Source organism: Protopterus annectens, chromosome 5.part1 (genome assembly GCF_019279795.1).
Source record: "Protopterus annectens isolate FY-2018-M chromosome 5.part1, PAN1.0, whole genome shotgun sequence".
Classification (NCBI taxonomy): Eukaryota; Metazoa; Chordata; order Ceratodontiformes; family Protopteridae; genus Protopterus; species Protopterus annectens.
Window position 1 is genome coordinate 272,614,247 of NC_056736.1, and position 72,089 is coordinate 272,686,335.

The window sequence follows — 72,089 nt, forward strand, 5'->3', positions numbered from 1 at the left end:
GTAAACCTACGATCTCCCATCCACAGGTCAAGATTTCTCTTGAACAGAGCCAGCGAGGTGCTCTGCCTCACATGGACTGGGATTTTATTCCACAGCATAGGGAGTCTCTGAGTGATAAATCTATCCCTCCAGCACGTCCTATTTATAACCGTGCTAAGGTTTAAGTCGCTTGCTCTAGTGCTTTTGGTGGATTTGGATTTTTTGAGGTGGAGCATGTCCATTAATTCCGGGTTGGACATGGCCTTGTATATCAGGCACATGTCACCTCTGAGCAGACGGTATGCGACTGAATAGAGCTGGAGTTTCTTCAATCTGGCAGCATATGACAGATTTTGGAGTCCCTTTATCCTTTTGGTGAGGAACTTTTGGGGTCTCTCCAATTGCTGCAGATGTCGGGTGAGATACATCTTGAATGGGGCATCTGATAAGTGAAGAGTACAGGGGAACAATGACCTCACTAGATCTGGATGTGAATCCCTTCATGATCAGGTGGGCAATGTAGAAGGTCTTTCTAACCACTTTAGCAACGTGAGTGTGAAAAGAAAGGCCACTGTCAACTTGGGTCCCCAGGTCCCTGATAACCTCTTCTGTGCTTAGTGGATTGCCACCTATATGGTAGCTTGGGGTTACCTTGTTTTTCCCGAAGGGTATGACTATACATTTTTTGGCGTTTAACTTCAGGCCATGGCTCTGGCACCAGCTATCTGTTTCCGTGAGTCCCTTCTGAAGGATATCCGTGTCCGATGCACTTTCCACTATGGCGCCCAGTTTGCAGTCGTCTGCAAACTTTGTCAGCCAAAGTCTTCCCATGTTGGCCTGTACTTCTGAGAAGTAGATGCCGATCAAAAGGGGGCCAAGGACCGAGCCCTGTGGGACACCACTTGTTACCGGCTTGGAGTCGGACATAGCGCCAGCAACTCTAACCCTGTGGGTTCTGTCCTTAAGCCAGTTTGCAACCCATCTTGTGACATATGGGTTTACATTTAAGCTGGTAAGTTTTTCTACAATACCCGAGTGGGGTATTGTGTCGAAAGCCTTTGCAAGGTCAAGGTAGGCTGTATGGACTGCCTTTCCCTCATCAATGGCCTTGGTGACTGTTTCGAAGAAGCTCACCAAGTTCAAAAGGCATGATCTGCCCTTGACGAAGCCAAACTGGGTCGGGTCCAATGTCTGCAAGTCCCCTATATCTTTGTTTATGAGCTCCATTATGATCCTCTCCATAGCTTTGCAGACTAGACTTGTTAAGCTTATGGGGCGGTAATTACCAGGGTCCGTAGAGGCACCGCCTTTGTGGAGTGGGACCACAGTTGCCGTACGCCACTCCTTGGGCACGTATCCTGTGGTAAGGCTGAGATTAAACAGCTGCCTTATGTGCGGTTTAATTCCTCATTTAGCTCAGTAGCACACAGCCAGGGACACCATCCGTCCCATTGATGCTGTGTTTTAGCTTTAGAGAGCAGCTTTCACCTGCGCATTTGAGATGGCTGGGAGGCTACACTCCACTGGGATAGTTATCTCTCCTTTAGGGTGGGAGAGGGGGGTGAAGTTTGCACTGAACCTGTCTGCCAGTATGTTGGCAATGTCTGTGGGTTCAGTGATTTTTGTATCATTTTGGACTAATTCTGAGCATATCTGGGAGTTTCCACCCAGGTTCCTAACATAGCTGAAAAAGGCCTTATGATTGTCCTTTGAATCCATGGCAATTTTTCTCTCAAAATTGGCCTTAGTTGATTGTGGGTTCTATCTGTGAGCCAACTGGCAAAATATTTCATTATGTTTAGTGAGCAATGTGTCAAATTTCTAAGTTTCTTTTTTTTTTTTTTTTGCCTTTTCATTGATGAATAATAGGCTTACTGCATTGAATGGCCATTTAAAGCCTAGCAGACATCCTGAGGCTAGACTGAAACCCTGTATTTTGTGCCTATGAGGTGAAGACCAAAACCATTATGTCAACCCCACTCCCGTGTAATAAATCTTGACAAGGCAATTGTAGTTCCTGACTATGAAAAAAATAGTCAACTTTTGAGCAAACATAACAAACATCCATTGTAATAACACCTTTTCTTCCATCAGAGAGTCAGGAAATTAATCCTGAGGAGCTCACCTTAAGAACTTGTCAGTACAAGGGGGTTAGTTTCATCAGGAAACAAGCATTATGTTAGGAAATTTAATTTTACCTTATTTTTAACTTGCTGAATCCAGTAAAGTAAAATACCGTTTTTGAAAACACTTTTTTTATATCTCTCTAAAGAGTTTTAGAGTTACAGTATGCCATGTATAAACCTTTTTATTTGGTTTCCAGTATTAAAAACAGTATATTGTATACCCATAATTATGGCGAATGTTATTTACATTTTCTCACTATGCATAGACAGTGGATATAATACACAAGGAAAGCCACAGAAATCAGAAAGAGTGACCAACTGTTTATTTCTTTCAAAACTAGAAAGAAGACATTTCATTAATGCACAGTAACTAAACGTTTGACCTGTTACACTGCATTTTGTAAAACCTAAATGTAATAAACCTTGACAAGGCAATATTAGAAACTATTCTGCTAGAACAGCAGAAACATCAGTGGTATATTTTGATAATGCTTCTGTACCTCAAATTTCATAACGTGCTACATGGTATAGAGTCATGGCTCAGTGAACAAATATTCAAAGAAACATTATTGTCATTTAGGACCACACAAGTGCAGCCTAACCAAAATTAGAAATGTCAGCGCACAAGATAAATGCAGTGCAAATAACATAGATTCAGCGGTATCAGAGAATAACATAAGAAAGAACATAACATGTATGACATGCAAGAGGTAGATCACAGTACAAAAACACACTCAATACCCATTATCCAGTGATAAATAATAAATAAATACCCACCACCAAACCCCTTCACCTGGAATATAGAGAATAAATTGAGACTAGTGAATAGCAGCTGTCCTACCATATTGTAGTTATTAACCTTAGATATGACTCAGTATAGCCATCTTATTGCATAACAGTAATACTGGCGGTAATTGCTCAGAGCAGCAGGATTCAATTAAAAAAGAGGCTTCAGTGTATCAGGTATTATGGTTGCTGTCCGAGTTAATTGTACTCACAGCTATACAATAAATATGGCTCAGTGAACAAAGCACCTAGTAGCACTGTTATTAAAAGACTGCCACACACTGTTACCAGGACTCCTTGAAATGCCAGTGAAGTACCTGTCTAATCCTTTATTGGAAATAAGCTATTCCTTTTTAAAATTCTGAAATCTATAAAGGAAAGCCAGGTAGGATAAAACCATAATGCTATGATTTAGTGCTAAATGGTCACATACTGAAGTCCTACTGTTATGTTTACAGTCTTAACCTCAACTATATATTTGTCAAATGTACTTAAATGCTTATGGATAAAGCCTTATATCATATGTAGTATGTATCATACAGCTACTGTGTTATAAATGTCACTGTCATTCCTTTTACTGCAGGACTACTTAGGCCCAAATTACGTCACTCTGGTGCCTCCCTGCTTGTACCTTGTAGTGACTTTTGAAAGATATTATCCAAAAAGGAAAAGTTAAGAACATGCCTCATCTGAATTAACCAATATGGACAGAAAATGGCAGTAGGCTACGAATATATGCTCCATATCCATAAGTGTAACTCTTCACGCATTACCCGCTTGAAAGGCCTGATTCTAATATGCAGCATCAACAAAACCTACTGGAAAGACAGGTTTGTTTCCCAGAGGCTGCCCCCTCTCTGGAATAGACTTCCCATACATGTCAAACAGAGTACCTCTCTGACCCTATTCAAGCCAACCTTGATGAATGGATGGAAAACCACAAATTTGTCCCAGGGTTTCCACCTGTGCCCTCATTGACAGGGGCGACAGCTGCTGACTGAGATTTCTTTTTTTGGGGATAAACTCTTGGCTAGGCTTGTAAGGGCCCAAGGGCCATTAGCCTAGTAACCTCCTATGATCCTATAATATAAAGTTCACATTTTCTATACAAACATAGAAGGATAATGATTTCAAATTAAGATATGAATATGTTTCCGTATGATGTGTAGAGAAAGAACAATCTTGAAAGGTAATGTAACAATATCTAAGATATTGCATCTTATATTTTTATAGCCTGTAACATCTATGAAAGTTTGGATGAAAAAAATATGAAATACAAACCCTGTCAATAATCTGTACAAATCACTGACACTGTTTATCATTAAACATTCTTTTAAATGACTGTATATTTTTTGTAATGCATGGATTGCAGTGATTATGCTCAGATATCATGAAACAGACAAACCAGGTAAGCACTTCTGTAATGCAAGACCTGATCATAACAATTTTTCAGCACCCCCTGCTTAAGATCAGGTATTGCTATAGGCAGGAGCTGCCATCAGATTACTGTGTCAGAATTAAAAGTTTTCTTTCTGCCTGCTGTCTTTGCAGTAATCTCTCCCTGACTATCTTTACCTAACATAAATGAGTTACTCTGTCTTTTTGACAGTGCTTGCCTAGTGCTTTAAGGCTTTGAATAGCTGCAAAATATTTTGCACTTTTTTACTGTAACTGTAAGCACATGGCAGATAAAGCTCTGTAGACTACAAAGAATTGTGATTGGTTCTCTGATCATAACTGTCCATTATGTGTTCTTGATGTGGACGCCAAGATTCACTTCTCAGGCCTTGCTTTCGAGGTGAATTTCTTGGCATCCATATCTTGAACACCTTATCCTGTGGTTACAGTTGAAGACCCAATCATAATCCTCTCTATATGTAATGCATTACTTACTGAAATACACCATACATTTACTGACTTAGTACAACTTAAACTGCAACATTTAAAGTATCAATACTAATTATAATGGTTTGTTTCAGGCAGTGAGACTTAATCAAGACACTTGAGATAAGTACTTCCTAGTGATATCAGAATACTGTTAATAATGTAACATGCATATAAGCCCTGGAAGATTAGATTTTACAAACTACATTAATGAAGTATATTCACACCTGCTTACCAGATATGCAGTCCATGAGACGATCAAGGAGCCTTGCTCAAATTCTCAATTGCACCAAAGCAGTGTCTGGTTAAGTAATCTCTTCAAGGTCACACAGTACGCATATGAATTTTGAAGGAAGGAAATATTGTACCACAGGAAGTAGTTCATTGACAGCTCATAACCTTAGTCCTCTGCACTAACTGCCAAACGTAACTACTATAATCTAGAGAAGACTATCCATAGCGAGAACTGCAACCGAGACTTTTATTAAATGTTTTTGTCTTGTCACTGGTACTTTTTGAATAGTATTGTTCTTAGCAAAGACACTTTTTTATGATACCATAATTTGCAATGAATCCTTAAAATTTACCTTCAGTTAAGCACGTCTGAAGTTGTTTTTACAGAAAGTGCTCCTTATTATAACATCCATTACTCCATTCAGATATTTTACTGTTATCATTCCAGTGTTTAAGTGTTTATAAATATTAGAATATTATAAATATTAGACTTCACATTGTGGGACAGCTGAAGAATAGAAAACATCAGAGCTGAAGCCATGTAGCAGAGAAGATTGAGCAGAACAGTTTGTTTTACTGTAGTCATATGTGCAGGAAAGCAAAAAATAATTTAGTGACTCAAATTTGGGAAAGTCAGGAATAAGGCAAGAGGAGACAAGGATGTCCAACCAAGAGTTGAATGGATCGCATGGCAGAAAGCTGTGACAGTCTGGTATGAATGTTGAAGAAGTCAGAGGAGTGGCATTGGAATGAGAGAGGCGGTAAAATTTGAAATCACACCCCAACCTCATGTAAAAACTGGGGAAAATTGAAGAATGATTATGATTAGTTAGACTTAAAATAATCAACTGGTTTAGTCATACCCTGTTTTTTTTTTGCTGGTCTTGTTACTCTTAGGTAGGCTAATGATTAGTTAATTTTTAATATTGTTTGATGCTTATTTATTTGTTCCTATTATTTGCAGAAAGATCAGATGAACAATGTGTATTCCCTGTCTGTAATATAGCTGACAAAGTTGAGATAATCCAGTGCGCTAAAAAAAACTAATCTAAAGTGACCTCGGTATATACATCTTCAGTATAAGCTACAACTATTAATCTTTTATGTGAAGGTCTGGCATAGCTGATATACAGCTTCATTTGTCAGCCCTAATAGCTGTTCCGCTAATCATATCAAGGCTGCTTTTTGCAATCCCTGATGTGTATTACAACCTTTAGAGCATGTTGTTTGCCAGCTATCTTATTATTTTTTTCATTTTTACATTTGTGATAGAATCAGTACTGTCTACGGATAATGGCACCCACAAGCAAGGTGACACCATTTCAGAAAAGTCAGGTAATTAATCTTATATAATGTTTCAGTTCTTGATTATACATCATTTTATTAATCTAATTCATATGTTTTTCACATCTGCTTGATTATTACAGTTCCTATCTTTCCATTGTTTTTCCTGATAATTTAACAAATTTTGCATACCGTATACATCCCTTTAAAGTTAATGAAAGTTGGAGGTGCAAGAAGAATTGTCTATAAGATTTTCTGCCTTAATTGTTTTAGTCTGAACAAAGCTAGGAAAACTTAGCTTACAAGTAGCCAGTGTCCTTCTTAAAATGAGTAGTGGAGTATTGCAGTGATAAATACAGAAATAAATACAGATTATGGTACCTGTAATCAACCCTTTTTAATCCTAGGATTTGCTATAGCCTTAGGTAGCCTGGAAAGGTGCTATAAAATTGGCATATCCTTTTCTTGTAATATATTCTTCCCATCTTTAAACATAAGACAGCTATCTTTTGATCATTATATTATAAGTGTTTTTATTAATCAAACTCACATACTTATGTTTGTATTTAAAAAAAATACATTGTTTGCAGACAGCAGCTGTGATTTCTACTACTGCAGTCTGATACAACAGCTAGCATGCAGACATTTCTGAACAATGATTCAATTGTTCTGTGTTTATATTAAACTGGTTTGTTATGCATGTTTTTATTGCTTCATAGACCAACCAGCTACATTTTTAATACTATTTCCCTATATTTGTTATTGAGTTATTCATGGAGTAACTTAGATGTTAGCAATCTGCTGTTCTTTTGTCCAGTGCATCAGGTTAGTACTTGAATTATGTTACCTTCCCTTAGAGTGACATATTAAAATGACTGCAGTAGTTTTTCGGTAAATGTACTTTCTCCTTAATATGCTGAAAATAAATTTATTCTTAAGCTTCCCAACCTTTTTGTTCTTAAATAGTTATAATACCCTGTCTTTAACCTTTGACAATCTGCCCTTATTCTGGATTTACTGAATAAAAGCCCACATTATGCCATTAAGGGCTTGAGTTGACAAATTTCTACCAGGGCATTTATGTTAGTACCTAACATGAAATCGTAGACTTCTCTGAGACCACCTCTCCTGAGTGTAAAGAAATGTAAAGATGACAGTATTTCTTAGGATGATACTCACTTTTTTTAAAATGACTTCCATACACAGGTATGCCCATACATTTTCTTTTTTTTATTGTTTTTATTAATTTTAATACATAAGTATCAATTATAGCATTAAATATAAATTTGAAATGGAACAATATTAACAAATAACTCATACTGTAACAAAACTATTTACAAAGGTGTCTACTAAGTAACCAAAATGATCTTTTCCCATCTCATTGACGTGTTTAAATTTGTTTATTCAGCAGTTCTTTAAGCTTTATTCATACATTGTAAGGTGTGGTAATTCTGAATGTCCTCATCTTGATTGTCAGAAGTTTGTAATGATAGACATCTGTTGCCATATTTACAAATGTTTTCATTGTAGGAGTTTGTTTGCTTTTCCAATTCTTGGTAATTGTTTTCCTTGCTATTGATAGTAGACTCCATAATAGAGGGTAGTTTACTTTCTTTCCACAGTCCACTATTGATGTGTTGAACCAAATTAATGATTTAGTTAAAACAAATGTTTTATTGAATAAAGATTGCAAGAAAACATTAATTTTTTCCCAAAATGGTTTGACAGTTACACAATCAATAAACATATGTTGCCAATTAGCCTTGTCACATGCATTACATTTCTAACACAACATTTTTTATACATTAATTCAATTCTATGAGGTACTATAAATATTTTATGCATGAACTTCCACATAAATAATTTCCAGTTTAGGGAAGAAGTAGTTTGGTTAGCAGCTGTCAAAATACATATATATTTTTATCTTCCTTAATAGTTTCATGGTTATTTACAGTTCAGAAGTAATCCAAAGAGTTTCCATTAATATATTCAGCTACATTTTTGTTATTTTCTTATATTTTAGATAAAAGACCTTTATCAATTATTTCTTGACTTATCAGAGTTTTCATTAAATATATACATTTAGGGAGACATTGTTTCTTACTGACAATTGTATAAAATGTATCCTAATTTCTATAGCTTGTCTGTAATCCTCTATATCTAACCAGATGTCTTTGTCCAAATTAAATCTAACTATTATATTCTCTGTGCTTTGAATTTTGCCTCTATCCATCAACTTTTACCAATAAATCAGATTATTTTCTTTAAGTTTATACATTGTTTTCAATTTAAAAGTGTATTAATTATTTTGTGTACAAGCTATTGGAAATATCAAAAACAGCCATGTTTTATTTATTGGATTTTTATAAATATAATCTTTAAATGCCTTTAACATTGAAGTTATATATGTAGAGTTGGTCTTAATGTTTCTATTTTACAAAACTTAGTGTTTTAATATCCATAAAAATATTATTTATTATCTCATTTTGCTGTGTAAAATGCATGTGATTTGAGGCTGCACACATGCTCTCTTGAGTGCCTTTCCATTTTACAGTATAGTTTTTATTTAATTATAAAATAATTGTTTTAACAATTGATGATACTGAGTATAATTATATTTCTTGCATACAGATTCCACCTAATGACCAGTCCCTTATATGGTGATTTAAACCTAATCTTGGCTTATTAGGAAACCAAAAAAATGTAAGTATTAAGGAATTAAATTTTCTAAAGTTTTTACTAGTTGGGGTAAGGATAATGACTGTATTAAGTATAACATTTTTGGGAGTATGACCATTTTTATTATGGTAAGTCTTTCTTCCATTGTAAAAGTGAATTTGTTGCATTTGTTAACAAGAGTGTTAATATTGGCTAGATTGTTTTTGTAACTGTCCTGTTTTGTGGTTCTAATGTTTCTTTTCAAGATTATTCCTAGATATTTTATTTTACCATCTTGTGCTACATACATAGAATCTGTCTTCCATGTCCTTTATATTTTCATTTACGAGTAAATTTTTTGTTTTCTTTTTATTAAAAGTAAGTCCAATTTTTTTAAATGCCTTTACTGCATTAAATATTGTATTAAGGTAATTTCTATTATCATTCAATATCAAGAAAATATTCACAAATAGTATTTGAGAATTTAAGTTATCTGCATTCCTTTGATGTCTGCCTTTGGTCTTATAACATTTGGTAAAGGCTTAATAATTAAGATGAATAGTAATGGAGAGAAGAGGCAACCCTGTATAGTCCCCTTAGTAACTGGAATTTACTCTGTTAAATAGGAACCATTTTTTATGTAGGCCACAGAATTATCATAAAGTGAGTTAATAAGCTGGTACAAACATACTGAAAAATAGTTTTTTTAGAACCAATGATAAGTAATTGCAGTTCACAGTGTCAAAAGCATTGTTTATATCCAAGCTTAACAAAGTCAATCTCTGTTTATTGCTGTCTATGAAATCAATTATGGATAAAACTCTCTTGATGTTATCATGTGTACTTCTGTTTATTATTATTTATTTATTTTATTTTAAATTTGTTTACTGGGATAGTCCGACTGGATACATATCCATTTTCAGTGGAGGCCCGGGGAGAAAAGCTCCACACACAAATTTTGATATATACAGTACATTGTGACAAACAGTGAAAGGAGTGCATAACACATAAGACATGAGAATAAGTAACTGTAGTTTCACATATTTACACTATACATGGTAGATCATAAGAATAATACATTCCTTCTTTAAGTCATTTAGCCTACACTTTCCAATTGAGTTAGAGTCTTTGGGACACGGTTGAGTTGAAGTCTTAGTGACAGTGAGAAGATGCTAGTCAGGTTTAGCGCAAGGACAGAGCCAGTATGTTTTCTGAGATTTTCTTTGAATAGAGTTAGTGAACAATTAAGAGTGAGGTCAGGTGGTAGTTGATTCCAGATTTTGCCAGTGGAGTTGGCGAATAAGGCTTCACCAGCTGAGTTATTGGATTTGGTTGTTTGGATAAGTAGTCTATTGGATGAGTGGAGTTTGCTGTGATTACTATATGGGGTGACAATGTTTTTGAGGGATGGAATATTATCTGGTTGGTGTAGGGCTTTATGGTCTAATGTGAGCTGAGTAAATTGAAGAAGGGAAGGAAGTTCAAGCCACCCTAGGAGATTTAGATTGTGGCAGTGGTGTGTCCTATAGGATGAGCCCATAGCAAATCTAGCTATGTGGTTGTAGCAATGGGATAATTTGTTGATTTCAGTACTACACAAGCCTGTGAATAGGGGGTAGGCATAAAGGAGGGTGGAAAGAAGATGACATCATGCAATGGAAGTTCTGGCAAGAGGAATGAGGAAGGGTCTAAGCTTATAAAGTGATCCTAGTTTTTTGTTTATGGTTTTGATAGTTCGATTAATATGAGCATCATATGTAAGATTATTGTCTATTGTGACTCCCAGGAGTTTGATTTGGGCATCAGGGTAGATAATGGTTCCGTTGTTAGATGTAGTGGTCATGGTTGGATGGTTGGACCTACGAGTCGGTGCAAAGAGAAGCAGCTTAGTTTTTTTGGGTTTACTAAAAGACAGCGATTAGTGAGCCAATATTCAACAGTATTGAAGGTGCTCTGGTTTAAGGAAAGCAGATCAGATTGCGAGGAGGCCGAGCAGATCAACATGGAGTCATCTGCATACTGAATACATGTAGCCTTGGGAATAACAGTGTAGAGGTTATTAATAAACATGGAGAATAAAAGGGGCCCTAATATTGAGCCCTGAGGGACTCTTAAGGAGATGGGTAGACAGGATGATAGCTTTTCTTGCCATAGGACTGCCTGTTGGCATCCAGATAGATAGGACTGAAACCATAGTAGAGAGTGGGAGTCAAGGGAGAAGCTAGTTAGGTTCTGTAGGAGTAACTGATGGTTGACCATGTCGAATGCCTTAGATAGATCAAAAAAGAGAGCAGAAGAGAGTAGATTATTATTACGGTTATAGTTGATTACAGTGGTGAAGGAGAGAAGAGCTGAGGTGGTGCTGTGAAAAGGTCTAAAGCCATGCTGAGATACAGCCAGTAGCTTGCCTTCTACAATGTGGTTCTTAAGTTGTTTCTGAATACATTTTTCCATTATTTTAGCTAGTGGAGATAGAATAGCGATGGGTCTGTAATTAGATAGTTCTGTAGAGCTTCCACTTTTATGTAATGGTATAACATGAGAAACTTTCCAAATTGATAGGACAGAGGCTTTGGATAATGTCCTATTTATTAGTAGTGAAATTGGGTAGTCTATGATGTCAGCAGACTTTTGCAAGTATTCTGCTGGGAGGAGGTCAGCAGCTAAAGTGGTGGGCTTTAGTTTTTTGATAAGACAACAGATGAGTGAGGTAGGAACAGGTTGGAAACTAAAGGAGGTGGCGGTGTTTCGCTTCTCATTGTCCAGGTAGGAAGAGGGGGGCACGAGGTGGCTGACCAGGGTCTTGATGGTTTCTTTGAAAAAGCTATTGAAGGAGTTTGCAATGTTTTCTGGTGACTCCTTATTAGCGGTTAGAGGAGAGGGGGTAGGAGTATGTCCTGGGTAAAGTAGCTTATTTAATCCAGCCCAGAATTTTCGAGGATTGTTATGTTTTTTTTTGTTGTAAATGGTGGTAGTAGTTTTTCTTGTCTAGGATAATAGATTTTTTGGTATTGTTTCTTAATTGCCTATAACTAAGATGGTGTTGAGGGTCTTTGGTGGCACGCCAGGTTGCCCAAGCTTTGTTTCTGAGTATGATTTTAGATTTAGTGCCTTTTGTCAGCCATGGTGCTGACTTTGTTTTGGTTCTGATGGTGCGGGTGGGGGCGTGGGAGTGGAGGATGGCAAGGAATCTGTTATTGAAGTATTCCACTGCATCATCCAGTGAAAGTACCTTTAGGGGCAACCATTTGCAAGCCTTGAGCTTGTTATGAAAGTGAGGTTAAAGTTTTTGCTAGATCTTATTGTTTTAAAGGAGGGTACTTGGGAGTTGTACTGTCTTGAGCTTAATTATATATGTGAAGCAGTGGTCGCTTATGTCATCAGGTAGGGTCCTGGAGTTGTATAATATGGAAAGACTGTTGCAAGTATCCAATCTAGGGTGCTTTCTTTATTATTGTTTTTATTAAGTTTGGTGGGGGAAGTAATCTCCTGAGAAAATCCAATATGGTTGGTGGGTGCAGCAGCAGAACATGAGTTCCAGTCAATATTGAAGTCCCCAAGAACAATGGTTTCTTGGGGGTAGTTAATAGATAACCATTGTAAGATGTCTTTTAGTGTGCTGGTATTTTTACCTGGGGGAATATAGACACAGACAATGTACCTGCATTTGTTTTTATTGATTTGGAGTATGGTAATTAGGATTTCTGTGTTGCTTTCTTGGGGTGGTTGTAGAACATCTGTGGCGACTTTTAGATTCAATTTGTATAGAACAGCAACTCCACCACCTTTCCTTTTAGTTCTGTCCTGTATAAGTATCTGATAACCTGGAGGTGTAACCTCATTATCTTTAGTTGTTGGTTTCAGCCAGGTTTCTGTGAGACAAAGTTCTAAGTTAAAATTATAAATCCTGTTTGATCTTCGTTAATCAGATTTGACAGAAAATGTTGTAACCTAGTAGGATGTATGGTCATGAATATTTTGTAATCTATATTTAAAAATGAAAGAGGTCTATATGAGGAGCATTCTGCTGGATTTTTATCTGCCTTTAATACTGGAGAAATAAATGTATATTTTCATTATGGCAGTCCTTTAATTGAATCATTAACTAATATAAAGACTTTATGCAGAATATGACAATCTTCTTTTGGCATTATTTTATATAATTCCGATATCAAGTCATTACCTGGTGCTTTATTTAGTTTTAGTTTCTAAATCTGATTTTTAATTTCAGCCAATAGTAAAGGTTTATCTATTAATTTCTATTGATCTTCTGTTAGTCTATTTTTAATATAGTTTTTAATGAATGTTTTAATCAAATATTGAGGATCTGTTATTCTCTCATTTTGATTACCTTTATTAAAGTGGAGTTTTAAATATCTTTAGGAATTCATCAGTATCTGTTACTTTTTTTTTTACTTCTTGGTAAAAACATTTTTTTAACATGATTAGCTTTATTAATCAATTTATTTTGGAAGGCTAATTTGTGCATACTTTATGATTCATAAAATAGTTAATAACTTAATCCTTTTCAAATGTATCATAGTTTTACAATGTAAGCTCTCAGAATACTTTTTTTAATTCACCTATTTCCATCATTGTTCTATCCTGACTTTTGTGAGTGTTCTGTTGTAAATTATCAATTTTCTCCTGTATGTCAATTAAGTCATTATCCCATTACTTTTTCTTAACAGCATACCAATTTTTATTCTTCCATTTAGACAAGCTTTTAAATTATACCATACATATATTTTAAAAATGTCATCCTTATAGTTCATTTGTAAAAATGTTTGCATGTCTTTATTAAAAAAATCTCTAAAATCCTTTAAGCTTGTTATGTATGCTAGTATCCTTTCAGTAGAAATGTTTTATTGTAGTCCGTAAGTGGGCTTGAAATTGCCTTAACTTTGATCAGTTTAGATACTAAGTTATTTGAAATGCATGCACTGCCTATTCTTGAATGGGTCCCATGTCTATAAGAAAAGCGAGTGTAGAAAAGAGAACCCTGGTCTGAAAACTCATTAATATCTTTAAGTTGAAACAAATTTATAACGTTTTTTAATTATGTTTGTAGTGCTGGTATTCTTTTTTTATAGCATTAGATTCTTCATCTTTTTTATGCTATTAAAATCAGCTGTTATAATTATGTTTCCATTTGAGTGCTGTATTCTTTTTTCCAGTTGTAGCTGGACTGTTTTTCCCATACATTTTCTTAAAGTACCAAAATCATTATTCTTAGTGCCACATAAAGTGAATACGTTTATGATACCTTTATTGATAACTATATTAATATTATCTTTGACCTTGCTGGGTCTGGAGGTTTCCAGGCGAAGCTTAGTGTATCTCTGATTAGTTTTCAGTATGGTATCACTATTCTGACATCTAATTCACTTTCTAAAAACATTCTGACCACATTTATCTGTAAAACATTTGTAAAGGTTTATTTGATATTGTTCAGGAAAATTCATGACAACATTCGGGACATAAGTCATGACTGCAGTTAGTATCTCACTCAGATTAACTCATGTCTAGGGCTAGACCACTGTGAAGTGTATTTTTGCAGCTACCTGTGAAGGTACAAGAGAGAGACAAGAACAGAAAGTAGCACACCTTCTCTCCTGATTCATTTATTGATGAGAAATATTTTATATGAGGCAGATACATGGATTTGAATTCTTCCTTTCAATCTTCAGGATCTCCATCAGAAAAAAGGAGATCCTAAAAGGATGTTTTGGTCAATTAATTTTTTAGGTTCATAGATGTATGCTATGCTAATGGTCCTGGAGCCTTTACAAGCCTAGCCCATAGAAGTACTTTGGAATTATACCTCTCGACTTTAGTTCCCAGTTCCTCTCTTAAGTAGAGCCACTGCAGTGATCTCCAGGATGAAATTTCTATTTCCCATCCATTCATCAAGATTTCTCTTGAAGAGGGCCAGTGATGTGCTCTGCTTGACATGTATGGGAAGTCTATTCCAGAGCATGGGCAGTCTCTGGGTTATGAACCTTTCCCTCCAGCATGCTCTGTTGATTGTGATAATGAGGTTGATGTCTCTGGAATGTGTGGTGTGGAGAGATTGAGATTTCTTTAGATGTAGCATTTCTAACATAGCTGGGTCAGACATGGCGTTGTAAGTCAAACAGAGATCACCTCTTAGTAGACAATATGAGACAGAGAATAGCTGGAGTTTTTGTGTGTGTCTATGCAGGACATGTGTTTAAGTCCTAGGATCCTCTTCATGAGGCACTTTTCTGGCCTTTCCAACTGTTGCATGTGTCTAGTGAGGTACATGCCAAATGGGGCATTTACTCGATGATTGGCCTAATGAGGGAAGAGTAGAGGGATGTTGATCTCTTTCTTCCTGGATGCAACACCCTTGGTAATGAGATGTGCCACATAGAAGGACTTTGTGACCACAGTGGCAATGTGGTGATCCAAGGAGAGGTTGCTGTCAACCTGTGTCCCCAGATCTCTTATAAGGCCTTCAGTGTTCAGTGGACTCCCATCGATGTGGTAATTTTGGGAACTGAGTTTATCACAAGGGGATCATGACACATTTTTTGGCATTAAGCTTAAGGCCATGGTTTCGACACCAGTCATTGGTCTCAGTGAAGCCTTTCTGTAGGATGTCTACATCACTTGGGGAGTTAATAATGGCTCCCAACTTACAGTCATCTGTGAACTTGGCCAGCCAGAGTCTCTCTGTGTTGAGCTAGACTTCTGAGAAGTAGATTGCAAACAGGAGGTGACCCAGGACCAATTCCTGTGGGACTCCACTCATGACTGGTCAGCAGTCTGACTTGGAGTCTGCTATTTTCACACTGTGGGTTCTATCTGTGAACCAATTTACAAAATATTTCCTTGTGGTTAGTGAGCAATGTGTAGAATTTCTCAGTTTTTTTTTTTGCTTTTTCATTGATGAATACTAGGCTAACTGCATTGAATGGCTATTTAAAGCCTAGCAGATATGCTGAGGTTAGACTCAAACCCTGTATTTTGTGTCTATGAGGTGAAGACCTAAACCATTATGTCAACCTCTTCCCCTTGTAATAAATCTTGACAAGGCAGTTATAGTTCCTGACTATGAAAAAAATAGTAATCTTTTAAGCAAACATAACAAACATCCATTGTAATAACACCTTTTCTTCCATCAGAGAGTCAGGAAATTAATCCTGAGGAGCTCACCTCAAGAATGTGTCAGTACAAGGGGGCTAGTTTCAGCAGGAAACAAGCATTATGTTAGGAAATTTGATTTTACCTTATTTTTAACTAGCTGAATCCAGTAAAGTAAAATACCTTTCTTAGAAAACACTTTTTTATATCTGTCTAAAAAGGTTTAGTTACACTTTGCCATGTATAAACCTTTTTCTTGGGTTTCCAGTTTTAAAAACAGTATAGTTAAATGCATACTCACTTTCATGCCAAAATATTATCAACAGGAAATCAATCAGTCTATCCATTTTCCACTTCTTTTATGCAAGCTAACATAATTATGGCGAATGTTTATTACATTTGCTCAGTATGCATGGATAGTGGAGATATTACACAAGGAAAGCCAGAGAAATCAGAAAGAGTGACTAACTGTTTATTTCTTTTAAAACTAGAAAGAAGACATTTCATTAATGCAGAGTAACTAAATGTTTGACCTGTTAAACTACCTTTTGTAAAAACTAGATATAATAAACAAAGACAAGGCAATATTAGAGACTATTCTGCTAGGACAACAGAAACATCAAACTATTCTGCTAGGACAACAGAAACATCAAGAGTATATTTTGATAATGCTTCTATACCTCACATCTCATAACCTGCTACATGGTATAGAGTCTACACCATTATTAAATACTACCAGCCTGATAAATTAGAGATAGACATATTTGGGCACTGCTGTGCTACTTGGGATGCTAAAAGTGCCCCTCCCCTCGAGTTTGTTGGTTCTGATTGTGAATCTATTGTATTTTTATGAATTACTGTTATAGTAACCCTACCTAAGGAGAGTATAGTTGTGGGTCAGATACTTATGTTAACAATAGATACTTAAGTAGTGCTTCCGGTACAATGCAGGATTTTGTCTAGTTAATCAAAACTGTTCTTTAAATTTCTTTGATTACTTCTTAAAATTCAAAGTCCTTGTTAGTTAATTATCGTTAATGTTATGATTAATATTTTGACGCAATCACCATATGGTATCTATGGCTCAGTGAACAAATATTCAAAGATTCAAAGAAACATTATTGTCATTTAGGACCACACAAGTACAGGCTAAACAAAATTAGAAATGTCAGCTCAATAGAGAAATGCACTGCAGATAACATGGAATCAGCAGTATCAGAGAATAACATAATAAAGAAAATAACATGTATGACATGAAAGAGGTAGATCACAGTACAAAAACACACTCAATACCCATTATCCAATGATAAATAATAAATAAATAAATACCCACCACCAAACCCCTTCACCGTTAAGATAGAGAATAAATAAAGACTAGTGAATAGCAGCTGTTCTACCATAATGCACGTATTAACCTTAGACATGACTCAGTATAGCCATCATATTGCATAATAGTAATACTGGTGGTAATTGCTCAGAGCAGCAGGATTAAATTAAAAAAGAGGCTTCAATGTATCAGGTATTATGGTTGCTGTCTGAGTTAATTAGTCTCACAGCTGTACAATAAATATGGCTCAGTGAACAAAACACCTAGTAGCACTGTCATTATAAGACTGCCACACACTGTTACCAGGACTCCATGAAATGCCAGTGAAGTTCCTGTCTAAGCCTTTATGGGAAATAAGCTATTCCTTTTTAAAATTCTGAAAGCTATAAAGGAAAGCCAGGCAGGATAAAACCATAATGCTATGATTAAGTGCTAAATGGTCACTCATTGAAGTCTTGCTGTTATGTAACAGTCTTAACCTCAACTATATATCTGTCAAATGTACTTAAATGCTTTATGGATAAAGCCTTATATCATATGTAGTATATATCATACAGCTACTGTGTAATAAATGGCACTGTCATTCCTTTTACTGCAGGACTACTTAGACCCCAAATATGTCACTCTGGTGCCTCCCTGCATATACCCTGTAGTGACTTATGAAAGATATTATCCAAAAAGGAAAAGTTAAGACATGCCTTGTCTGAATTAACCAATAAGGACAGAAAATGGCAGTAGGCTAAGAAAATATGCTCTTTATCTATAATTCTAACTCTTCACGCATTACCTGCTTGAAAGGCCTGAATCTAATATGCAACATCAACATAACCTGCTGGAAAGACAGTTTTGTCTCCCAGAAGCTGCCCAGTCTCTGGAATAGACTTCCCTTACATGTCAACCAGAGTACCTCTCTGACCCTATTCAAGCCAACCTTGATGAATGGATGGGAAACCACAAATTTGTCCCAGGAGTTCCACCTGTGCTGTCATTAACAGAGGTGACAACTGCTGAGTGAAATTTCTTTTTTTGGGGATAAACTCTTGGCTAGGCTTGTAGGGGCCCCAGAGCCATTAGCCTAGTAACCTCCTATGATCCTGTAATATAAAGTTCACATTTTCTAAACAAACTTAGAAGGATAATGATTTCAAATTAAGATATGAATATGTTTCCATATGATGGGTAGAAAAAGAATAATCTTGAAAGGTAATGTAACTATATCTAAGATATTGCATCTTACATTTTTATAGTCTGTAACAGCTAAGGAACTTTGGATCAATAAAATATGAAATACAAACCCTGTTAATCTGTACAACTCACTGGCACTGTTTATCATTAAACATTCTTTTAAATGACATGGATTGCAGTGATTATGCTCTGATGTTGTGAAAAAGACAAACCAGTTAAGCACTTGTGTAATGCGAGACATGATCATAACAATTTTTCAGCACCCCCTGCTTAAGATCAGGTATTGCACTAGGGAGTAGTTGCCATCAGATTACTGTGTCAGAATTAAAAGTTTTCTTTCTGCCTGCTGTCTTTGCAGTAATCTCTCCCTGACTGTCTTTACCTAACATAAATGAGTTACTCTGTCTTTTTGACAGTGCTTGCCTAGTGCTTTAAGGCTTTGAATACCAGCAAAATATTTTGCACTTTTTTACTGTAACTTTTAGCACATGGCAGATAAAGCTCCATAGACTACAAAGAATTGTGATCGGTTCTCTGATCATAACTGTCCATTATGTGTTCTTGACGTGGATGCCAAGATTCACTTATCAGGCTTTGTTCTCGAGGTGAATTTCTTGGCATCCATATCTTGAACACCTTATCCTGCGGTTACAGTTGAAGACCCAATCATAATCCTCTGAATATATAATACATTACTTACTGAAATACACCATACATTTACTGACTTAGTACAACATTTAAGGTATCAGTACTAAATTAAATGGTTTGTTTCAGGCAGTGAGACTTAATCAAGGCACTTGACATAAGTACTTCCTAGAGATATCAGAATGCTGTTAATGTAACATGCATATAAGCCCTGGAAGATCAGATTTTACAAACTATATTAGTGAGTATGTTCACACCTACTTACTAGATATGCAGCCTAGCTCAAATTATCAGTTGCACCAAAGCAGTGTCTGGTTAAGTAATCTCTTCAAGGTCACACAGTATGCATATGAATTTTGAGGGAATGAAACAATGTACCACAGGAAGTAGTCCATTAATAGCTCATAACCTTAGTCCTCTGCACTAACTGCCAAACGTAACTACTATAATCTAAAGAAGACTGTCCATAGCGAAACTGCAACCAAGACTAAATGTTTTTGTCTTGTCACTGATGCTTTTTGAATAGTATTGTTCTTAGCAGAGAAATTTTGTATGATACCATAATTTGCAATGAATCCTTAAAATTTACCTTCAGTTAAGCACGTCTGAAGTTGTTCTTACAGTCAGTGCTTCTTGTTATAACATCCATTACTCCATTCAGATGTTTTACAATTATCATTCCAGTGTTTAAGTGTTTATAAATATTAGAATATTATAAATATTAGACTTCACATTGTGGGACAGCTGAAGAATTGAAAACATCAGAGCTGAAGCCGTGTAACTCCAGTAGCAGAGAAGATTGAGCAGAACAGTTTGTTTTACTGTAGTCATATGTGCAGGAAAGCAGAGAATAATTTAGTGACTCAAATTTGGGAAAGACAGGAATAAGGCAGGAGGAGACAAGGATGTCCAACCAAGAGTTGAATGGATTGCATGACAGAAAGCTGTGACAGTCTGGCATGAATGTTGAAGAAGTCAGAAGAGTGGCATTGAAATGAGAGAGGAGGTAAAATTTGACATCACACCCCAACCTCATGTAAAAACTAGGGAAAATTGAAGAATGATTATGATTAGTTAGACTTAAAATAATCAACAGGTTTAGTCACACCCTGTTTTTTTTGCTGGTCTTTCTTGTTACTCTTAGGTAGGCTAATGATTAGTTAATTTTTCATCTTGTTTGGTGCTTATTTATTTGTTCCTATTATTTGCAAAAAGATCAGATGAAGAATGTGTATTCCCTGTCTGTAATATAGTTGACAAAGTTGAGATAATCCAGTGCGCTAAAAAAAAAAAAACTAATTTAAAGTGACCTGAGTATATATATCTCAGTATTAGTTACAACTATTAATCTTTTATGTGAAGGTCTGACATAGCTGATATACAGCTTCATTTGTCAGCCCTAATAGCTGTTCCGCTAATCATATCAAGGCTGCTTTTTGCAATCCCTGATGTGTATTACAACCTTAAGAGCATGTCATTTGCCAGCTATCTTATTTTTTTGTTTTTACATTTGTGATAGAATCAGTACAGTCTAAGGATAATGGCAACCACAAGCAAGGTGACACCATTCCAGAAAATGCAGGTAATTAATCTTATATAATGTTTCAGTTCTTGATTATACATCATTTTATTAATCTAATTCATATGTTTTTCACATTTCTGCCTGATTATTACAGTTCCTATCTTTCCATTGTTTACCCTTAGAATTTAACAAATGTTGCCTACCGTATACATCCCTTTAAAGTTAATAAAAGTTGGAGCTGCAGGCAAAATTGTCTATAAGATTTTCTGCCTTAACTGTTTTAATCTGAACAAAGCTAGGAAAACTAAGCTTACAAGTAGCTGGTGTCTTTCTTAAAATGAGTAGTGGAGTATTGCAGTGATAAATACAGAAATAAATACAGATTATGGTACCTGTCACCAACATTTTTTAACTGTAGGATTTGCTATAGCCTTAGGTAGCCTGGAAAGGAGCTATACAATTGGCATATCCTTTTCTTGTAATATATTCTTCCCATCTTTAAACATAAGACAGCTATCTTTTGATCATTATATTCTAAGTGTTTTTATTCATCACATACTTTTGTTTGCATTTAAAAAAAGACATTGTTTCCAGACAGCAGCTGTGGTTTCTACTACTGCAGTCTGATACAACAGCTAGCATGCAGACATTTCTGGACAATGATTCCATTGTTCTGTGTTTATATTAAACTGGTTTGTTATACCTGTTTTTATTGCATCACAGACCAACCAGCTAGATTTTTAATACTATTCCCTATATTTGTTATTGAGCTATACAGGGAGGAACTTAGATGTTAGCAATCTGCTGTTCTTTTGTCCAGTGCATCAGGTTAGTACTTTGAATTATGTTACCTTCCCTTTGAGTGACATATTAAAATTACTGCAATAGTTTTCCGGGAAATGTACCTTCTCCTCAATATGCTGAAAATAAGTTTATTGTTAAGCTTCCCAACCTTTTTGTTCTTAAATAGTTATAATACCCTGTCTTTAACCTTTGACAATCTGCCCTTATTCTGGCTTTACTGAATAAAAGCCCACATTATACCATTAAGGGCTTGGGTTGGCAAATTTCTAACAGGACATTTATGCTAGTGGCTAACATGAAATCGCAGACTTCTCTGAGGTCACCTCTCCTGAGTGTAAAGAAATGTAAAGATGAAAGTATTTCTTTTGAGGATACACACTTGTTTTAAAATTACTTCCATACACAGGGATGTCCTTACATTTTCTTTTTTTAATGTTTTTATTAATTTTAATACATAAGTATCGATTATAGTGTTAAAATATAAATTTGAAATGGAACAATATTAACAAAAAACTCATATTGTAACAAAACTATTTACAAAGGTGTCTACTAAGTAACCAAAATTACCTATTCTCTCCTCATTGATGTGTTTAAATTTGTTTATTCAGCAGTTCTTTAAGCTTTATTCATACATTGTAAGATGTAGTAATTCTGAATGTCCTCATCTTGATTGTTAGAAGTTTGTAATGACAGACATCTGTTGCCATATTTATACATTTTTTCATTGTAGGAGATTGTTTGCTTTTCCAATTCTTGGTAATTGTTTCCTTGCTATTGATAGTAGACTCCATAATAGAGTGTAGTTTACTTTCTTTCCGCAGTCCACTATTGATGTGTTTAACAAAAGTAATGATTTAGTCAAAAAAATGTATTATTGAATAAAGATGGCAAGAAAACATATATTTTTTTCCAAAATGGTTTGACAGTTACACAATCAATAAACAAATGTTGCCAGTTAGTCTTGTCACATGCATTACATTTCACACATTTCATTTTACACAACATTTTTTATATATTAATTTAATTCTATGAGGTATTATAAATATTTTATGCACAAACCTCCACATAAATAATTTCCAGTTTAGGGAAGAAGTAGTTTGTTTAGAAGATGTCAAAATACATATATTTTTTATCTTCCTTACTAGGTTCATGGTTATTTATAGTTCAGAAGCAATCTGAATAGTTTCCATTAATATATTCAGCTACATTTTTGTTAGTTTCTTATATTTTAGATAAAATACCTTTATCAATTATTTCTTGACTTATCAGAGTTTTCATTAAATCTATAAATTTAGAGACATTGTTTCTTATTGACAATTGCATAAGATTTATCCTAGTTTCTATAGCTTGTCTGCAATTCTATATATATATATATATATATATATATATATATATATAACCACATGTCTTTGTCCAAATTAAATCTAACTATTATATTCTCTGTACTTTTTATTTTGCTTCCATCCATCAACTTTTACCAATAAATCAGATTATTTTCTTTAAGTTTATGCATTGTTTTCAAATTAAAAGTATATAAATTATTTTGTGTACAAGCTATTGGAAATATCAAAAATAGCCATGTTTTATTTCCTGGATTTTTATAAATATAATATTTAAATGCCTTTAACATTGAGGTTATATATGTAGTATTGATCTTAATGTTTCTAGTTTCCAAAATGTAGTGTTTTAATATCCATACAAATTGTTATTTATTATCTCATTTTGCTGTGTAAAATGTATCTGGTTTGAGGCTGCACACATGCTCTCTTGACTGACCTTCCATTTTACAGTATAGTTTTTATTTAACCATAAAAGAATTGTTTTAACAATTGATGATTCTGGGTACAATTATATTTCTGTCATACATATTCCACCTAATGACCAGTCCCTTATATGGTGATTTAAACCTAATCTTGGCTTATTAGGAAACCAAAAAAATTTAAGTATTAAGGAATTCAATTTTCTGATGTTTTTACTAGTTGGGAGGTAAGATAATGACTGTATTAAGTATAACATTTTGGGAGCATGACCATTTTTATTATGGTAAGTATTTCTTCCATTGTAAAAGTGAATTTGTTCCATTTGTTAACAAGAGTGTTAATATTGGCTAGATTGCTTCTGTAACTTTCCGCTATTGTGCTTCTAATGTTTCTTTTCAAGATTATTCCTGGATATATTGCCATCTTGTGCTACATACATGGAAAATCTGTCTTCTATGTCCTTTATATTTTCATTTTATGAGTAAAACTTTTGTTTTCTTTTCATTAAATGAAAGTCCAGATTTTTTGAAATGCCTTTACTGCAAGATTGTATTAAGGGAATTTCTATTATCATTCAATGTCAAGAAAATATCATCTGCAAATAGTAGTATTTTAGAACTTAAATTATTTATCTGCATTCCTTTGATGTCTGCCTTTGATCTTTATAACATTTGGGAAAGGCTGGATAATTAAGGTGAATAGTAATGGAGAGAGGAGGCAACCCTGTTTAGTCCCCTTAGTAATTGGAATTGACTCTGATAGATAGGAACCAATTTTTATGTAGGCCACAGAATTATCATAAAGTGAGTTAATTAGCTGGGAAAAACATAGTGAAAAATGGTTTTCCTTTAGAACCAGTCATAAGTAATTGCAATTCACAGTGTCAAAAGCATTATTTATATCAAACCTTAACAAAGTCAATCTTTGTTTATTGCTGCCTAGGAAATCAATTATGGATAAAACTCTCTTGATGTTATCATGTGTACTTCTGTTTATTATAAATCCTGTTTGATCTTCATTAATCAGATTTGATAGAAAATGTAACCTAGTAGCATGTATGGCCATGACTATTTTGTAATCTATATTTAAAAGTGAAATGGGTCTATATGAGGAGCATTCTGCTTGATTTCTATCTGCCTTTAATACTGGAGAAATTAATGTATATTTCCATTATGGCAGTCCTTTAATTAGATCATTAACTAATATAAAGACTTTATGCCGAATATGACAATCTTCTTTTGGTATTATTTTATATAATTCCGATATCAAGTCATTACCTGGTGCTTCATTTAGTTTTAGTTTCTTAATTTGATTTTAATTTCAGCCAGTAGTAAAGGTTTATCTATACATTTCTATTGATCTTCTGTTAGTCTATTTTAATGTAGTTTTAATGAATGTTTTAATCAAATATTGAGGATCTGTTATCCTCTCATTTTGATTAACTTTATTAAAGTGGGTTCTAAATATCTTCAGGAATTCATCAAAAGCTGTTACTTTTTTTACTTCCTGGTAAGAACATTTCTTTAATATGATTAGCTTTATTAATCAATTCAATTTTGGAGGCTAATTTGTGCATAGTTTAGGATTCATAGAGTACTTAATTAACTTAATCCTATTCAAATTTATCATAGTTTTATGATTTAGGATCTTAAAATATTATTTTTAATTCACCTATTTCCATCATTGTTCTATCCTAACTTTTTTGAGTGTTCTGTTGTAAATTATCAATTTTCTTTTGTATGTCAATTAAGTCCTTATCCCATTACTTTTTCTTAACAGCATACCAATTTTTATTATAACAGTTAGACAAGCTTTTAAAGCATCCCATACATATATTTCAAAAATGTCATACTTATAATTAATTTGTAAAACTGCTTGCATGTCTTTATTAAAGAAATCTCTAAAATCCTTTAAGTTTTTTATGTATGCTGGTATCCTTTTAATAGAATTTTTTTATTGTGATCTGTAAGTGGGCTTGAAATTGTCTTAACTTTGATAGGTTTAGATACTAAGTTATTTGAAATACATACACTGCCTATACTTGAATGGGTCCCATGTCTATGGGAAAAGTGAGTGTAGAAAAGAGAACCCAGGTGTGAAAACTCATTAATATCTTTTTGTTGAAACAAATCTGTAAAGTTTTTCAATTCTTTTTCTAGTGCTGGTATTCTTCTTTTTTTAGCATTAGAATCTTCTTTTATTATGCAATTAAAATCTCCTGTTATAATTATGTTTCCTTTTGAGTGCTGTATTATTCTTTCCAGTTGAACTTGACTGTTTTTCCCATACATTTTCTTAAAGTACCAGAATCATCATTCTTAGTGCCATGTAAAGTGAACACTTTTATGATAAATTTATTGACAACTGTATTAATATTATCTGTGACCTTGCTGGGTCTGGAGGTTTCCAGGGGAAGCTTAATGTATTTCTGATTAGTTTGCAGTCTGCTATCACTATTCTGACATTGAATTAACTTTCTAATGAACTTCTGACCACATTTGTCTGTAAAACATTTGTAAAGGTTTATTTGATGTTGTTCAGGAATTTTCATGACAGCATTTGGGACATAAGCCATGACTGGAGTTAGTATCTCACTCAGATTAACTCATGTCTAGGGCTAGACCAGTGTGAATTGTATTTTTGCAGCACCTGTGAAGGTACAAGAGAGAGACAAGAACAAAAAGTAGTGCACCTTCTCTCCTGATTCATTTAGTGCTGACAAATATTTTATTTGAGGCAGATACACACATTTGAATTCTTCCTTTCAATCTTTTGGATCTCCATCAGAAAGAAAGGAGATCCTAAAAGGATGTTTTGGTCAATTAATTTTTTAGGTTCATAGGTGTGTACTATGCTAATAGCTCTGGAGCCTTTACAAGCCTAGCCCATAGAAGTGCCCTGGCATCTTACCCCCAATTTTAGTTCCCACTGACCCTCTCAAGTAGAGCCACTGGAGTGATCCCCAGGGTGAAATGTCTATTTCCCATCCACTCATCAAAAATTCTCTTGAAGAGGGCCAGTGAGATGCTCTGCTTGACATGTATGGGAAGTCTGTTCCAGATCATGGGCAGTGTCTGGGTTATGAACCTGTCCCTCCAGCATCTTCTGTTGATTGTGGCAATGAGTTGATATCTCTGGAATGTGTGGTCCGGAGGGATTGGGATTTCTTTAAATATAGCATTTCTAACAGAGCTGGGTCAGACATGGCTTTTAAGTCAAGCAGAGATTGCCTCTTAGTAGACAAAATGAGACAGAGAATAGCTGGAGGTTTTTGAGTCTGTCCATGTAGAACATGTGTTTAATGCCTAGGATCCTCTTCATGAGGCAGTTTTGTGGCCTTTCCATCTGTTGCATGTGTCTAGTGAGGTACATGCCAAATGGGGCATTTACTCGACGATTGGCCTAATGAGCGAAGAGTAGAGGGATGATGATCTCTTTCATCCTGGATGCAACACCCTTGGTAATGAGATGTGCCACATAGGACTTTCTGACCACAATGGCAATGTGGTGGTTGAAAGAGAGTTTGCTGTCAACCTGTGTCCCTAGGTCTCTTATAAGGCCTTCAGTGTTCAGTAGGCTCCCATTGATGTGGTAATTAGTGGGAACTGAGTTCTTCCCAAAGGGAATCACGATGCACTTTTTGGCATTAAGCTTAAGGCCATGGTTTCGACACCAGTCATTGGTCTCAGTGAGGCCTTTCTGCAGGATGTCTACACCACTTGGAGAGATAATAATGGCTCCCAGCATGAAGTTGTCTGCAAACGTGGTCAGCCAGAGTCTCTCCATGTTGATCTAGACTTCTGAGAAGTAGATTCCAAACAGAAGAAGACCCTGGACCAATCCCTGTGGGACTCCACTCATGGCTAGTTGGCAGTCTGACTTGGAGTTCGCTATTTTCACCTTGTTGGTTCTATCTGTGAGCCAATTTGCAAAATATTTCCTTGTGGTTAGTGAGCAATGTATAGAATTTCTTAGTTTTTTTTTTTTTTTTGCCTTTTCATTGATTAATACTAGGCTAACTGCATTGAATGGCCATTTAAAGCCTAGCAGATATCCTGAGGTTGACTCAAACCCTGTATTTTGTGTCTATGAGCTGAAGACTAAACCATTATGTCAACCCCTACCCTTGTAATAAATCTTGTCTGAAGAAGCCCTAGAGGTGAAAGCGGTTACTGCTCTTTAATAAATGGTTGATCGTTTACCAGTCGCCTTTGATTTTATAGTATAAAAGACGTTATTCCTATTTATTCATACACATTGTTATTATAACGTGTTGCCTTGGTGGTTCCCTGGATGCTACTAGCAGTTTGGATAGTTATATTTTACTTTATTATTGCGTCCTTGGGGCTTTTGTTCGAAGGGAGTTGTGACCGTTTGCTTTATGGGAAATAAGCTATTCCTTTTTAAAATTCTGAAAACTATAAAGGAAAGCCAGCTAGGATAAAACCGTAATGCTATGATTTAGTGCTAAATGGTCACTCATTGAAGTCTTACTGTTATGGTAAGTCTTAACGTCAACTATATATTTATAAAATGTACTTAAATGCTTTATGGATAAAGCCTTATATCATATGTAGTATATATCTTACAGCTACTGTGTTATAAATGTCACTGTCATTCCTTTTACTGCAGGAATACTTTGACCCAAAATATGTCACTCTGGTGCCCCCCTGCATGTACCCTGTACTGACTTATGAAAGATATTATCCAAAAAGGAAAAGTTAAGAACAAGCCTTGTCTGAATTAAACAATAAGAACAGAAAATGGCAGTAGGCTAAGAATATATGCTCCATATCCATAAGTCTAACTCCTCACACATTACCTGCTTGAAAGGCCTAAATCTAATATGCAACATCAACAAAAGCTGCTGGAAAGACAAGATTGTCTCCCAGAGGCTGCCCTGTCTCTGGAATAGACTTCCCATACATGTCAAACAGAGTACCTCTCTGTGACCCTATTCAAGCGCAACCTTGATGAGTGGATGGGAAACCATAAATTTGTCCCGGGGGTTCCACTTGTGCCCTCATTTACTGGGGTATCAGTTGCTGACTGAGATTTCTCTTTTTGGGGATAAACTCTTGGCTAGGCTTGTAAGGGACCCAGGGCCATTAGTTTAGTAACTTCCTATGATCCTATAATATAAAGTTAACATTTTCTATACAAACATAGAAGAATAATGATTTCAAATTAAGATATGAATATGTTTCTATACGATGGATAGAGAAAGAATAGTCTTGAAAGGTAATGTAACAATATCTAAGATATTGCATCTTATATTTTTATACTCTGTAACATCTAAGGAAGTTTGGATCAATAAAATATGAAATACAAACCCTGTCAATAATATTTACAAATCACTGGTACTGTCTATCATTAAACATTCTTTTAAATGATGGTATCTTTTTTTGTAATGCATGGATTGCAGTGATTATGCTCTGATATCGTGAAAAAGATAAACCAGTTAAGCACTTCTGTAATGCGAGACCTGATTGTAACAATTATTCAGCACCGCTGCTTAAGATCAGGTATTGCATTAGGCAATAGTTGTCAGCAGATTACTGTGTAAGAATTGAAAGTTTTCTTTGTGCCTGCTGTCTGTCCAGTAATCTCTCCCTGACTTTCTTTACCTGACATAAATGTATTACTCGGTGTTTTTGACATTGCTTGCCTAGTGCTTTACGGCTTTGAATACCAGCAAAATACTTCGCACTTTTTTTCTGTAACTTTCAGGACATGGCAGATAAAGCTCTGTAGACTACAAAGAATTGTGATTGGTTCTCTGATCATAACTGTCCATTATGTGTTCTTGATGAGGATGCCAAGATTCACTTCTCAGGCTTTGCTCTCGAGGTGAATTTCTTGGCATCCATATCTTGAACACCTTATACTGTGGTTACAATTGAAGATCCAATCATAATCCTTTATTTAAATAATGCATTACTTACTGAAATACACCATACATTTACTGACTTAGTGCAACTTAAATTGCAACATTTAAAGTATCAGTACTAATTAAAATGATTTGTTTCATCAAGTGAGCATTAGTCAAAGTACTTGACATAAGTACTTCCTAGTGATATCAGAATGGCAATCCCAAATAAAACCAAGACTCTTTCCACAAAGGGCAAACGTCCAGTCTGGTGGACCCCAGCCATTAACAAACTTTACAATAAGAGGAGAAAGCTATTACATGATAGAACAAAATCCATAAAAGGGAAGTCACCCCTGATCATTATTAGTAAAAAAATACGAGCACTCATAAAATCAACTAAGGCCCATTTTGAGAGAAAAATTGCCATGGATTCAAAAGACAATCATAAGGCCTTTTTCAGCTATGTTAGGAACCTGGGTGGAAACTCCCAGATATGCTCTGAATTAGTCCAAAATGATACAAAAATCACTGAACCCACAGACATTGCCAACATACTGGCAGACAGGTTCAGTGCAAACTTCACCCCTCTCCCCTAAAGGAGAGATAACTATCCCAGCGGAGTGTAGCCTCCCAGACATCTCAAATGCGCAGGTGAAAGCTGCTCTCTCTAAAGCTAAAAACACAGCATCAATGGGACCGGATGGTGTCCCGGCTGTGTGCTACACAAGCTAAATGAGGAATTAAACCTGCACATAAGGCAGCTGTTTAATCTCAGCCTTACCACAGGATACGTGCCCAAGGAGTGGCGTACGGCAACTGTGGTCCCACTCCACAAAGGCGGTGCCTCTACGGACCCTGGTAATTACGCCCCATAAGCTTAACAAGTCTAGTCTGCAAAGCTATGGAGAGGATCATAATGGAGCTCATAAACAAAGATATAGGGGACTTGCAGACATTGGACCCGACCCAGTTTGGCTTCGTCAAGGGCAGATCATGCCTTTTGAACTTGGTCGACTTCTTCAAACAGTCACCAAGGCCATTGATGAGGGAAAGGCAGTCCATACAGCCTACCTTGACCTTGCAAAGGCTTCGACACAATACCCCACTCGGGTATTGTAGAAAAACTTACCAGCTTAAATGTAAACCCATATGTCACAAGATGGGTTGCAAACTGGCTTAAGGACAGAACCCACAGGGTTAGAGTTGCTGGCGCTATGTCAGACTCCAAGCCGGTCACAAGTGGTGTCCCACAGGGCTCGGTCCTTGGCCCCTATTGTTCAGCATCTACTTCTCAGAAGTACAGGCCAACATGGGAGGACTTTGGCTGACAAAGTTTGCAGACGACTGCAAACTGGGCGCCATAGTGGAAAGTGCATCGGACATGGATATCCTTCAGAAGGGACTCACGGAAACAGATAGCTGGTGCCAGAGCCATGGCCTGAAGTTAAACGCCAAAAATGTATAGTCATACCCTTCGGGAAAAACAAGGTAACCCCAAGCTACCATATAGGTGGCAGTCCACTAAGCACAGAAGAGGTTATCAGGGACCTGGGGACCCAGGTTGACAGTGGCCTTTCTTTTGACACTCACGTTGCTAAAGTGGTTAGAAAGACCTTCTACATTGCCCACCTGATCATGAAGGGATTCACATCCAGATCTAGTGAGGTCATTGTTCCCGTACTCTTCACTTATCAGACCAATGATCGAGTACAATGCCCCATTCGGGATGTATCTCACCCGACATCTGCAGCAATTGGAGAGACCCCAAAAGTTCCTCACCAAAAGGATAAAGGGACTCCAAAATCTGTCATATGCTGCCAGATTGAAGAAACTCCAGCTCTATTCAGTCACATACCGTCTGCTCAGAGGTGACATGTGCCTGACATACAAGGCCATGTCCAACCCGGAATTAATGGACATGCTCCACCTTAAAAAATCCAAATCCACCAAAACCACTAGAGCAAGCGACTTAAACCTTAGCATGGATATAAATAGGACGTGCTGGAGGGATAGATTTATCACTCAGAGACTCCCTATGCTGTGGAATAAAATCCCGGTCCATGTGAGGCAGAGCACCTCGCTGGCTCTGTTCAAGAGAAATCTTGACCTGTGGATGGGAGATCGTAGGTTTACCCCGGGAATCATCTCTGTGTCACTGCTGGACAGAGGCAAAACAAACTAATGGGCACAGTATTTTTTCATATAAGGGGTGGCGTAAGCCACAAAACTTTGGGCTAGGCTTATAAATGCCTTAGGCAGATAGCCTAGTATAAACCTATGAACCTATGAACCTATAATGTAACATGCATATAAGCCCTGGAAGATCAGATTTTACAAACTACATTATTGAGTATATTCACACCTGCTTACTAGATATGCAGTCCATGAGACGATCAAGGAGCCTAGCTCAAATTCTCAGTTGCACCAAAGCAGTGTCTGGTTAAGTAATCTCTTCAAGGTCACAGTACGAATATGAATTTTGAGGGAATGAAATATTGTACCACAGAAAGTAGTCCATTAACAGCTCATAACCTTATTCCTCTGCACTAATTGCCAAACGTAACTACTATAATCTAGACAAGATTGTCCATAGTGAGAACTGCAACCAAGACTTTTATTAAATGTTTTTGTCTTGTCGCTGGTGCTTTTTGAATAGTATTGTTCTTAGCAGAGACACTTTTGTATGATACCATAATCTGCAATGATTCCTTAAAATTTACCTTCAGTTAATCATGTCTGAAGTTGTTCTTACAGTCAGTGCTCCTTGTTATAACATCCATTACTATGTTCAGATGTTTTACAAATATCATTCCAGTGTTTAAGTATTTATAAATATTAGAATATTGTAAATATTAGAATGCACATTGTTGGACAGCTGAAGAACTGAAAACATCAGAGCTGAAGCCGTGTAACTCCAGTAGCAGAGAAGATCGAGCAGAACAGATTGTTTAGTGATAATTTAGTGAATCAAATTTGGGAAAATGACTCAAATTTGGGAAAGACAGGAATAAGACAAGAAGAGACAAGGATGTCCAACCAAGAGTTGAATGGATTGCATGACAGAAAGCTGTGACAGTCTGGCATGAATGTTGAAGAAACACACGTAGTCCACAGATAATCCACTGAATTTATTATGTATTTCTATGACCAAGTAAAAAAATATAAAACCAAAAATCATAAAACTGAGTCAACATGTAAAACTGGGTCAACGTACGTAAAGCGCTTTTCGTCCGGATCTTATCCGGACTTCTTCAGACAAACAGTTCCATACCCAGCGATAAAGTTCAAATAATTACAAAATCAAGAAATTGACCAATCAAACCCAGCTCCGTACTTGACTAGCTCTTAAAGGAATAACCTTAATATTACAAGCAAGCATCAAACCTACATTGTCAATTGCTATATAGCTTACACATTAAGTTATTTGAACTTCTCTGCCTACCTTGTTGCAAATCAACAGGAGTAGCATCAATCGCACTTCACAGTAATAATTAGTAATAAGTTTAATCTTTAGAGCAAGAAACAGTTGTTAAACCTGGCATGCTAAAAAGTTGTTACTGCTGGAGTCCCGTAACTCCTTATGTTAGCCTTAATGATTCACTTGTTGATGTTGTGGTGAGTTGGAATAGTGAAAGGACGTAGTGTATCTGTTTACTAGTCTGAAAGATGGTACCAACAGCACATATAGAGTACTTTATTCAAAGTTGACTATAGAGGCTATCTAAATAAATTCAAAATCCGTACTCTGTAGTGTTGGTTACACTCGTATATTTGTGACAAGATGACTAAAGTGCTTATTATTTAGTTAGCTCCCCTATCACTAATTTAGGTTTACATACTTAACATCTTACCATTGGTTTATGTTATCATTATCGGTAGCTAAAACAATGATGTATACAGGCTACTAATGCCAATGAATTAATATTCATGTTAAAATTATGTCCTGTTGCCTAAAACTTATTAACCCAACCACTCATTAGTACAAAATAGGGTCGAGTTAGTAAAAACCAATCCTGTAAGGTATACTATTAACCTTACTTCAAACATGTCTTTTTTACTATGACTTTTATAACTCATCAGGCAGCTCCCTCCCAGGTTGGTCATAAAGTTCATAGAGATGCTAAATAATTGTAGGGATATATAAATCACTAATATTTATTGTATAAGCAGTACTAAACATGTGAGGACTATCTGCCATATCTTAATGGGCTACTAAAACTTACAATTTGGCAACAACGTCACAGATGATCTATCTCCAAAGGCTCCTTAATTTTAAAATACATGTTATAGAACATGTTTCATTAAGGCCTGGATCCATAAACACTCGTAAGCACAATTGCCAACTTAGTTCCCTTTTCTCAAGCAGGAGTTTAATATGACTGTCGTTGAGGGACCTAACTCCTATGCTATTGTTGTTTATTTGGCAAATCACCATGAATTTGAATTTATGTCCACTGTTCTGTTCACAGTGTTTAGCTAGAGCGTTTTCACATTTCTTCCTGCTGATTGCGTATAAATGCTCGTATATTCTGTCCCTCAAACGGCGGTCTGTTTTCCCTATGTAAAATGACGTACAATGTTGGCATTAGGCTAAGTAGACTATGGACTTTGTATTACAACTAAAAACATCCCAGATGGCAAAAGTTTCTTTTCTGACTGTAAAAGTATTTGAAGTGTCTATAAAGGGGCAGTATTTACATGCCCCACATTTATGTGTACCCAAATTGTTTTTCTTCACTTTACATTTAGTTTCCAGTAAGTTTTTCATGTTTAGTCCCCTCCTAAATGTGATAGTTGGAAATTGTTCAGTTTTACTGGAAATATCCTTATCTAATGATAAGCAGAACCAGTATTTTCTTACTATTTTCTGGATGTCGATAGCTTCCGGGCAATAAGTAAATGTAAAAGCCAGGGAAAAGTTTTTAGTTTCCGTCAAGTTGTTAATAGTACTCGTTTCATCCCTGAGGCTAGATTCTTTTTGTCCAAGGACACTATTAGTTGCAATATCAACTGTATTTATTAAATCAATTGTTGGATTTCCATTTAATATAGGTCTATATGTCCCGTTACTCCTCTTTGCTGAGGTTTCAGTGCCTGATTCTCAGTTACTATCGTTGGACTTTTGTTTTATTGGTGTATGAATGTTGAAGAAGTCAGAGGTGTGGCATTGAAATGAGAGAGGAGGTGAAATTTGACATCACATGTAAAAACTGGGGAAAATTGAAGAATCATTATGATTAGTTAGACTTAAAATAATCAACATGTTTAGTCACACCCTGTTTTTTTTTTTTTTTTTGCTGGTCTTTCTTGTTACTCTTAGGTAGGCTAATTATTCATCTTGTTTGGTGCTTATTTATTTGTTCCTATTATTTGCAGAAAGATCAGATAACCAAAAGTGTGTATTCCCTGTCTGTAACATAGTTAACAAATTTGAGATAATCCAGTGCGGTAAAAAGAAAAATATATTTTAAAGTGACCTGGGTATATACATCTTCATTATTATCTACAACTATTAATATTTTAAAGTGAAGCTCTGACATAGCTGATACACAGCTTCATTTGTCAGCTCCAATAGCTGTTCCACTGATCAGATCAAGGCTGCTATTTGCAATCCCTGATGTGTATTACAACCTTAAGAGCGTGTTATTTGCCAGCTATCTTATTTATTTATTTTTTTTTCAGTTGGTAAAGAATCAGAACAGTCTGAGGGTGGAGGCACCCACAATCAAGGTGAGACCATTCCAGAAAATTCAGGTAATCTTATATAATGTTTCAGTTCTTGATTATACATCATTTTATTAATCTAATTCATGTTTTTCACATCTGCTTGATTATTACAGTTCCTATCTTTCCATTGTTTTCCCAAGAATTCAACAAATTTTGCATACAGTTTAATATCCCTTTAAAGTTAATGAAAGTTGAAGCTGCAAGCAGAATTGTCTTTAAGATATTCTGCCTTAATTATTTTAGTCTTCTTAAAATGAGTAGTGGAGTATTGCAGTGATAAGTACAGAAATAAATATAGATTATGGTACCTGTCAGCAGCCCTTTTTAACCGTAGAATTTGCTATAGCCTTAGGTAGCCTGGAAAAGACGTATAAAATTGGCATATCCTTTTCTTGTAATATATTCTTCCCATCTTTAAACATAAGACACCTATCTTTTGATCATTATATTCTAAATGTTGTTATTCATCAAACTCACATACTTTTGTTTGTATTTAAATAAAAGACATTGTTTGCAGACAGCAGCTGAGGTTTCTCCTACTGCAGTCTAATACAACAGCTAGCATGCACACATTTCTGGACAATGATTCCATTGTTCTGGGTTTATATTAAACTGGTTTGTTATACCTGTCTTAATTGCTTCACATACCAACCAGCTAGATTTTTAATACTATTTCCCTATATTTGTTATTGAGCTATACATGGAGTAACTTAGAAATCTGCTGTTCTTTTGTCCAGTGCATCAGGTTAGTACTTTGAATTATGTTACCTTCCTTTTGAGTGACTTATTAAAATTACTGCAGTAGTTTTCCGGTGAATGTACTTTCTCCTCAATATGCTGAAAATAAGTTTATTCTTCAGCTTCTCAGCCTTTTTGTTCTTAAACAGTTATAATACCCTGTCTTTAACCTTTAACAATCTGCCCTTATTCTGCCTTTACTGAATAAAAGCCCACATTATGCCATTAAGGGCTCGAATTGACAAATTTCTACCAGGACATTTATGTTAGTGGCTAACATGAAATCGCAGGCTTCTTTGATGCCACCTCTCCTGAGTTTAACTTTCTTTAACTTTTTCAGCAAGATAAACAAAGAAGGTGTTAATACATCTGGTGGGCTCTGGTGACCCAGTTCATGTTGAACAATAAATGGAACCTGATCATAACTGCTCTATGTGTTATAATCCTTCTGTTGTCATTTTCACATATTTGCTTCTTCTTCTAACAAGTACTGGTGTTAATTAAGGCAAGGTGTCTTCATGGCTTTTTACATAGGAGTAGATGATATTGTTGCACTTCTAAACTCCAGTCTGTCTACATATTTTTAAATGCATTTCTTGTATAAATAGGATGTCTACTTTTAATGTAGAGAGGCAGCATTGTCAGTTTTTTCAGCTATCCCTCACCCCCATTCAAACTCCAAAGTTTTATTTCATATATTGATGAACCTATTTAATTCTTTACCACCCATTACTCATGCCCTTACCTTCACCTGTGTATCTCATGGGCTTAACCCCATCTCCATAACAGAGAAATACGGTACATCTGAAAATCTCACTTTCCCAAAGTGCCATTAGCAAGTTTGTCATTTTCTTCATGGTAAAGTTCTAAGAGCAGTTTAATAGCTAAGCACCATTTGTAGCATAATTATTATGTGTAACATATGAAACTAATATTCCATGTTCTATTGGCTTCTTATAAACTTTGTAACAAAAATGGAATAATTGAGAAGATCCTCTTTAATGCTGATGGCAATATCTATATGATTCTACAGAAGCAGAGGAACATGGTAAAAGTTATGATACCTGTGCCATGCTAGTATAAAAAAGAGCCATAGCTAAAGGCATCCCTTTATACCTGTAAAATGTAACAGTTGTCTTTCATTACAGGGTAGCATTTAGAAGAGTACCACTGAAACAAAGACTTTCCCTTTCTAATATGCATTCAGCATGACTCCTGTATTTCCAAATTTATAGTAACTATTTCCAAGTAAAATGTATTCAGTAATATTTTATTAAGCCAATTCACTTATGACAGTTCTAGTAACAGAGATGGAAACTTTACCTTCACTATGCTGACATCTGAGAAGGTCTGTCATACATAAGTTCTGAGTAAGGCAGGTACCAACTTACCACAAACATTTATATATCACTTCCTTCTCTCTCTCTTTGGTCTTCTTGGGTGAAGCTTAGCTGTTCTGGTTAGTCTACATCAGAGTATGCTTGTACTTCAATATTTCTTGCTTGTCAAGGAAGCATAGAAAATAAGAAACATCAAAACAGTAGCAACACTGTATTAACACATAATGTTAGTGCTTTTGTTTCATTTAATGAGACTTCATCAGACAAAAAAGTCAGAATTCTTTCATTTAACTAGACTGAGACAACAATTCAAAAATAAGTTAAAAACATTATTATAATGTCTGCATTCACTTCATGCTTAAGTGAGCATTTCTTTAAAGCAAGTTCATTTAAACCAGGACAGGAACAACCATTTATCACTCATCAACTGCATTAACAGAATTCCAGCTGATTTTTCAAATTTCCACTTCCAACATTCATAATCACTGTATCTAAAACTTAAAACTTCCTCACGAGACATTGTGTTTATTTAAATGTATTGCTTATCTTATTCCATATGTATGCTTGTAGATTCTGCAACTTAAAGATATAGAAGTGTGACTAAAATAAAATGTTAAGCAGGCTGTGCAACATTCAGCATAGATAACATTTTGGGGAAAACAGATAAAATAGCCAAGTGTCTCATAGCTGGTCTTAATATTTTTCATAATAAAATTATAGTCTGTCCCCAGTAAATTTGCAATGCTTGCAGTTATTACAAGCACAAGTGCCTCTCAGTCCTGTTTTATTCAGTATAACCTTGAGATTGTTTTCCACCAGAGATTTTCAGTTCTGATTTGTCATGTCAAAAAATATAGACTCATTAGCCACTAAGTGACAGATATGCATGCATATGTGCAGAATTACCCAGCTATTCTTCACTTTAGACTTTGCTTGGGGAACCCATGCTGTAAATTAAATCAAAAGCTAAATGTTTAGAATGCCCACCATCACATGATAGTCCTTTGGCACAGTCAAAATGTGTGTAACACAATGGTCTAGATGAAGGATTCTAACATCCTGCACGTCCTTTTCAATTTCATTAAGAAGTCTAATTGGACTAATTGTAAAGCCTGTAATTTAAAGCATATGACTACAAGGTTTACTTTCAACAATTTAGCATGCTATATGCCTTTGGGTTGTAATCATTTGTCTTTAGCAATAGTTTTTTTATTCCATACTATTCAAGTACTGGTACCTTTTTTATTAGCTGACTACTTTCAGTATTTTTGTATTAGTAGGTCAAAAACAACACATTTTTGATGGAATTCCAACAAAAAATTCATTTCAAAAACATTTGCTGCCTTGAACGTGCCAATTAAACCAAATACATTTTATTTACTATCAGACCATACAAAGAAATTATCAGTGAAGCATGAGTAACATTGGAAATAAAAAAGATAATAACAAAGAAGATCTTCTTTGGTGCACATTCAGTTGCTAGCACTGGGCCATAAAAGGATTAGTGTAACTCTGGATCATGACAAATCCCATGGCCTTCTCCCTCTGTGATATATGTTGTTTCTTTAATTACAAAATAACAGTTGAAACAGTACTGAACTTAAGCACTTTTCAGTCATATTGACATCCCTCTGTAAATGGCCATTGTTGTCTGAAAGTCTATTATTTTCAATTTATTTTTGACCCACTGGGCACCTAAATAGCTACTAAAATGTCATTCTTACCAGTTATGAGACTCATATTTTCATGTCAAGTCTGTAGATTCTAAAATGCAAGCCTTAATTTATTTAATAGTTTTCCTAACTTAAAAATGGCTGAAGACTGAGTCTGTGATACTCTAGCAGTAGCAGCAATGTGAAACAGTGTACTCCTTTCATTTTGCGATTTTGGTTTCAATGGCAAGTAGAGCAGGCATATATGCATTGGACACCTTCAAAGATTAAGCTATTTCCTGTGTAATACGCAAACCGTGTCAGCCCATGCCTATATGGTTAAATCAGTGTTTTGAAATGCTCTTAATTCTTCATTTATAGAAAGTTCACCAAAAAATTTTACATCAGATAAAACCACCTTTGTTCATAATATAAAGACTCTATAAGCAAAAGGTCACTACCTTTCTAGAAATTTCATAATTAAAAGCAGAAAAAATGCACTATATTTTACCATACAAAATGGGATTTTTGACCCTGTAATAGGGGAAGATTATTTTTTTGGAAGCCGAAGAATTATAACAAAAAATGGCAGTGAAGTGAGAGAAAGTAAATGCATTGATATGAAGAGTAAATGTTGTGATGAGAAGACAGGCAGTAAATTATTTAAAATGTCTATGTTATCACCAGCCATGTTTGATATAATACAATGACTCCATGCCAAAATGGAAAAAAGTAGAAGATGAAAGATGAGCACTTATTCAACTTAGATTATTAATCAGGACTAGTCATATCACCATGTGTGCTTTGTTTTATTGCTTTTAGCTGAGCTCAGCAACTGAACTCAGTGATTCCACTTGCTGGTACTGAGTTTTGTTCCTAATTCTCGCACAAAGCCTAGATGACCCACAATGTCCCATTCAGTATTTCTAATATGCTTAATGAGTAGTTAGGTATATACATTTGAGAGAATTCAGTGTTCTGAAGAAAAAGAACCAGTAAATTATTTAAAATATTTCAGGTGTCACCATTTATTATTATTGTATACTGTGGCTGTCTGACTGAGATAAAAATGAAACATTTTTTACTCATGGAATCCACACTATACTATTGTTAAAAAGGATTTGAAGAAAACTCAGTAAATTTAAAAATTTGTATTTTGATCTAAAAAAGGATTGGATGCTTGCTTTGACCAACATGTCTCACTATAGGAGCTTTTGTAGTAAAGCAGTGGACAAAGGGGTCCCGATGATTTTATCAAAGATTTACATCATCGAATGGTATTTCAAATGGCATTTTATTGAACATACCACTCGTTTAACCATTCTGACTGAAATCATATTACAGTGGGAATCAGGACATTTGCCCTTTCTCCACTGTAGTGCAATCACAGATTTGGTATATATATAATATGCGGGGGCTGGGGTACAGGGGTTCAATAACTGGCATTTCTGATGAAATGCTGTTTGATGATGTAAATCTTCAATGATATCATATAAACCTGGATAATATTGTGTTGTATATTGAATTCTAGCTGAGTATGTGTTATACATTGTGGAATAATACTAATGAATATGAGAAAGTGTATGTTTGCCTTCTTAGTCATGTGCAATATTAATTTAGAGAAGATTTAGAAAGCACAGTTAATCACAGTTGTTGAAAGTCTTTTTTTTGGAAAGTACAGCTGATAAACTTCTGCTATTTAGACCTCATATTTCATTGTTTTATGTTCTTCTCAAGATTCATAAAAATGTTATTAGTCTTCCAAGGAGACCAATTGTTTCTCAGATAAGGTAGTTCCATAGAGCAAGTGAGGAGTGTTTTGGGTACTTTAGTTAAGAACTATGCTGCACAGCTTCCATCACGTGTCTGAGATAGTGGCCATTGTTTGACTGAACTTTATACCATTAACTAGAAACAGGATTATTTGTTTATTAATATGCCTAGTCTCTAAATGAGTTTGATTTCATAGCTTTGTCTTATTTTGTACAGGAAGCTGATTTCATTTCTTTTATTGTTGAATTACTGAAGTTTTGTTTACGGAACAATTTCTTTTATTTTAACGGTTATTTCTTTTTCTCAGCTATGAGGCACAGTTATGGTGTCTAAATTTGCCATCAGCCATGCAAATATTTTTATGGGCCTACTTGAAGACAAATATTTTGTATTAACCGTTATTTTTTGCACCATGTGATATGCTGTAAATGTTATTTGGATGATTTATTTGTAATTGTTAAAGGCCTATTACATGAAATTGCATTGCTTTTATTAAACATATTCTGAACAATAAGATTTAGTATTTCCTTTGCTTAGAGCACACATGGTAAAGTACTGAATTTCTGGATTTATTTGTACAGGTACATGCAACCATTAAGACAAATGTGGCTATGGAAAGCTACTTGCACTCCCTGAGAGACACAGTTGTAATCCACTTTTTGTACCTTTAATCCATTTTTGTTGATATTTCTATTTTTACAGCTGTGAAAGAAACGGATCCCTCTCATCCAGGTGGCAACCCTGAGCCAGACAGTACTAGGCCAAAAGCACCAGGTAATTAATTCTTAATAAGGTTAAGTTCTTGATTATAGTTTCTTTTATTTTTGTCCTGTATGTGATTTCACATTTCTACACATTAAGTACAGTTCCTAAATTTCCATTTTGATTCCTCAGAATGCAAAAAAAAACTTTGTCTATAGTGCAGATATTTTCATAAAGTTGTTGAGGATTGGTGCTGCACACAAAATGTGTCTTATAATTTGCTCCCCTTGCATTTTGAATTTTGATATGAAATGTTTTAGTATGACCAACATTCTGAAAACTAGGGTTCCATGAGCCCTCTACCCTATTATAAAAAAGTAGTGAAGTAGTGCAGATTGCTTTTTTTATTTCTTATCTCTCTTCATATGTTTTAAATTCTGTCCTTCAATAAACTAAAGTATATTATATGACAATCAGCATAAAAGTGAGTATAAATGGAAGAAACCTCCCTGGAAACTATTTGTAACCCCCCACCAAAATCCCCTTTGGACACTGCTCATCCCTGCAGGCAAGCGTGCCCATCCTATCAGACTTCCATATTTTTTTGGCTCATATTTTTTCTTGTAGCACTTGTAGTTTACTTGTCTTTAAGAGACTAAAGGGAAAAGATGGTCCTCTCTCCTATTTCATCATTCCATTCTCACACTTCATATAATAGGATATCCCAGTTATTTCTAAATGCTGAAACTATATTAATATTTACTTGCAAAAAGTCAGTGGGTGGTATCTTGTATATAATTCACTATATTTCTTGCTGTGCCTGAAGTTGTTATAGTATTCACATTATGCATGGGTCATTTGCATGTTTTCTTCCATTGTATACCCTAAACTAAATTTTTAAAAAGAAGTCAGTGCTTCACATAAATCACATGCATCATCATCATGTGTGCCGCAATGATGCTATATCTGTCTTCAAACATTCATTTGCTTGTAAAACCAGGGTGCATACTACTGTTATGCAAAACATTATTTTTAGGCTGGCTTCCTATACAATGAAGAATTTATTTCTATTTCTTTTAACTTTCACATCTAAAGTCAGTCCAGTCCCTTTGTAGAATACTTAAGTAAATTTTTTGATAATATAGTGTGTTCATGCCCCAAAATTGTTTAAAAGATGGAGCTCTTTATCATGCCACAGCAAAAAATTCACAAAGCGTTTATACCAAATAATAGATTTAGCAAAACATTTAAAATGTTGTTCTCTAGAACTATCTCTTAAATGCACTTTAAAACTTTGGCAGGACATTTTTAGCCTTCAAGGCTTTGTTCACAGAAAACTTACTGCATTTAATGCTTTCCAGGAAACCTAGTGCTTTTATACCTCCCAACTAGCAGTGCACCTGGGTTTTTGTTGACATCTGTGAAAAGAAAGTAAAGGGAGTATTAACTGAGTAAAATGTCATAATTTGTCTTCACATTTTAGTTTTGAACAACAACAAGCACAGACCTAAATTTTTTTGAACAGTACTGAAATTTGTCCTGCCGACAAGACACACTTATAATGCAATGCAATTTATTGTGAGATCCCCATCATTATATGGCTTTTTTAGACAACAGGCTACAAGTATATTATTTGTTGATGTTGTTAACAAGGAATGATCTCTGAGCAACTTTTGAGTATTTTAAAACAGAGAATGCACAACTGTTTTAGATACTAAAGGTTTTTAAAATGATTTAAGTACACACCTTGAAGTCTTTAGGCGATCCATGTTGGCTTGTGACACTTGATGTTTTTAAAATCCCTTATTTGTATAAACGCTTTGTAGATATTTTTTGCTGTGGCATGATGATGAGCTCCATCTGGTAATCTTGGGGTATATATGACACTATTTACCCATTCTAAAAAGAGTTACCTATAAGTATTCTGATAGGGACTGACTTCTTAGATGTTGTTTTCATGTATCTTGACTACAGCCAAATGATGATGCTTTATGTGAAGCACTGGCTCTTGACCCTAATGAACTAGGGAAGGAATTTAGGAAAGGAAAGATAAGATAAGGCAGATTGTTTAGCATGGAAATAAAGGCATAAAGGTAAATGTCAACCTTACTATAATGCTAGAAGAAAAAGAGAAAATGATGCAAATGATACCCAAAATGAATACTAATACTACAAAAACAAGGGCAGCAAGTAAGAAATACAGTGAAATTATATGCTGCAAATTACTTTGACTTTGCAAGTAACATTAATATAGTTTGTGACATAGTTAGAAATAACTGGGATATCCTATATACTGACTGTCACACTGCAGATATAATATACTTTAGTTTCTGTGTTTCCACCATTCTGTCGTGCATATAGAAGAGTCAAAGCCTTCTTGTAGGGTAGTTTCAGTAAAAGAAAGTGACAGATGACCTGAAATCATTTGTTTCTGTTCATTAATAATCTTTAAATAAACATTAGAAATTCAATGGCCATATACCTAGATTACTTATTGAAACTCCTAGCCAAGAAGAGCAGATAATATATAAAAGATTCTGTGGACTTTTTGAGAAAAACAAGAAACATTATTGTTGCACAATTACTGCATAGAAGCAGCTGTGGATTCTTTTAAAAGACACCATAATGGTACATAAGCACAGCTAGAAAGGTGTGGTTAGTTAAATACTGAATTCAAAATCACATGTATATGAAAAAAATATATAAAAGATGATAATAAGAAACAAATAAATATACATGTGTATGTAACACAGATAAATATATATGCACATAAATGTGTATATACGGGAATTGTTTTGGCAGCTTAGATTGGATGCAGTCAGTCCACCGGGTATGAATGATGCTTTGAACATAAACAGTGTTCTCAAACTAAGAGGGGCATGACTATAATGGGGTTCACAACAGGTGGTTTAATTTCACCATCAAGCAGACTGGTATTGCATGTATTGTTATGCAATTTTATGTCTTGGTCAGGTAACTGATACATCTTGCAATGAGTGGGACTTTGTATACACATTTATGTGCATATAGATTTATCTGTGTTACATACACATATATATTTATTTGTTCCTTATTATCATCTTTTATATATTTTTTTCATATACATTTTTATACGCTTTGTCATACAGTATACATTTCACATTTTTTGATACTGTTGGGATTACATTTTGGTTTTTGTTTTTAGATCAGAAGGTTCACTAAATATTTATACGACATTTTACATACACTATGTTTTTAAAAATTGATTAGGGGTGGTTCATTGGAGGGGGGAGGGCATGTCATGTGATTTTGTATTCAGTATTTAACACGGCTAACCACACCACAAACATTTTTAACTCTGAAGAAGCTCGGTAATAACCGAGCGAAAGCACTTGGTTTATTGTTGGTTGTTTACTTATGTGATTTTGACAACGTCTGAATAAAGGTGTCGTTTTTAACCTTGGTGGTTTGAAATTACATTCTTTGGAGATTGGAGATTCGGGTCCTGTGGCTTTGGATTTTGGTGGTTCCTGGTTTGTGTCTGCATTTGTTGATATTAAGAGTTCATGTTATCTTTGTTTTGTCAACAGTGTTTTTATTGTATGGAAAGGTGACACTTTACAGCTAGAATAGTTGATCAGGTATCTCAATTAAACTACCTTCCTGTGTTTCACCTCCTCCCACAGTTCCAGCTAAACCATGTTCTTAGACATGCTAATTTACAAGGATATTAACAACAGCAGAATTTCCACTGATCTTTACAGAAAACCAACAAGAGTGAACTTCTTACTTCATAATAAAAATCTGCATCCCACCTAGACAAAATATAACGTGGTTAAGTCCCAGGGATGTAGGTTAGCTAGAATAACCACAAAGATGGAACCTTTTCTGAGAAACCTTAATGATTTGGAAAACGATTTCTTAACAAGGAGATATGAGAACCAAATGTTAAGAAACATTTTTGAGCTAATCGTCGAGCTTAAAAATACCAATGCACTCACACTAAACTGATCCATTGGAAAAAGTTTTAGGAAATCTGTGCACAATAAATCAAAATACATCTTCATACTGACATATACTATGGATTTTCATTGTACTAAGAATATTATCAAGGAGAACTGGAAAATAATAACAGAAAGCCCTTATATTGTAGATATTTTGGGTGATGCCCCGACTTTTTTATAGAGGAAGGCTAGAAATATTAGGAGTTTGTAAAAGGAAAACTAAACAACAGGAAAGGAACAAGAAAAATGTGAAACAAAATGATCATTTTGCACCCATATTCAAGAGGGAGACTCTTTTTATTCCCCATATTTAAAGAAACGTATTAAGATTAATGCAGGTGGAGACTGCAAATCTACACCAGCTGTTTACAGGGCTAGTCACAATGGATGCAATGCATTTTATGTGGGAAAGACTATTAGTAAACCAAAACAAAGGTGTCAGGCCATCTATCCAAGATCCAGTCTAAATGTAGAGACAATGCTCTGGCTAGCCACCTTAAACTCAACAGAAGACACTCTGGGTTTAAATTTCAAATACTTGATCACATCCACCCTAACCGAACTTGAAGGAGACATCCCAAATACTTTAGAACAACAAGAACTTCTGTGGCAGCTAAAGCTGAACTTTCTTAGAAAGCCTGGACTAAACTATTATTGCTCACTGAAAAGTATAAAAGTATACTAGAGCTAAGAAAGTTGTCCCATTGTTTACAAGACAAAATGTGAACTTTATTTATTTACAATTATTAACAGTTTTATTAGCTATTAACTTTGTAAATTTTTTTGGCTTAACAAACAGCAGAGCTTGATTCCGTATAGCACATACATGATTTTTCATGACAGTTTAGCCTTTTTAGGTTGCAACATTTTAATACACAGTGTTTGAGCTTAACTAGGCAAATACTGAGTATTAGGGACAGATAAACTATATGTTGATATTGTCTCTAATATTATAAAATTCATAAATTTTAAACGGGGTTCTATTTATACATTTTTGTAGGGTTTGCAGACCTGAGCGAATATCACTGCTGTGAGCATAAACAATTGTTTTTCCACTAGAATTTTCATATATATTTCATATATTTTTGATAGATTTCTGAGTGCATTTTACTTTAAAATGTGTTAATAGATTTCTCATTTGACATGAATAGACTTATGCACATATATATATTCTCAAGAGTGTGACAGGCTTTTATTTAGGATTTTTTTTTGTACTCAGTGTTCTTAAATAATATGTATTGTTTTTAGCCCAACATAATGTAGTGTTATGTATTATTTAATATTTATTTTTGAATTTTTAGTTGGATTTCCCACTTGACACACAGACCTGTAAAAGTTCTAATAGACTAATGCAATATATGTTAAATTGTTTCTGAATGTTGGTAGAAAAGATTTGAAGACTTATGTTAACTTTTTTCTTTTTTGATACTACAATGAAATGCTTTCATGATGGTTTAGTAATTATTAATCTGTAATTTTTAGTTTAACATTTAGTTTAGTTTAACATATCTTAATATCACAGAGCTTGAAGTAGAGCAGCACTGTGTCGAATATTACACTGGTGTATGGGCGAAGGGGTGTTTAGCTAGTTTTGTTGTTTGTTTTTTCGGCTTTTCCCGGTTAGGGGTTGCCACAGTGGAACTCCGGTCTGCTAATGATTGACAGTAGATTTGTTTTAGTGTGTCGAGTTGCCAGCCCAATGCCCAACCTTCAACGAAGAGGTGTTTAGCTAGTAAACATTCTAATTGTCTTTTACAACCCAGCTACCCTAGTAAGCCACTCCCATGCTTTTAAACAGGTATATAAATGGAATGATGAATTTCTACATTTTATTCTGTTTTTTTTTTCAGCTACTATTTGGATCACTTGTTTGTGTTTTTTTTAACAAAGAAAATTCGACTTGAACCAGCTTGTGCTGCCCTACTTTCGTTAGTTGATTTATACTTTGGAAAGTTTTAAAGAAAATATTTCTATCATCTGTTATCAGTTTGGATATTCACAGTAAGGTTTTTATTAGGTGCTTGAACACTAGAGAATCTCAGAACTTCCATACAGAGAAGTTTCCTAATTATTTGTAAAAATGAGATTTTAAATTCTCCCTTGAATAGAGATTTAGTGATTGGCCCCTCTGCTGCAGAGGCGATCAAGAAGTGTGGTAAAAAGGACAAGCTGATCCAGGGAACTTCTAAAATTTTTCAGCCCTCCTTTTCTAAATTGGCCAAGGGATTTTCTTTTTCCTCAACCAATTTCAGCAAAAACAGAATAAACATTCTCAACCAAATTCAGGTAAAAGGATGTTTAAGAAGTGGCTAGGAGGTTCCAAACTGAAGTGTCATACCTCCAAAAACCAAGGACACTCCAACAAGTCTGAATGACTATTCAAGAGAACTTGTGCCCTCCCACCCTGGCCCTCTTTTCTTCTATAAAGTCTGAATCTGCATTTTTCTCTTTGGCAACAGGTTATTTCAGACAGATGGGTTCTGAAAATCATTTGTCAGGGTTACAGATGGCAGTGGGAGGAAATTCCTGCTTTCCAGGGGTCATTCCCCATCCTGCAGATCAGACTAAGGAATGATAGAACTATTTCCTCCTTCCCAGGTGGGGAGGAAGTTTCATTCAAGGATTTTCCTAGTCCCAAAGAAAGAAAGAAAACACACCAGTTCTGGATCTTTCTTTCTGAAACCTGCCTAAATTTAAAGATGTCACTTCACAACCCCAGTTCTGGATCTTTCTTTCCGAAACCTGCCTAAATTTAAAGATGTCACTTCACAACCTGTCACCTCTTTTTTCTTTTTCAAGTTTCCTGGTAACGCTAAACTTTAAAGATGCTTATTTTCACATTTCTGTTTATCTAGACATCAAGCATTTCTTAAGGTTTTGTGTGTCTGGATCACATTATAAGTTCTCTGCTGTCCCCTTTGGACTATACAATGCACACAGAGTGTTCACAAAGTGTCTAGCTCCATTTATAGCTCATTTTAGGCTACATGATATCCACATTTTTCCATATTTAGATGGCTAGCTTATCTTTGCAGAGTCTTTTTCAAAACATCAGGAATCTCAGTGTTGGATGAGAGATCTCTTGCACAAGCTGGGATTCCAAGAGAACATTCAGAAGTCTTTCTTGACTCCATCAGACAGGATTGATGTCAATTAGACACCTTACTTTAATGAGATTTTCTCTCACAGGAAAATAGATGATTATTTAGCTCTCTTTGTAAGTTTATCCACTCAGACTTCAGTCATTGTGAGGAAGGACCTCAGGATTTTGGGTCTCATGTCATCTATGATTCTCATGATATCCCTGGCAAGACTCCACATGAGAAAGATACAGTGGTATCTGAAATCCTTTGGTTCCAGCATCAACACCCTTTATCTTTTCAGATCCCAGTACTGGGGTTTGTCAGAAGCGAAATCACTTGGTGGAGGCAACAGATATCCCTAAATCAAGGTCTCCCCTTCTCCCTCCCTGCACCAAAGCTGTCAGCCACTACAGATGCTTCAAACTTAGCTTGGGGAGCAGTTTCAGGAGAGATAAAACTGCAGGGGTGTGGAACACCTAGGACAGATGCAAGCACACACACATAGCAAGGAGATGCTTGCCTTGATCAAGGCACTCAATTCTCTGAACCATCTTTTTTTCCCCTGGAATCTGTTCAAGTGGTTACAGACAATACCATAGTGATGTGATACATCAACAACCAAGGGAGAACCAGGTTTTACCCCCTTTGCTGGCTAGCCATGTTAGCTTGGGATATAGCTTCACAGTGCAGTCTCACTGCACAGGCATCCTACATTCCGTCAGAGTAAAACTGTGTGGCAAACAAACTGAGCAGGACCAGGGCAGACCTTCACTAATGGAAACTAGATTCCAGGGGGCTTCCAAGATTTGATACATCTGCGGGGAGTTCCTCAGGTAGACATCTTTGCGTCATCTCTGAACAATCATCTGTCAAAATTCTGTTCCAGGACTCCATGCAAGTAGGCCTGTAAGACGGATGCCTTTTGTTTTTTTGGACAAGAATGTTCTTTTATGCCTTTCTACCCTTTCCAGTAATATCCACATTACTTCTGAAGATTCAGAAAGAATCCCCCAAGATCATTGTGGTAACGCCCTTCTGGCCCAGGCAGCTGTGATTCTCCCTTCTTTTGGAAATGTCCAGGGGAATTACCACAAGCTTCCTCACAGAATGTGCTACTCACACAAGAAAAAGGTTGTTTGATACACCACAAGATCAGTCATCTTCAACTGACTGACTGGATGATAGGGTGTTAATGCCTTTTAGGCACCTGTTTTCTGAGGGAGTACAGCAGTTACTAATGGAAGCAGGAACGCCTGCTACTAGAAAATCATATATTAGCAAAAGGAAAATGTTTTCTAGTTGGTGCCAGCAACATAAGCAGAACCCTTTGAGGGATAGTTGTTCTCTGGTTTTACAATACATGTGTGAGTTACTATCCTATGGCTTTTCTTATTCCTCTGTCAGGGTTTATTTATTGGCCATTTCCACTTGTCTACCAATGGATACTCCTCTTTCCAGGCAGTCACATGTCAAAATGTTCTTGAAAGGGGCTCTTGTATAAGAGGCCTCCAAGTAAACCGATGGCCCCTGCTTGGAATCTTAATTTTGTGTTAGAGAAGCTAACACTTGCTCCATTTGAACCAGCTAATCTGGCTGACTTGAGGTTCTTAACATGAAAGACTGTTTTATTGATTGTTCTGACCTCTGCAAAAAGGGCATCTAGGTTACAGTTCATATGGTGAGTCAACCCTACCTCATTATCCAGAAGGACAAAGTTTCTTTGAGAACTAGCCCTTCTTTTTTGCCTAAAGCGGTATCAGAGTTTACGCTAAATCAAACTATCCATCTCAAAGTTTTCTTCCTAAACCTAAAAGTGAGGTAGAAAGGATACTACATACCTTGGATGTCCACAGGCAACTCAGGTATTATTTTGACAGAAATAAATCTTTCACATCATTGAATCAATGTTCATTTCTTATGAAGGTAAGAAGAAGGGACAACCAATGTCAAAATAGTCTAAGGATATGACCGTTTGTTATACTCACAGTGACAAATCTATTATCAGACAGGGTCAAGGCCCACTCTACAGTGACTTTGGCTTCTTCTATGGCTTGTTGGAAGGGGTTGGATTCTAGAAGTATTCTAGAAGCTCTACTTGGTCTCCTATACATGTTTTTACAAAGCACTGTAAGCTGAATTCCTTCTCCAGGTCTAGATCATGCTTTGCTAGGACCATTGTCCAGAGGCTCCTGGACCCTTGTCCCTCCAACTCCCAAATGCAGTTAGCTGTAGTAATCTACCCATATAGCTAAGGCTACTGCAGCAGCAATCACTATGAAGAACATAGGATAGTTGTGTAAGCTGAACTTACCATAACAGTAGCTGTTCAAATGATCACTGCTGCAGTAGCCGCTTCCTTCCTCCACCCCCCCCCTTGTTTTTTGTGCATTTTTTTATGCCAGTGTGTGTACATTTGTTTTTGTTATTCCTAGCCTTCTCCTTTCAGGGTTCACCTTTCCCCTCAGTGCTGGAAGGAAAGCTTTGAAGGGCTTCATGCCCAACCGTTTCTTTTAGTAAGCTCATCTTGAGCTATTTGCCAGTTTTTGTGCATGGAAGGTGCCCTGAAACTTTGGAAGCTGTCTGTCTGTTACATCTATATAACAGGTATAGCTGAGGCTATTACAGCAGTGATTATTCAAACAGCTACTGTTATGGTAAGTTCAACTTACACAACTGCACTGTTTCCTGGAAATGACTTTGTAATAGTAAGTCATAAACTAGAGCAGTGATGGTGAACCTTTTTGGTTCGGTGTGTCAAAATTTGGAAAATATCTAACTTGACTCTGGAGGGGTGTCACCCCCCCCCCCCCACCACCACCACCACAAAAAAAAAAAAAATATATATATATATATATATATATATATATATACATACATACATAAAACAGCATAGCTCTCAATACATCCAATACATCAGGGATAAATCTTAATAGAGTCAGGGACAAATCTAGAAATAACAGACATGGACAGTTTTAAACTACTACTACTATTAATTTGAGATCTGACAGAAAAAAATGAATGTGAATTAATATATATTTTCTGAAGTAAAACAGTCTGTTGTCATTAAAAGTAGCTAGTTTTTTTTGAGGAATTAGGAGGGACATTTGAGAGGAATGTAAAACAGCACACGCTTAGAAATGCAGACTACTTGCCCTTTGGAGAAGTGTAACCACGAAGAGAAAAGAGCGTCAGCATTGCCCTTTGCATATTTTGTCGAGGCAGTATATTGAAATAGTCTTTGAGGTTAATAACTTCCTTACCTTTGCAGCAGTGTTGTTGAACTGGCTCCTGGCAAAAAATAATTCAATGCAGCTCACATGAACAACGAATACATAAACAGTTTCTTTGGTAACTTGTGTGTTGGTGAACAATGGTGTGTCACCCAAAACGTCATGGAGTGTCACCTTTCACACGCATATCATAGGTTTTCCATCACTGAACTAGAGGATTATGTTTCTGTCACCAGTCATAACTAGTTTGCTATATGTTCAAAAAATAGATCCCCCAAAATTCATATTGAGACTAAAGCTCAGTAGGTGAATTTATTTAAATCTGTTTTCAAACCTGATTACAATTTGAGATCTGATCATGATACTTTGTAATACATTGGTGAGTCTTGCTGCCCCATTGCATTACCACTTCACAAAATGTGAAGTATTGAGAAATATCTAACTGCTTTAAAAACTGTAACACACCATATTCTACCACATAACCTGTAGCCAGAAGAAAAGTACATCTCTAATCAACAAATAGCTTTAATATCTATTAAATACTTTGCTCTCCCCCATGTTTTTGTAATCTATGTGGCAGTGCAAAGTGTGTTAATCTTTTAGCGCTCTAGGTAGATTTCTTGATGCACTTCTAAGGAACTCACGGCTTGTTAGTAACAGCATCATTCTTACATAAGAACTTTGCTAAGACTAGAGTTATGATATTATCTTGATTCTTTAAAATAAAGGCAGAGTTTGAAATAACCAGATTAACTTTTACTTTTAATAAAAATCAAAGCAGTGAAACTGTCTCTTCAGCTTTAAAGGCTGTAACATCTTTTTGTTTGTCACACAAACAACAAAACTAGTCCAACTCTACTTAATCAACAGCTTTTAAAAGATGCAGACAGTTTACTCTGCCACACTTTTATTTTTTGCTGCTTGTGTAGCAGTATGAAAGGTATTATAAATGTCAGAGCTGGTAATAGGTTTCCAACATAGCTCTGTAATGATTGGCATCTGTATGGCACTACAAGGCTAAGTGAAGAACCTGACTATAACAAGCTTGTTATAACAGTATTGTTAATTTTTCACATGTTCAGGGTGCAGTCAATGTGTTTGATTTACTTCATTAGGGTTTCTTCCCACTTACCTTGTAATTGTCCATTTTTAAGTTTTAAAAAGCTTCCCCTTACTCTGCAAGACAGCTTATGGTGGTCCCATGCTGGCATTCTTTGGTACCTATCTTAATTTGTGAGTCGTTTCTTTAAAGTTTGCTTCACTAGGTATCTTTTAGAGTTTTCCTCATTATGTCTGATTGACATCGTGCATCAATACCCAAGATATATGAGCTGTGCAGTGTCTCAGCCTTATTTTCTTTGTATTGATTTTTAACAGATAACTTCAAGTAGACAGTTACTAATCCTCAAATATTGATTGTTTGGGTTGGCAATCTTTTTATCATACATGTTATGGCATTTTAATCTTTTCTGTACATTTTCAGACATTTTACATTATTTATCCTCTCTAAGTCCCAAAGCCTTACAAATAGGACAAAAAGGAGAAATTAAATTAATCTGGCAGAGGATAAGTATTAAAAGAGGTCATCAAAGCGTTAAATAAATGTAGAGCTGAGAGTATTTCTGAGGAGGGTACTATTTTTTAAATTAGTTGCATGTGCAGAGATACCCATTCATAAAGTGCCAACATGCTGCTCAATATCCTTAATGTCACCTATGGCTAATACCTTAGTGACACCTTGTATTTTTATTTAACAACTTTATTACACTTCGCATATTACGCAGTGATGTGGGTGCACATACAGGTATAAAATAGAAAACTAGCCATTACAGTGTTTTTTTTCTTTTCATTCATTATACATATACAGTTTTTTTCTTTCAATTATTTTTCAGTTTAACATTCCACAAATTGCTCAAGCTCTGCTGTGCCAGAAGTTTCACTCCTCCTCCTCCTAGATATTATTTTGCATGTATCCTTTTCTATATATTTTATATAATGTACTCCTTCCCTTTTCTAAAGATCCCACGCCCATTTATTTTATTTCTTTTACAACTTTCAATAATTCTCTTAAAGTGATTAAGTTTTTGATTCCCATTTTCTAGTAATAGCTTTTTTGACAGCCAACAGGATTAACATTTGTAGGACCTTACTGTATCTAGGCAATTCATTTTCTATATCCCAGCTCAAAAGAATCATTTCCTTAGTTACAGTAATTTCCTATCCCAATTTTTCTGACAAAGTATCTTTTAGAGAATTTTAAGATCTACCAACTCATTGCATTCCCAAATAACATGTTCCTGAATACCTTTCATTTTCTGATCACACATCTGACAACTGCTGCTTACTTGTGGAAAAGCTCTCTGAAGTCTACTTGGGGTATAAAAATAACTTTGCTAAAATTTTTATGCAAAAATTCTAAATCATCTAAATTTTGTTACATTCTTAGGAATCGTAAAATATGCCTCCATTGCTCCTTTGTGTATTTAATTTCCATTCCTGTTTTCCAGTATCAGCTTCTGTTTTAGCTACAACTGTAAACTCAACCAGAGTTGATCTTTCAATTAACACTCCACTATAATTTCTCTGCACCTATAGCCTGATGTTCTTCCTTAGCCTCTGTTGCAATATTCCTTACTATAGGGATATCCTGGGAGGTATAGCCATATGTCTGGTCAGTATACTAAAACATAGGCCCTTCCATGCATCATACATCAGACATATGCCCTATATCTGAAGTGAAAGGTACATAAATGACATACAAGTGCAAACCCCAGAACTATTTGCCACCAATCTGAATCCAGCATTTTGAATTTGGCTTGAAGGTTGTATGTCTAAATACAGTTCACCAAGCCTAGGGCAGATAAGTACCCCATTGGGGACTGTTCTGTTTTCCTTTAGGTGGTTTTGTTGTAAGTACATGTCATCAAGAAAGGGAAAGTATAACTGTGGTTGGCAGATTCCCCATAATTATAGACATGATAAGTGCCTTTTTTGTTAAGTAAGGAGTGCAGCCATAAACAGCGTTCTATTTGCCAGGCCTTCGTTCCTGTCTTTCCTTTCTTTCAGTCTGCTTGGAAAAATGCCTTAAACTCCTTGCTCAGAAAACCATGACTTCAGAATCTTTCCGCCCATGGGAAGGCAGTCTCCAATCCACAGTCCAGACTTTCATTTGACCTCATCCCAATCAATGATTTCCCCTCCCTAGTTATTTACTTCCAGTACCTTGGTTCAATTGCTGATTTTCTCCAATAAATCCCTGCTCCTTCTTGTCTATTTTTGTCCCTACCTGCAGGTATATCTACTGGTAAAATCTCTTTTCTCCATTCCCATGTTTGCTTTTCAAAATATTTTCTACTACTTTGCAAATATAAGATTCCATGTGTATTTTATTGTTCACTGTAAGTGCAGCATCAAACATATTCCAGTTTCTTTATTTTGAGAACTCTTCCCATTTCAAAATCATTTCTTTCCACTTAATTTCTAGCTTCTGCTTGTAGTACGTATATGAGCCTTTAGTTCTAATGTATCTCTTCAAATCTGGCAATCATTAACTACATTCTTCTGTGGGGAGAAACAGCTTAACCCACTCAACTCTCTTCCTTTGTCCTTCTTGAAAACGTTTCTCAGGTCTGTATGAGTATTAATTGTTTTCCAAAGCTTCTCCTCTGGTGGATAAATGTATGCCTGACATATATATAATATTTAAGGGACTAGAAACATTTTCACTATTTATACCTTACTATCCTTAACCATCATCAAGAGCTTCAAACATCTGAATTTTTGCATTTTCTTTTGCTTAGTTTCCTCCTACATATGCTGCTATAATAGAATAATGTTCAGTCCATCAGCTAAATACTTCATTGTGTCATGCACCCATAAATACAAGAATTACTCAGACATTTCATATGTGAAGGCATAGTTTACCATTATATCCTTTGTTTTATCTCATTTATTTTATATCCTGTAAAAACTTGAAAGTGTTTCAAAACTGTTCCACAACATTGAAATGTACATAATTTTCTGGATATATTGAGTACATAATAATAAATAGTATCATTTACAAATAGAACTAATTCTTCTTGCATACCATACCACATACAACTTTGAATTTGAGAATTTCTTATATTTTTCCCAGTGTCTCTAAGTATAAGTCAGATAACAAAGGAGAAAGATAGACCCCCTACTTGTTCCTCTTTTCAAACACAGCTTGTCAGAGGAACATTGCCATCTTGATTCTTGCCTTTGACCCTTCATGTATTTTTCTAATAAACCCAATTACTCTGTCCACAAGCACAAATTCTGACATGACCTTGCTCTTAAAATCCTAGCGCTTTCAAATGTTTTCTCTGCATTAAGACCCACAAACAATAGTTATAGTTCATAGCTCATGGGGGAATACTAGACTAATTGCACTGAAGGGTCATTTTAAGCCTAGCCAACAGCCTGAGTTCAGAATCAAAGCTTGTACCTTCTGTCTATAAGGCAAAGACCTTCACCATTTTACCAAGCCCACCCATAGTGGGATCCTCTTGCACTATGCTTCCCTTTTAGTCATCATCATCATTCTAGTAATGTTGTTAAATGTTTGACTTCGCTCCACAAAACCACATTGATCCACATCTGCCAGTTTGGGCAACATCTCTTAACTGTTCCCATAGCTACTACATAGAAGATGAATAATTTATAATAAAACAAAGGTGGTTTGAATTTAAAACATGCAGTGGTGCATTTAGAATCTATACATTTGTTTTTGGTAATGGCAAAGGTCAAAAACAAAATAGAAAATATGTAAGCTGCTATATGAAAAATATATAAACTTGACCTCAAGCCTTCTGTAATAACTATTTAACTATAGCTTCCAAACAGACTTTGTGCTTGACAAATGGAGAACAGCAACTGCCATCCCTCTGCACAAAGGAGGGCCATTTATAGATATTTGAAACTACAGATCCATAAATCTCACTAGTGTCATATGCAGAACCATGGAAAGAATTATTGAAATGATCAATAATGACATAGGACACTTCCCGAAACTGGACCCAACCAATTTTGGTTTCATCAAGCCAGATCATGTCTGCTCTGTCTAGTGGACTTCTTTGAAAAGTTCACAAAAGTAGTGGATGAGAGCAAAATGGTTCAACTTGCCTACCTTGATCTGGCCGAGGCATTTGACACAATACCCTACTCAGACATTGTTGACAAACTCAAGAGGTTAAGTATAGACCCTTACATCACACAATGGATAGCCAACTGGCTCACAGATAGGACTCAGGAAGTTAGAATTGGGGAGTTTACCTCTACAAAGAGACCAGTTACTAGTGGAGTCCCTCAGGGATCAGTCCTGGGACTGCTCCTTTTTGGCATCTACTTCTCTGAAGTCAAAGCCAGTATCAAGGGCCTCTGACTGACCAAATTTGCAGACAATTGCAAATTAGGAGCAGTTATAGAATCCCCCACCAACATTAATGTTTTCCAAGAAGGGCTGACATCAACAAATAACTGGTGTCAGAGCCATGGGCTAAAACTAAATGCCAAGGTATGCATATTATTATCCTTCAGGAAGTCAGACAACCCTGGTAACTATCATATTGGCAACACACCTCTAAAAGTCAACCCAGCAGTCAGGGACTTGGGGGTACACATAGACAATAATCTATCCTTTAACTATTATGTGCCTACAGCAGTGAGGAAATCATTCTAAGTTATAAACTTATAAAACAATGCATAGCATCTAGGCCCAATAAAGTTATTGTTTCACTGTATTTGGCATATACACTAGACCTATCATTGAGTAAAATACCTCCTTTGTTATGTACCTAACCAGGTACGTACAACATTTGGAATGTCCACAGAGGTTCCTCACTAAAAGACTACAGGGTATAAAAATAACATGTCCTTTCCAGACCACCTCAAACCTCTGTCCCTGTATTTTGTCTCCTACAGGCTGTTGAGAAGATCTATGCTTGGCATACAAGGCATCATCAGAACCACTCTAATGGGCCTCCTGCATATCTACAAAACAAACAACACCAGAATTACCCATTCTAAAGACTTAAATCTTGCCTGTGATATAAATATGGCCTGCTGGAGAGACGAGTATGTATCCCATTGGCTACCCCTTCTCTGGAACAGGTTCCCCATCCATGCGAAACAGAGTTCCTTCCTCACCCAATTCAAGTGTAACTTGGGCAGTTGGACAGGGAACAGGACATTCATCCTGGTTGGGTACCTGTGTCTCTAATGCACACAGGAAGCCTATAAATGTTTCATCTTACAGGCGTCAGCTTGTAAATATTTCAACTCCTAAGTCTCTGCTTACTTTCCAAGGGTACCCAAACTTCTCAGAGATTGGAAATTCATGGCTAGGCTTAAAAAGGCTCCAGTGGTCATTAAGAAAACAAAACAAGTCAGAAAAGAAAAAAAATGGGACATGGTAGAAGAATATGATAAAAATACAATTATGGAAGTTAAAAGTAAGTAAGATTAATAGAAAAAAAAACAATATTGGTATAATATGATTTAAAAATGGTACATTCATGGAAGGAATTAAAAAGAAAATGAAAAAAAATAAAAACAGAAAATAAAGGCTTAACATTTTTGTGAAGCAGATAATTTTAGTGGAGAATTTTATTAGATGGTTACTGGAGAAAGGAAATATGAAATACAAGGTGGTGGAGGAAAGAAAATGTGTTGACTGTAGTGAAGAAGAAACAACAAAACATTGTTTCTTTGATTGCAAAAAGAACAAAGAATTTTGGGAAAATTTAAAAATGAGTATACATCAGAAAGGTTTAAATGTATAGATATGACTTTGATATTATATGGGAAGTATAATAAGGTAAAGAACTGTAATGTTGATAAATGGGATACTGTACTGTTCACGACACTATAGGTGCTGTGGAAAATATTTGAGAATTTGTTATATAACTAGAAAATGGAAATGAATAATGTATTTGCTGAAATAAGAAGATGGTTGTGGAAGAAAGGGCAAGGGGATCAAGAGTAAATATAAAAGAAAAAAGAATGAAAGAAATAAAACTGTTTAGTTAAGTTTTTTGTTGTTGATAAATTGTAACTAATGTTAGTATGAATGTAAAATGAATGTAAAAATGTTTGTCTTGTTTGTCTTTTCGGCTTTTCCCGTGTAGGGGTCGCCACAGCGGAATTCCGGTCCGCTAATGATTGGCAGTCGATTTTTATGGTGCTGAGTTGCCAGCCCGATGCCCAACCTTCAGCGAAGGCACGCCCATTCACACATGTCTTTCAGAGGCCACTCGACCACGGGGAGGACATGCAGACTTCGCACAGAAGGCACTCTAGCCAGTCAGTGACACTAAAAAGTTAAAACAGAAAGAGCAAATTGATTTATAGCTTGGACTTTATTCCTAGATGTCAAGGGTGTTTTCAGTATTAGTTGTAGTCTTCTGAAGCATTCCTTATTGTGTTTTATTTGAAATTGAGTGTTATTGCTGATCCTTCATCAGTTCCCAAATATTTACACACACCCTACTGCTCAAGTTCCTGTATATCACATTCCTGTTCTAAATTGATATTTTCTTGGCACTACAACCTTTCTGCTTTAAATGTTGCTTTTGCATATTTATCAAGTCCTAATTTCATTCTTGTATCATTTGAGAACGTTTTAACCATTTGTAGCTGTGATTTCAATTCCTTATCTAATGAACTGTACAGTTTTAAGTCATCCACAAAACGTAGATGAGAATCTTTAAGCAAGTTTTTTTTTTCTGAGATTGAAATTGTAACAATGACCTAATCTGTTTCATGTACAGCTTAATACATTAAGTGCAAGACAAAACAATAGCCAAGACAAAGAATCACCCTGGAATAAATCAATTTGAATTTTTACCTCTGGGATAATAATTTGCCCTTTGTCATGGTTTAATTGAAAAATGTTTTGCAAATGTTTCATGGTCACTGTAATATAACTGATCAATGCAGAATGTATCTTATGCATCTGTAAGCACTTCTTTGTCCATAAATGTGGGATGCTGTCTAATGACTTTTTTTTTTTTTTTTTTTTTGTAATCTATCCATGCCATACTTCCCCTTTTTACAATTCTCCATTATGGATTTATTTAGCAATAAATGATCCTTTATTCCATATTACCTTCTTTTGTTACCCATTTTTTTCTATTGCCATGTTTGAGTTTTCCTCTAAATGAGTATAAACTCTGTCTGCATCACTTCCAGTATATAGTTTGTATGTCGTCAGAAGGCAAGTTATTGGTCTATATTTTTTAAATTGCTTACAGGTTCACTGTTAAGGAGGAGAATCATTTTTCATATTGTTAATACTTTTAGTAAGAAGTTTGGTTCTGCATCTGGGCCTGGAGATTTCCTTATAGGAGTTTTTTTTAATTTTGTTTTATTTTCTCTGGCTGTCACTTCATCCCATTTTATATGCTTATATTAGAACTCCTTATTGTATGTTTTAATTTTTTTCTCACTATTCAACATCTTTGTTATGCTCCACAAGGTCTTCATAAATATTTCTCCAAAATGTGAATATTTCTTCTTTTTTAGTGGTGTTTTTATTACTTTTGCTGTTTCCCAGTTGTCTATAAAACTTTTTTGGGGGGGTCATCAATGAACTGCTTATTTTGTACTTTTCTTTTATATTTATTTGCTTAACTTCTAAGTTTTTCTGGCTGTGCTGATATCTTTAGTTTATTATTTACAAGAGTGTATAATAGATCCTGGTGTGTTCTGATACTGTGCATTGCTCTTGTCACATCTGTCTTTCTAAGTATTTTTGCTGATCTTTTCCTTCTTTTAAATTCTTCTAACAGTTACACTTCTTGTCTTGTTTTATAGTGTTCTCTACTCAATAATTCCATAATGGCATTTTATTTTTTCCTTCCCTTATTGCTATGTATTTTTGTGGTAAGACTTTATTTGTTAATAGTTTAGCCGCACAGTAATATAGCCTATTTGCGTTTGTTGTATGACATGAATTTCTGTTAATAGTGCTGATTACTGTATTCATCTGTTTTATCAGACAGTTAACGTTTTGGGTCTTATTTACTTTCTGTAATCTAGTTCTTTCATCATTCTTAATATGTCCAGCCATCTCTGTGAAATCAAACAACTCTTCCCTTAGATCATTTTCTTCTAAACTGAGGGCACATTCTTTGCTCCCTGTTTCCTGTTGGCATTCTACAGAAAGTTTCAGAATGTCTTCCTGCGACATATCATCTTCAGCTGCATCCTGCATCTTCCATTGCTCCTTTGTATGGGAACTCATTTGTCCATCCATCTACAAAATTCCCTGTATCAGACATGCCACTATTTCCTGCACCTTGCATTATTGTGCAACTCTGACTGAACTCTTGTACTTGTTTTCTGTTTGAAGACTCCAGAGCATCATCATGTAGCAAATGATCAGATGCTTCCTGTTCACCTGTTTCTCTTTTCAGTTGGAGATTCCTTGTTCCATCATGATATGACGTTACCTGAATTGGATTTTATACACTAAATCCTTCACTTCATAGGTAATCCATAACTTCGGTTTCTATTTCTTTAATTTCTTTAACTTCTGCATTAATAATCTTCTTTTCTCCTTTGTTTTCCTTTTTTATGTTTTGTGAAATTGTCCATATTTGGGCGTGTTTTCCTGTATTTCTTTTCAAATACTGTATCTTTGGTGCTGCTTTTTGTATCAATTAGTTTTGCTTTCTCCTGTGCATAAATATTGCACCATATTAAATTTCTTCTTCTTCCCCATGCCCATATTTCTTCCTCAAATGTCTCCTATTCCACCAGTTTCTCCTTAATTTGGTGACTCATTGTTCCATTATTCTGTGATATACCCTGTGTTAGACTTTCTACACTAAATCCTTCACTTTGCAAGTATTCCATAATTTTGTTCATCTTCTACCTTACTAATCTTCTGCATTACCCCTTTGTATTCTTTTTTTTTTTTTTTTTTGTATTTTGAAATTTTCCATATCTGGATGCCTTTGCCAGTATTACTCCTCAAATATCTCTGAAGCTGCTTTTTTGTACTGATTAGTTGGACTTTCTCCTTTGCATAAATATTGTACTTTATCAGATCTCTTTTTCTTTCCCATGTCCATATTTCTTTTTTGTGCCTTTCACAAATCTCTGAATTTTGTATATATTTTCTTTGTCTATCTAATGTTTTTCTTGAATCTATTTAATTATTGAATGCAAATTTGCATTTGAAACTTTTGACAGTCTTTCTTGTGCAAATATCTGGAAATTCAAGGCTTCTTGCATAGTAGTAACAATGGGTGCACTTTAAAACATCTAAAACCCATAACATCTAATTTCATAACATTGAGACCAGAACATCTAAACCCATGCTATTTTCATGTGATTTGTACTGTTAGATGTTAGGAAATTCAATGTTATGGGTGTTAGATGTTCTGGTCTCAATGTTATGAAATTAGATGTTATGGGTTTTAGATGTTTTGAAGGGAACCCGTAACAATACATATTTTTCCTTATCCTCAAGAGTCCACTCTGTCACCTTTATGGCTATTTTTTGACTTGTCATTTTTTGTGATTTTTGTGGACTACTACTTTCTTCTACAATGGAGGGATTCACCCCTTGATCCTTGTGTAACCCCATTGTAGGAAAGTTTCCTGTCTTGTAGATTCAACACTGCCATTTGTTCCAGTCCTGGCACCAATGCACACACCTGGATTGGACACTTTTTATCATGGGACTTGTGCACCCAGTTGTCTTCTTCATTTTTTAACTTACCTCTCTCCATGCTATATAAGATACACTCTACATACTATTGTCATCTTGGTGAGATTTTGCGAAAACAGGGAGTACTCACCAAGAATAAGGATGAATTAATTTCCAGCAATACTACTCTCCTTTCCTTGCTGATTTTTCATCTTTCATTTGGCCCTCTCTTTTTCTATTAGATTCCACTGATACATCTTCATTATTGTCTATTAGGTTTCAAACTACAACTGTGAATAATATTCCCTGCTGGAAACTAAGTATCTCTGCCACAATTCTCTTAAGCTCTTTAATAGTGGTTTTACATGGAATATAAATGCATAGAAATGTAATGCTCCTTCCCAGTCATTATCACATATCTGCCATTGTTGTCTTTCTTCTCTTTTATCATTATCAGAGCCCCTCTTGCTGTCAGTATTATTTCTTCCTCATCCTTTGTCCCTGATACTCTGCCTGGTAACCTTTCTGAAATCCTTTCGTTGACAAATTCACATACTCATTTTGAAGTATATGTCATGTAGTATTAGCATTTATTCCTTAATTTAATGCTGTTTGTTTCTTGTCAATACCTACAATGCCATTATATGATTGATTAAGCAATCATTACAATAAAATACCTTACTTTCAAATTTTGTACATGGCCATTTTTCTTGAATATAGGTTTCCAGCTTGCAGCTTACATGCACACATTAATGTTCAATAGGTTGATCTTATATTCATTTGCAGCTTCTCATCTCTGTTTGGATCCATGCCATATTTCCACTGTTGTTTTTCTCAATAAAAAATACTCAGGAAACAAAAATGTATGTACATTTTCATTTTAACCCCCACCCCACCTCCTTTTAACTAATATCAAACCCACACAACTATAACCTGCCAAAAAGGAAAGCTATCCCAGCATATTGGGACAAATGTCCCAAATAGGCAGCTACACTTGGATAATTACATATTCTACATTTTATTTTAATCATGCTAAGAATACTTATTAGAGTCTGCGTACCATCATGCACCCATACCATACGGTCTTGTCCCATCTCAACTTTCATCCCAGATGTGAATACCAACTTGCTTCATCTTAGCCTTAGGAGAAAGCACCCTGGTTACCAGTAAATGAATAGATTTTGCATTGTTGTGATTTATATTGAAGTAATCAATGCCACTAGGAATGCATCTTCTTATATTCCCTTCAATGTATCAGACTGAATTTATTTTCACTAAACTGCTTGACATTCCTTTAAGCACTAATATTAGTGTTTCCCCATACAAATCCCTCAAAGTTCATGGTTCAGTTATTTCCCGATTAATTGTCTGGGCATACAGACATTCTGTCTGTAACTGCAGAGCTCTTCTGTTCAATAAGAAAATACCAGCTAATGGTTTTACAGTTACAAGTCATAGCTCATATCAAATTCTATAAGACTATCATTTAAATGATTTTAGTGTTTGCCTCCACCTTCTTGCATGACACCAAGAGAGCCACCATAATTTAATACACACACACACACACACACACACATATATATATATATATATATATATATCTTTATTTCACTTCAGTCTTTTTCCTTTAGTAGTCCAAAGTCATAAAATGTTTTTGCTTATAACTAGTCTATATCTTGTCACAGTATAAACCCCAGATAAATTGTAGTCTAGAAAGATTACATTCCTACTTTATCATCACTGATATTAACAGAAAGTCATTGATAAAATACTCCTAACCCACATTTAATGCGTGTCTTTTCTTCAAGATATTATACATATATTGCTACTTTTTACTTACAATTGCATATTCATCTCCTTCATTATGTTACTAAACAGAGTCTAGAAACTTCTTATTGTTTTCCCCACTTCTTGCAGAAAATGACACATTACAGTTCAGCTGTTTGTTTCCCAGTTTCATATTCTTGGTGGCACTCTTTTTCAACATCTCGATCACTCAACACCTGTCTCTAGTGTAAGTTTTTCTAGGCAGTGCCTTTGTCTTTTTTTTAGTTATTCAGTCATTTTCCTTTGGAAAACTGGAAAAGATTTTACTGCTGTAGTTTGTTTATGGACTGCCATTTTCAGAAGAATCTCCTTCAACTTGTTGGCTCACATTTTGCTGGTTAAATATTGTATTTCCTCTATCACCTGTTATGCATTCAAAAAATGTCTGCTGCTTCAGAAAAAAATATTCTGAAGACGCCTGAATATAGCGACTTTAATTTTACACCTGCCTCTCAACATTTTCTGAATACACTGTGCCTAATGTACAGTAAATACTCATTTTCTATAAATACTCTGGTGTCTGCAAATGCTAATACTTTACCCTTCAGCCAAAATTTTGTCAAGCCCAGCTCCTTTTGTTGATATCAACTGCATTTTTAGCAATGTATAGCTTGGTTCCTTTCTCATGCCAGTATTTGGATGGGTACATGTTCTGCCCATTCAGTTAACAAATCCTGCTGTGGAATACCAGTCCAGTCACTTATTTGAACTTGCATAAAATGAATGCAACCTTTTCTTCCAGTTTCTCTAGTACTGCAGGAAAATCTTAGTTTTTTTCTCTGCATACTCTGTCTTCTAGTCCTGTTATGTTTTTGTAACATTTCTTGAGAAATGTCATATTCAGACGGTCTTTCCATCATTTCATCCTCTGATTTTTGCAGTTTTATCAACAAATTTGAGTAGCTACTTAAAGCATCTAATATTCTTTCCAATCTTTTGTAATTTGATTGTATGCAGATCTCTTTTATTTCACTTACTTTAAACACCAATGAATGTATTTGATTTATTTCACCCTCTAAATTACTGAAAACCATCTCCATTACTGAACCAGTAACTGAATCGTACCCATATAAATGTTTTGTTGGCTATTTTTCCAAGTTTCTGTTTTCACTCTGTGATATCTGTAATCAGTCTATTTATCAGTGTAGCCATATTGGAAGTCTTTAAGTGACACCTTTGTTGATACCTCTGTTGGTGTTCTTGCTGACTTTGTTGGGTCTACAAGATTCATAAAGGAGCTTGATGCATCTTTGATTCATTTTCATTCAATGCTCACTATTCTGACATCTAATTCGATTTCTGAAATATTTTAGACCACACTTGGATGTAAAACATTTGAAAAGGAGTACTTTGAATTATTTAGGAAAATGCATGAAAACAGTGGGGAACATGAGTCATGACTGAAGTTAGTACTACTTTCAAATCAACCCAGTTCTAGAGATGGACCTTTGTGATGTGCATCATTGTAACTATCTCTAAAGGTTCAAGAGAGAGAGAGAGAGACAAGAACAAAGTAGCACACCTTCTTCTGATTCATTTATTGATGAGAAATAATTTTCTGCGAGACAAATACATTTTTATTGTAGAGATTTATGTGAAGATAATTCTTCCTGTCTGTCTTTAGGGTCTCTATTAAGACATTTTCTTGATAGATCCTTTTGGTGGGTGAACTTCTCAACCATAGTTCCTCACTATGTCAAAAATAAACATCCTTGGGAGTGACAGTTCTTCCGTCAGAGAGTCATATAAATATGACTGAGGATTTCAAGAGGTTGTCAGTGATAGATTGCTATTCTCAACAAGCAGTGATTTGTTAGATCAGTTTAAAAAGACTAAACATAGCACACATGACTTCTAACAGGATTTCAGAGCAAATGTCTGCAGTATTTATCTATTTATTTATTTATTTTATTTTTTATTTGACATTTGTTGACTGGGAAAGTCCAACTAGGACAGAGCCTATTTTCAGCAAATGCCTGGGGAGAAACACTCCAGATGCATGTCAGTAACATTTATAAAGCAGAACCAATGGGGGGGGGGGAGCCAAGATGGCCAACTGATAGCAGCAGTTTTTCAGAGCTCCATGAAACTAGTATAAAAAAACAGGAAATAACTTATTTTATTTTAGTAAAAATACTTAGAATTGAAAGATGAAAGTATAAACTATATTATTAGTAACTGGTGAACTTGGGAAAGTTTTTTCCTGTCAAATTATAAAGGAAAATATATAATTTGTGGAGATGAGCACTTCGAAGACTTCTCATTCTGACATGGCTTTAAAAAAAGATATGCAGCTTGTGACATCTGTTTTACAAGAACTCTCACTAAAAATGGATGATTTTAAGGAGAATTTATAAAACTTCAAGGAAAATTGTCAGAAACAAACAGATTCTCTCAAGGAACTTATACAGCAGCATCAGTCCGGAATACTTAGAAGCATCCCTGAATGATCTTGATGGAAGACTGAAGGAAGAAGAAAGCCAAAAAGATTTTCTCATCAGACAAAACATTTGGCTTCTAAATAAAGTGGATGACCTGGAAAACAGGGAGAGAAAGTCAAATATGATTTTTGGCATCCCTGAGAGAGCTGAAGGAGAAGATATAATTTATTTCCTGAATACCTGGATTCCAGAGATTTTAGATTTAAAGGAGGGTCTGTCCTTTGGTATTGAAAGGGCTCATAGAGCTTTAGGAAAGCCAGTGTCAACATCCTCCTTTACTCCTACCAGATCAGTAGTCATAAAGTTTCTATCTTATTTGGACAAGGAATTGGTCCCAAAATCTGCCTGGAGGAAAAGTCCATTAAAATTTTAATCAAAACCCAATTAGGTTTGATAATGTCTATTCTACCAGGGTTTTGGAACAGAGGGAAAAAAGCTTGGCCATTAATAAAACTGTTAAAGCAGAATAACATCAAAACTCAGCGTGTCTTTCCTGCCAGAATAAAAATTATATATCAGAATGCAATGAGATAATTTAATGCCCTGGAGGAAGCCACTGCCTTTATTAAAAACAATAACATAATTTCCTTACCTGACAATATGGAATGGGCATCTGCATCTCTGAAGAGACTGATGTTAAAAAGAAAAAACAAAAAACTGAGTCAAAGATTGCTGTTCCCACTAAATCTTTCAAAGCATATACTGCAACTGGACTTTAATTTGTTTTATACTTGCTATATCTTCAAGTAAGGCATGTCATGACAATATTTTTCTTATTGCTTTTATTTCTCTTTAGCTTTTTCATTTCTATACTTTTTTTGTTGATATACAAGTTAAATAACTGTTTATGCTTTTAGTATATTAGTATAATATTACTGGTTTATTGAGTGATATAATTGAACAGTAAGCTATATTTGCTTTTATGACCTTAAGATGACATGCTTTATTTCAAATGATATATAGCCCTTTGCCCTGCTAAATGTTCTTCTGAGTTATTACACAGGCATAGTCACTGCTTAGATTAATTTATCAAAACTGTTATGGATACATGGGATAACAGGGCATGTCTATGATTTAGTGTATATTAACCAGTTTCTTTAATATTTATAACTTCTGATTGTTTCAGAATATATATTGGTACCTGTGTGAACAAAAAGCTGTTTGCCGGCTTTTGACATAAATTGGGTCTCTCTGACAGTTATATGCTTGTATGTTTTATGGCACAAGGTGTTTAAATGGTTACAAGTTATGTTTCCTGTAGAGTTTCATGTTAAAGTGCTGTTTTCGCTCTCATTGGCATTGAATGCTATTTTGCTGTTTGGAAGTATCTGACAGTTAAACTTTGCATTTGTTACTGTAAATAAGCAGACTTTGTGACACAGTTAAAGTGAGGTCAGGAAACTGTACTGTGTAGTGTGCTAGGCAGGAAAATGTCAGTTTGAAATCTAAGAAGTGAAGCTTTCTTACTTAGCTCGCGATATCAGGCATTCTATGCATGCAGATCAGATTACATAACATCTAGAGTGCATATGCAAGCCTAATTGTGAATGTCAAGTCTCGATTGGTTAATATAGCATAATAGTCTTCCTTTACAAGAATTATGAGCTACACGGTCTGCAAATATATTCATGGGTCCCTTTTATAATAGTAACTATATTTTGTGATCAAATATATACAGAAATGTTATTTCTTCTTGTATACAGTTAATTATGGACACTATTTCTAGTGAATATACTGGAGATTTATATAAATAGATCTTTATATATAACTTTCATATGCAGTTAGCAAGTGTTTAGTATAGGCTTATACATTTACAGGAAATGCTTATGACTAATGGTAATAACTGTAAGGATACTCAAACACCATACTAAATCCTAGCAAATATATGTATGAATCATTTTGATTAAACTATAATTACTTTGCATTTAATATGTTGATTTCCTTGTTGTATCCTAGATATTATTTATATTTCAGATGTCATGTTTTCAGTTATTATAAAGTCATGTTTTTTAGTATATTAGCACTTTATGAAAGGGAAAGAGCTCAGTTTATGAAAGGGAAAGAGCTCAGTAATATCTGTGACTTGTGATAACACAATAAATAAGTTATGCGTTTCAGTATTACCCTATTACTACGGTAGATATTTACAGCTATCTCTATCTTAATTTTGTTTTTCAGTCATTCACTTTTAAGACCTGTTATCCATAGTAAGTTTTATATAAATATTGTTTTTTAGTGGTGGTGCTGCGGTAGCGTAGTCGCCTCACAGTAAGATGCTGTCCGGTTCGATTCTCAGCTAGAGCGTCTTCTGCGTGGAGACATGCGTGAATGGGCATACCTTCATTGAAGGTTGTGCATCAGGGCTGGCAACTTGGCATATAAAAATCAACTGCCAATCATTAGCGGACCGGAGTTTCGCTGTGGCGACCCCCGAGATAAGCCGAAAGACACAACAACAACAACTAATTTTTGTCATTTTAACTGATGCCAGTTAATTATTATTGATTTTAGTCAGTTATTTAAACATCTGCTATTCTAAAAGTTTAGGAGTTAATTATGGACAAATATGTCTTATGGAATATTTCTAAAAATCTGTTAACATCTTTTGGGAATGACACGCAGTCACTATTTGCTAACACCCAATTCTCGAGAAGTTTTTATTTAGTGGGAGTTAGCCATGATAAGATTTATTCAGAGGGCAAGTAAATACAAATGCTAAATGATTCTTTGATTTGTTCTGTCATTCTGAAGTTTTTATTAGAACTAATACAGATGACATGCTTAGGTATTTTGGGTAATCATTTAGATTGTTAATAAAGCTAATGTTGCCTTAGTCTATTAATCACTAAATTCAGAGTATAGATATCCTAATATGTCTCTTGCTTCCTTAGTGAATAATTACTGTATAAATGTTTAATGTTTTTAATAATAGTGTATGTAACTTATCCCTAAAACCTAACTGGAATTAATATCTGATTAGTTGTTTATCACTACTATTTTTCTCTTAATTTATAATATATTCTCCATTTTTTACTTTGTTTCATGGGCTCGGACCAACAAAGGCTGATAGTTGGAATAGGTAGTCTAGTAGATTTAGTTTTGTTTGCTAGACTAGGAATGTATCTCATTCCATGTATAAGGTGTATTAAAGTTTATATCAGAGTGAAATATACTAATTGTTATTTAACTGTTTTACTAGTTTTGAAATGCCTGACACAATTGTTTTACTTTTATATTTCATGGAGAAAGCTATTTGGATTGAGATAAATAGAAATACAACAATTGATATTCTATTTTCTATTCAAGAAGAGTATTATGTATACAGGATTCTTTTAATTCAAGTTATTTTATTATTTGTTATCTTTAAAGAATTCTGATATGGATTTAACTTTGATATCCTTAAATACTAATTGCTTAAACAACCCATATAAGAGAGCCACCTACTAAGGTATCTTAAACTAAAAAAGGTTCAAGTATTTTTTCTCCAAGAGACACACTTTAAAATAAATGACAGATTTATGTGGGACCCTAAGGAATACACAATACTTGCTCAATCTTCTTATAAAAATAAGACGAGAGGAGTAACAATTCTATGTAGAAAGATTTTCTTAAATCCCCAAATCATTTACAAACATGTAGATAATGATGGACTCGTGGCCTTAGTTATACTTAAGTTTAATAATAGAATTTGGACCCTGGTTAATTTATACTGGTTCCCGGGTATGGAGGTTAGACTAGCTAAGAAACACTTAGACTTTATTACAACTACTTCTAAAGGTAACCTAGGAGGTGAATTCAATTGTATCACAGATATTATAGAAACTACCAACAGGAAATCTCCTAAACTATTGTCTTCAGCCAAACAGTTAAAAAATGGACAGAAATGTTTAAATTAAAAGATACCTTTAATGCCTTGGGACCAAATTCTTTACTATTCTCACGCCATGACTATAGACATGGTACCCAAATTAGAATAGATAAAGTTTATATCTCACAAGATCTTTATTCTAAAATCATGAATTTCCCTTTTCAGATCATAATTCCCTGTTGTTAACAATACACTTGGAATTCAATCACTTAGTTATTACTTCAAGGATTCCTTCATATATCACAAAAATTAAAGACTTTAAATCTTGGATAACTTCTGAACGTAAGCTTTTCTTAGAGCTTAATTATAAACCTGAAGCAAACACAATTATGGTTTGGGATTCTCTTAAGGCCTATCTATATGGTAAAACCATTAGCTGGTACAAAAATAAAATTAAAGAATGGGACTCAGAGTTATAGCAACTCCAAAGTCAAATATCTTTTAAATCTAATAAAACCTTAATTGCTACAGATAAGAAGAAAACTGAAAAAGCAAATAAGAAATGCAATGAAATATTATCCCATGAAACTAATTTAGCTATGGAAAAACTGAAATTAAATTCTTATGCTACCTCTTCTAAGCATCTTCATAACCTATCTATGAAAGTTAAGATACAATCAAAATTTAATAACATTGATAGTATCTTTCATGAAGGGAAAAGGGAAAAAAGTTCTTGGACATAGGGGACATTCTGGAGGTTTTTAATTATCATTATGCAGAGCATCATAAAGATAAGATAAGTATAAATGAATGTGAGAAGTTAGAGAATATAGTTCCCAACATAACAAGAATTCCTGAGGAACTTAAGTTAGATCTACAAAAACCTATTTCTCAAAAGGAAATTATAGATGGATTAAAGGAAGTAAGTCTAATAAAGCACCTGGAATAGGTAGCTTAATTATCAAAATTTATAGATTGTTCCCTTCTTCTATAATCTCTCTCCTACATAAAACCTTTCTTGAAGTTCAAACATTAGCAAATATTCCTCCTTCTTGGAGATATTCTCTAATTTCCCCTATATTAAAAGAGAATAAGGACCCTAATCATTGCAACTCATATAGACCAATTTCTTTGTTGAATAATGATTATAAACTATTTATGTCAGTTATGGTCAGTAGATTGAAAATATCCATATCTAAAACAATTAATGAAGACCAAACTGGTTTCATACATAACAGGCATACACAGGATAATATTAAGAGTATTAACTCTGATAGATTACCTCAATAGAGGAAACCATGAAACATTGATAATAGGTCTAGATTTTCAAAAGGCCTTTGACTCCTTAAATTGGGGTTATTTATTTAAAGTCTTACAGTTATTTGATTTCCCCCCTGTTTTAATAACAATGATAAAGAACATCTATGAAAATAATGTAGCATATGTCAAGTTAGATACCTTTACTTCCAAAGCAATCCAAATCACTAGAGGTACTAGACAAGGATGTCCCATGTCCCCTACCCTATTTGCTCTGGCCATAGAAATACTTGCCATTTTAATACGTAATAACCCAAAGATAAGAGGTATAAATATATATGACCAATATATTCCTAAAATAATGATGTTTGCTGATGATGTCTTACTTACCTTACCCAACTCTAAGGAAGTGTTAGGTGAAGTGGATATAGTAACAACAAATTTTCAAAAAATCTCAGGACTCTCCTTCAACAAATCTAAATCAAAATATTTATTATTAAATAAAAAAAAAAACATACCGGTTCCAGTTAATCATATTATTGGAAACCAAGTTTCAACTCTAGACTATTTAGGAATATTCCTAGGCAAGAATATAGAGGAAACCTTACAGCTTAACTATGTTAAAGCCATAGACTTAATCAAGACATTAATAAGCAAATGAAATAATTTGTTTA

General features: G+C 35.1%; 1 long non-coding RNA gene across 2 annotated transcripts; it reads left to right on the top strand.

The window, feature by feature from the left end:
- Positions 1-6,279: 6,279 nt before the first annotated feature.
- On the top strand, positions 6,280-41,187 carry LOC122803291. 2 transcript variants are annotated; one of them, XR_006365098.1, is made up of 4 exons: positions 6,280-6,344; positions 20,738-20,800; positions 34,859-34,906; positions 41,109-41,187. It is a non-coding gene; the product is annotated as an uncharacterized LOC122803291 (long non-coding RNA). The 2 variants fall into 2 exon arrangements; XR_006365099.1 differs by having other exon boundaries at positions 34,859-34,930; positions 41,109-41,185.
- The last annotated feature ends 30,902 nt before the right edge of the window (positions 41,188-72,089 follow it).